Source organism: Perissodus microlepis, chromosome 2 (assembly GCF_051167445.1).
Source record: "Perissodus microlepis isolate ML-2025 ecotype Zambia chromosome 2, ASM5116744v1, whole genome shotgun sequence".
NCBI classification, from domain to species: Eukaryota; Metazoa; Chordata; class Actinopteri; order Cichliformes; family Cichlidae; genus Perissodus; species Perissodus microlepis.
The window spans coordinates 24,843,861-24,915,949 of record NC_140462.1 but is presented as its reverse complement, the minus strand read 5'-3'; the positions used below and the strand labels follow the sequence as shown (position 1 = coordinate 24,915,949).

General features: G+C 41.2%; 1 protein-coding gene across 2 annotated transcripts; it reads right to left on the bottom strand.

Annotated features, from left to right (window-relative positions):
* Positions 1-49,992: 49,992 nt before the first annotated feature.
* Positions 49,993-64,137, bottom strand: LOC146392776 (uncharacterized). 2 transcript variants are annotated; one of them, XM_084953189.1, is made up of 2 exons: positions 63,314-64,137; positions 49,993-51,066 (listed from the first exon to the last, which is right to left on the bottom strand). In XM_084953189.1, exon 2 carries the CDS (start codon positions 51,039-51,041, stop codon positions 50,460-50,462), a length of 582 nt encoding a protein of 193 aa, XP_084809315.1. In that variant the 5' UTR covers positions 51,042-51,066; positions 63,314-64,137; the 3' UTR covers positions 49,993-50,459. The 2 variants fall into 2 exon arrangements, 1 of the variants encoding a protein (XP_084809315.1); XR_014802738.1 differs by lacking the exon at positions 49,993-51,066 and adding an exon at positions 56,492-58,627.
* Between the last annotated feature and the right edge of the window lie 7,952 nt (positions 64,138-72,089).

Genomic DNA, 72,089 nt, shown 5'->3' with positions numbered 1-72,089 from the left:
GAACGCTTGAAATGATTTTAGAGTCTCTGCGTCTGTGTTTTTATTTCAGTCATAATGAGTCCTGTCTGTTTTTGCTTCACAGAGCTGCAGATGTGGCAGGCCGTTACAATATAATCACACAACGTTTGTAAACTTAACTCCAGCCTTTGCCCTGGACTCGAGTCCCGGTGCTGCTCCTGTATCTGAAGTAGTTTTCCTCTTTCAGCCGGACAGATGCAGCGGCTGTTTGCTGAGATCGTCCCTGTGGTGGAGGTCAGGCGGTTCAGGTGCCTCCAGATGGACAGAGGGGTCTTAAATGAAGGCAGCGAGGCGCTGATGGAGGAGTAAAGTGCAGCCAAGCCGCCGGCGGAGCGAATGATGATTGCTGTGCAGAAAGAAAAGAGACACACTTAAAAGTCCCGGGCTGAAGAGATCCATCTGACATTTGCAGGCGATGAAAATGTCACCGTGAGACCTGGAGGAGAGACACGAGGACACACGGCTGAAATATTTGACTCCACTTATCAAACTTCTGTCGTGCAGGAGCTGCTCTGTGACTGCAGTGACTGAAAACTCTTTAGTTTAATCGAAATTACTCACCCCTCCATTAAACACCTTCTCTGCGTTTCGATTTTTTGTTTCTTAGCATCAAATGCTGTTCATATCAGCTCAAGCTACAAGGGGCTGAAGTTCATGGCAAATTTTATTAACACAGCTATCTTAAACGGTTTCATCTCTTCACAAACGCTATGAGCTGTTTTTTGTCGTCTCTGTGCCGTTCCATTGTCTGATACTCAGGTCAGTGATATCCCTGCAAGCCAAAAGCTGCGACTGCAGATGCTCTAAACTCAGTTTTTCTGGTCTTGGATCTTTGACAGCCATTCCCAAGATTCGGATTTCCAGCGCTGACTTTGGAAACTCGGTGTCAAAGAGAAAATCCTGAAAGAGCGCAGCGCCTCTCTTTGAGGCGCTGCGCTCTTTCAGGATTTTCTGTCTGTGCTCCCGCTGGCACATCTCTCTCTGGGACTTGGATGAAGTTTCCGGTCTTTGTTGAAGCCGTTTCCTGTGATTTCTGCCAGTTGTGGTGACTTGTAGTTTCTCACCTTGGGTGAAGCGTAGGCAGCAGGGGGCGCTCACATGTTAACCTGCAGGAGAGCCGTGATGTCAGCCTGTGTTCGATGGTTCATATCAAAAAACTAGAGCCAATCAAAATGTGGACTACCGTCTGACTCTGATCTTTCTATTTTTGTAGATTCATTTTATATCTGTGGATTCAGCGTCAGTGATGAGACTGTCCAGGATATCCACTCTCCCTCTGCACATGTCCGAACCATCTATGGATTCACTCTAATCCAGTCCTTCCTCGTCACTCCCAATGAACATCTGAGCATGTGCACAGGAGGGAGAGAGGATGCATTGGAGGAAAGATGATGATGATGGAAGACCTCTGAGGAGATTCATGGATGTAGTGAAGGAGGACATGCAGAGGGTTAGTGGGATAGAGGAGGATGCTGGGATAGGAGGAGGTGGAGGCAGATGATCCGCTCTGGCGACCCTTAAGGGAGCAGCGGGACGAAGGGGAAGGAGAAATGGCCAATCCAGGATTTAGAGATTCACTGAGGATATGATTTTATGATCATTACAAGCCCACAGTTTTAGCCAGGAGCACAGAAGCTCCACCCACCTGCTGTTCAAACTGTTTCTAAGAGGAAACCAGAAAATGAGAGAAGGATTATTTCCAACTGTGGATTAGTAAAATTGTGGAGGTCATACTGGACAGACACACCGCACCATGCTTCATGCTGCTCAACATTTCAAAGTGCCACGCCACCTGATCTGCAATGAACATGATGAAGATGGTGACCGATCGGGTAAAGGTTCAGTATACGGTCACTCTGTTTTCCATTGTAAGAATTAACAAAAGGAGGTAGGAAACATGCACCATGGATCCACTTTAATAGAAACACTGAATGAATCGGGTCTGTGGGCTGAGGAGGGTCAGGTGATTAGTTTTGCTGTTTTAAGAGAACAGGTGAGGTTTTACTGCAGCTTCTCACAGAAACAGGAAGACTGAGCTCATCACTGCGAGCTTCATGTTTCTGAGCTTCCCCCACCGAAGGACCGGCGTGCTGAAACGCCATTCTGCTGATGTCAGGCCGTGTGCTGCGATCAATCAGTTTAACACACGCCTGAAACATTCGTGATGTTCACCTGGCAGCCGGACGCCACGAGCAGCACCAAGTTTCAAACGGCACTTCAAAAACCGTGATCCGTCCCGCGCTTCGCCTTCCATCAGAAACCGTCGGAGCGGGGAGCTCACGCCTTGGGCAACAACGTGTTCGACAACAAGAAGATGAAGGCGCTGCAGCGGAGAGAGCTCAGAGAGAAAACAGCATCAGAGGCGGGAAAAGTGTCTCCGCGTCTCTGCGACCATGTTTGTGCTTTTGGAGCCTTTTGGAGCATTTTTAATGACATCATCTGACCAATAATATGGCTGCTGTGAGGTCACTGCACTAACAGAGCATCTGCATCTGTGTGATGCTCTCATGCGGTCCTCATCAGTTAAACTTTACCTGTTTAATAACGTCCATATTAGATGTTATTAAGAGCTAATTAACTGTTGTAAAAGGTGACTGCAGTACAAATCTATTGGACAACTGAGCGGGTTGTGGTTGTATTCAGGCGGAGGAGTCAGCAAGCATCACTTTGTGGACTCCGTCTTCTTGGGAGCAGTTAAACAGCGTCGGATCCATTTTGGTCGACGGTGGCGAGCCCGCGCAGAACTCAGCTGAAATAAATCACGAGTGCGGCGGGCGGCTACAGTACGGCCGCTGCATGCATATTTCATCCGTCCCTGGCACACGGCGGCTCGATCAATCCTTCATGAATAAAAAAACAGCCTCATTTAAACTGAGACCCAATTTGCATCCATCACTATCCCTAACCCTCTGCTGATCACATGACCCCCGCAGTCTCAGCCTCCATCGACTAAGAGAGATGCTCACCTGCTCCAGCACATGAAAAGAAACACGGATGTCTGCATGAGTACAAACACCAACCTGAAAATGAAGGTTTCTGTTCCTGAGACATTAAATGCCAGAAAAACACAAAATCTGTTTTTTCATGTGTTTAATTTCCTGCTTTTGTGTTACAGGTGAAGCACCTGATGTCACGGTGACACGTTGTTAAGGTGGACCTGTTCTGAGTTTCTCTTCATTAGGCACTGCTTTTTTCTTAGAACAGGAAATTAAAGTAGTTTTCTTTTTCAACTCTGTGCCGGTCCAGCTCAGCTTTCCTACTGCACTTGAGACTCTATTAGAAACATTACCGCCATTCTGCTGATTTGGTGCCGTGTGATTTAACTGATCTGAGCTCATGTCTGTTTGGATTCTTCCTCTGTGAGATCAGAGCTGAAAAGTCAAATAGATCAAAAATTTGTGATTTTGAAATTAAGATTATTCAGTATTTTCAATTTTAAATAAATCAAAGCGAGTCCAGAAATATTAACCCTTTAACACCAGCTATTTAAGCTATTTTTAACCCTTTAAGACTTGCACAAAAATGCTGCGTATATCAAACTGATATTTATTTATTTATGTAGTTGTTAATTTTTCACACTCCAATTTCAAAATTTTTTTTCCTGGACAGTTATTTCATAGTTTTATGCTTTAAAGGGTTAAATAAAACCTCAAAATTTGAACCTTTACTTTAACAATCTTCACTTTTTGTGCTGTAAATGTGACTAAAATTGTTGCTTTTATTAGAATGAATAAAACACTGAGAGGCAGTAATGGTCCAAACTGTAAACTATTATTTGTACTTCAATGATAAACTTCTAACTCTGCTGAACATTGTAGATTTTCTTCTTTGTGGACGCTTTAACGTCAAACATCATTGAAACAGCCACGATGATCATGTTATTGTGTTTAACTTCAGCGGCTCCTCAGAGTTTGACTGATTTGGGGAGTTTGGAGCTGGACGTAGAGAGAAAACTAAACAGCGGTGAAGTCGAGTTAGGCCACAGAAAATGAAGAGCGACCTGGTGGACATCTACAGAGCTGCTACATATGCTGGTATCAACACATTAATGGAGGAAGGTGGAGGATGAGGGTGAAATTTCTCTGAGTAAAAGTTTGAGTTGAGGGTCAGAGACCAACGGCATCATATGACAGGAAGAAAAGGATGAAAACGACCAAACTCAGAGCACGTCTGAGATGATCCGTCCACAGCACAAGGTTATTTGTTAATGCTCTGCCTGCTTTCGCTTCCTCTCTGTCTTCTTCTCTTGTCCTTTTTCCCTCTGTTCATTTCTCTCCCAGTGAATCCGTTTTGCCGTTGGTACCTGTAGTTTGGGGCTGCCTGAGTCACTTTGGGGAATTTGGTTTTGATGACTTTAATATGTACTCTGACCTGCATCCTGTTTGGAAGCTGCAGGTAGACGTCACCAGGTTTCCCCCATAAATTATCCGAGCTGCTGCTGGGGAAATAACAGCCATCACGGCGGCGGCGGCGCGGTGGATTACTAATGGGCTGCAGCTAAAGATTTGCGGCTTGGCCGATCTGTCAGAAAAATAATAATAATAACAGAGTGAGACGGGTAAATGCAGCTCAGTGTGTGTGTTCCCGGCGTGACTGACACCCAATAAATAACCCATTTCAATTTCTGAAGCAGTCATGATGATAAACTCCACAACAGGCTTCCAGGCTCACCTGTGTTGATGCATTACATCCCTCTCGCGTGACAAAGTGGCTGTTTAATCACAAATCTGTCGCCATCTTACAGCAGAGAGCTTCCCGACTGAAGCGCTCTTTTCTTCCAGGAACCACTCCGCAACAAAAACATTTAAAAAAACGGCCTCTGCTGCCTCGGCGTGAGCAGATAAATCAGCGAATGACTGAGGAGGACGAATCTGCATTTCCACTGGTGTCGGTGGAGAACTGAGGCCTGGTTTCCTGCTGGTTTCAGGTATCAAAGATCTAAATAAACTTTCAGCTACACCTTCTTCCAGGGTTAAAAAACAAAAGCAAACTATTAAAAGCTGTAGTTCCTGCGACATCCACCAGAGGCTCCAGTAGTGACTCAGTCCTTCAGTCTATGTAAATAATTTCTTCCTTTATTACACCTGTACATGTGTGATTGTTTCTGCAACTCAATTGTTTTGGGGCTGAGCTAGATAATTTCTCCCTTCATTAGGGGTGTGGCTTCTTTGACTGACAGGCAGAAGGTGACACAGGTGGCTGTAGTTGCCAGCAGTCTTCTAGGCTACACCTGCATCTTCAAGGTTGAGATATGAAGAATCGTGCATATTGTATCGTTGATGAAGGGGTCCTCTTTAGCAAGTCTTACAGCCTCTTCCAGATGAAATAAAGATGGATGATTCTCATTAACAGTTGAAGTAAACATTGGACTGACAGCCTTCCACAGTTTGGGAAAAACTTCAAACAGTAGCAGAAACATACCGGCTGATGGCAGCCACTGTAGCTCGGATTATACACTTGCATTGGAAGGAGTAAGAAAACACAATTCAGTCGACTGCAAACTACAATCTACTGACATCTAAAATAAACATTCAGAGATGTTAAATTTTATCAAAATATCTATTTCAGTGATGAATGCCATCAAAAATATTTTCAGGCTTAAAAATCTAAACCTACTGCACTTTTGCATTATTTTGTATTTAGTTATTTCTCAGTAATAGTCATTAAAAAGTTAAAACGTCTGCCATTTAAAATAAAGTAGCGCATATAAAGTATAAATGAGACAAAAAAAGGTAAGACTGTTTCCCTAAAATCTGGAAACACAGAATCTAGATGCTCAAGAAAAATCGAGCAGTTCTGTTCTCCAGTTTCTGTGAGTGTTCAGTATTTGAGTTTTTTATTGACACTAATTAGCAGGTACCTGCTCCACCTGCACAGTCTATTGCTAACGTAGCTACCGTTGGCTCCACCTTCTTGTCCAGTACAGTGATGTGGTTTAAATGGAAACAGATGATTCAGAAATGTATTGATTACCTCCTCGTGGCTACTGCCATCTTCTAATTACAGTCTATGGGCGAAGCTGCACCTCTGTAAAAACATTTTCTTCTTCTTCATAACTCTCTGGGTGTTGTTTCACAGTTTTGTTATCTTTGGGATTTTGACCCTGTACAAACTAAAAAGCCTTAAAGAAGGAGGCAGCTCTGAGTTTTAACAGTGCAGTTATAAACAAAATGATTATCCCCGTGTGTTCGTGAGCTCAAAACCACAGAAGAAGAAGAATCTCTCAGAGTTTAGGTGGTGAAACAGCCGACTGCCTCTCACTTCTTCAGAGATGAAGGCTGGAGAGAGAAAGGTATCCAAGGTTGGGCTCTTGTCCCAGCGCTGTCTGGCCCTGTTGTGATGTCAGGAAGAGTTGGTGTCTCCCAGAGGTCCACCGACCCGTCTGATTCCTCTCTAATTGGACTTCTTTAATTAGCTGGCAGCCCTCTCGTCCTCTTGACTTGGTGGGCAGAGCGTTTCCTGCAGCTCAGTGCAGGGACCTCCTGATTGGGCCCACAGCTTTTCCTCGCTGACCTCGCAGATTGAGTCGGCCGCTATGGTTTCACCTGAGAGAGCGAGGAGGGAGCGTTGTTTCTAGGTAACCAAGCAGCTGCAAACGATGCTGCTTTCAGATGTTCAGACAGTTTGTTTTCTTAAACACTGCTTCAGGTTTTTTTTCCAGGAGGCGGAATAAAATGAGTGCTCGCTAATTTAAGACTTATTTGATTTAGCTGCAAATTAAATGTGCTTATTCCACTGTTGTTCTTAAGATTGCTGTGCATTAGCACCAGTGTTTAGTTTGACTTCCTCCTGAAAAGCAATTATTTCTCCCTAAATGGATCTCTGTAAGCACATTTGCTCTGATTAGTATCATAAAACGCCGGCTCGTTACAGCAGATTGGCCTTTCCACAAAAACCTGAGCAAACGCCGGAGAGGAAATGGAAAAACTCTCTGCGCTTCGAGTCAAACTGGTGCGTGTTTCACTCAGTTTGTGAACTCAGAAAGAAGACGTTTAGAAGGAGATAATAAACCGATGACCTCAACTTTCTCAGGTGTGTTCAGTCCTGTTTTCCTCATGAAAAACTTTAATGCAAAAGTCTTCAGCTTCAACAGGAAAATGCTTTGTTACTTCATTCATGAAGGTTTTTGTCATAATATTCCCAATTTTTGCTTTTTTAACAGAGTAAGTGATATTCAGCATAGCATTTCTAAACTAGTTGTCTTTATTTATTTTTACACACAGTAACAGAATTACTTCAGAGCAAACTAAATCACCAGGGTCACTACTGTTAACCACCTGAAAAACCGAGCCGTAGCGCAGATCACTGCTGTGCAAACATGTAAAATCAAGTTAAACCTGAGTTTTATCTTTGAATACACACAGTATGAAAACTTCAGCCAAGGTTTGAACTGTCACTGAGAAAGCAGCACGCAAAAAAACAAAAGAAATCAGTTCAGACTTGAGAAACAGAATTGCTGATGCTCACAAAGCAGGAGATGGATGTACAAAGTCATCACAACGTTTTCAAGTGTCAAGAACTTGAGTGAGAAGTGTCATCAAGAAATTCAAAGAGAGCCACACGGTACAGAACAAGTGTGGCAGAGATAGGAAGCAAAGATTTCAAAGACTCTGGAAAGAAAGTAGTGAGACATGTGTCTAAAGAGCCCAGAACAACTGCTGAGACACTGAGATTCAGGAAGTCGGGAATTATAGTCGCTAAGATGATCACTAGAATGCACAGGAGTGGACTGGGAGGTTTTGGACCAGGAAAAACTGCACAAGAGACACCTTCAAGCCAGACTGAAGGATGCTAAGAAGAACCTGGAGAAAGATTTTAGACTGGAAGTGCACCCTTTGGTCAGAGGAGATGAAACTAGAGCTGTTTGGCCAAAGAGACATTGCTTATGCCTGAAAAAAGAAGATGCTCTTCTTTGGTACAAACCATCAGGGGGGGCTAATTATTTTGACCCTTGCAGTTTTCTTTCAAAATAATTGATGCAAAAAAGCAGCCTGCAGTTTCTGAAGAGTCCTTTATGTGTGTTAAACGTCAAAATTTCACGTAAGTCTGTAAGTAAGGCTGATTGAGACAAATTTAAGTTAGTAAAATTTATTTATAAAACGCTTTTCACAGACGAGCAGTCACACAGTGCTGTACAGCAAAACAGAATCAAGTAAATAGAAAAATTAAGTCCTGTAAAAGAGATACAAAATCCAGTTAAGACACAAAATAAAGTAGAGAGGTAGTTTTAAAAACAGCTCCTATTAATAAAAAGTCTCAAGAGAAAGTTTGGTTAAACAAAATCAAATTTTCAGCTACTTTTTAAATGAAGTCCACAGAGTCAGCTAAACATAGCCGACAGTGGGAGACCGATTTAAAAGCTAAATGATGAGCTCTGACCCTCCCAGTCCTCAATCTTATTTGAGGAACAACTAACAAATTCTAAGCCTGTGATTGAAGACAGCGAGCTGCACTGGGTTTGGTAAGAAACGATAAACAGTCTGGAGTCTGGCTGTTTAGTGTATGTACAAGAATTTTAAAACGAACCCAAAAAAATCTACTGAGAGCTGGTGTAAAGAATATAAAATAGGAGTGATGCGAGCTTGCTTACCAGAATGTTTTAACAGTCTAGCTGCAGCATTTTGTTTCACTTGGAGGCATGAAAGAGATGATTTATCTAAGCTGGTAAACAGGACATTAAAACAATCTAAGCACGGTGATACAACTGCATGAATAACTTTCTCCAGTTCAGCCATAGATGTGTTAGACGTGTTCCTTAAATGAAAGAAACGGGAAACAGATTTTACATGTGAATCAAAGGTCAGAGAGGAATCAAATATTACACCAAGAAGTCAAACGCTGGACTTTGCAGATGAACAAAACGAAGCAAGAGCCTGACTGATTTTAAGATGGTCTCAGTACCGTTCAAGTTTAAAACAAGGTAACTGTTGGAGAGCCAGTCACTGATCTAAGTGAAAGAGTGAAATACTATCCAGCTGTGAGACTTAAAAGACAGTGGAATGTCATCTGCATAGAAATAATTAAGCTTTGTGTAACCCCACAGGTTAGAGACATTACTCGCCCTGGCAGCAGAAGTCCTTCTACAGACTAAATATGAGGGAAACCAAACACAGAGAGTCAGAAAGACAGACAAATCCCTAAAACTATTAAATGTTATGGTCATCAGTCTGAAATTATAAATGGAGAATTGAAAACCAAATCTGTGAGTTACATAATAAAGACTGTGGTCGACTTTATAAAAGTTTTTCTAATGATTTGCAAACAAATCAGAGCAGACACCAAACGTAGGTTTCTTCAGTAAAGGAGTTACTGCAGCATGTTTAAAGTAAGAGGGAACACACCTTGCTTCAATAATAGAACAACAATGGACCAATAGTGGTGCTGAAGGAGGTAATATCTCTAACAAGTGTGAAAATGGCTTCATCTTACCTATTACTCTAGTTAAATCATTAAGTGTAATCTGAGGACTGTCTTCACAAACGGAGGAACTGGATCTCAAGTCCATCACTGGACTTACAAAGTGATTGAAAAGCACAGTAATCATCGGAGAGTAATAGAGCGTGCTGAGGTGGAGGAGAAACAATGCTGTTAATACAATCAAATAACATCCTGTTAGTTATCCTGTTATTACGATTGCTGAGTAAAACTCTATTTTTATTTCTGCCTGGCTGATCTACATGTCCTCTCGTCTCACACTTGTGACAGTCGATGTTTTTACCCCAACAGTGCGCAGTAGGGCGTCCAGATCTGCCACAATGAAAACCTGGGCTTTGTGCATTTGCTTTAGAGCTGCTTAGTTTGTGCACTCTGCACTCCTGGGAGACGGTTCCAGTTTTAATAAAGTGAAAATGTAATTAAGACTTTGAATGATGCTTATCATTCGAAATAACCTTCCTGTAAGGTCAAAGGTTAAGATAAGATAAGATAACTCTTTGGAATTGGAAAACTGTCCTACGTCGGCACTACATATAACACAACACGACACGATATGACACATCACAACGCAACAAACAACACAACACAGTATATTAACTTAGTATAAAAAGAAGAATAAGTGTATGTATATTGCACACTGTTATTATTGCACATTAATTATTATTGCACCTTGTTATGAATATAAATATTATTATTGTTATTGTTTTAAACATTGTTACCTCCCCCCTAAAAAAGTCCAGGGAGGTAGCCAGTCAGGTCAGCTATTTACATTGATCAGGGCTATTGTCCTGTTGTAAAAGCTGTCCTTGAGTCTATTTGTTCGGGACCTCAGCAGCCTGAACCTCCTGCCAGACGGCAGCAGCTTAAACACCCGGTGTCCTGGGTGTGTGCAGTCCCGTAGGATGCTGCGTGCCCTCTTGAGACAGCGAGTGCTGTACAGGTCCTTCAGGGAGGGAAGAGGATGTCCAATGATTTTTTGGGCCATATTGATGACCCTCTGGAGTGCCTTTCTGTGTGCTGTGGTGAAGCTGGAGAACCACACACCGATGCAATATGTCAGCACACTTTCAATGGAGCAGCGGTAGAAGACGGTCAGCAGCTCCTTCTTCAGGTCCATTTTTCTGAGGATTCTCAGAAAGTGGAGATGCTGTTGGGCCTTCTTTAAGACCGCAGAGGTGTTAGAGCTCCATTGGAGGTCTGTGTCTATGTGCACACCCAGAAACTTGAAACTGGAGACCCTTTCCACGCACTCCCCGTTGATGCTGACAGGCTGCAGCTCGGACTTCCTCCTTCTGAAGTCAACTACCAGTTCTTTTGTCTTGGTGGTATTGAGGTCCAGGTTGTTATCTACACACCAATCTGACAGCCTCTGAACTTCAGCTCTGTACGCAGTCTCATCTCTCCTGAGATGAGCCCCACCACGGTGGTATCATCTGCAAACTTGATGACTGTGTTGTCTGGGTGGGAACTAACACAGTCATGTGTGTACAGAGTGTACAGTAGGGGACTCAGTACACAGCCTTGTAGAGAGCCGGTGTTGAGGCTGAGGGCTGAGGAAAGATGAGGCCCCACTCTAACTCTCTGTACACGGTCTGAGAGGAAGTCTCTTAAATACAACAGGGTGTTACTGAGTTAAAATAAAATGTTATTTTTTTCCAGTGTAACTTGATTTTTAAGAAAAAAGCAAAGCAAAAACACATTTGTTGTTCAACATCCTGAGAACTGTTACAGATTGTTTCCCATAGAGTGTTCTTCAGTATTACCTACATGGTCAAAGGAGCTTGCAAAGAAAAGCGTCTGGACTTCTTTAAGTTGCTTGAAGACGTTTCACCTCTCATCCGAGAAGCTTCTTCAGTTCTAAGGTCAAATGGTGGGGAGTCCCAGATTTAAACCTAGTGGGAGTGTCCCCCCACAGAGGGACAAAAGGACCCCCTGATGATCCTCTAATCGCCTGAGCCAAGGTGTGAAACTGGGTGTGGGTCACAATCAGCCAGGGTTTTGGGTGAGCTCATTGTGAAACCTGGCCCCACCTTATCATGCGAATTCCTGAGGTCAGATGGCCCAGGATGTGAGTGGGCGTTAAGGCGTCTGGGGAGGGAACTCAAAACTGGATTATACAGGGAGTGCAGAATTATTAGGCAAGTTGTATTTTTGAGGAATAATTTTATTATTGAACAACAACCATGTTCTCAATGAACCCAAAAAACTCATTAATATCAAAGCTGAATGTTTTTGGAAGTAGTTTTTAGTTTGTTTTTAGTTTTAGCTATTTTAGGGGGATATCTGTGTGTGCAGGTGACTATTACTGTGCATAATTATTAGGCAACTTAACAAAAAACAAATATATACCCATTTCAATTATTTCTTTTTACCAGTGAAACCAATATAACATCTCCACATTCACAAATATACATTTCTGACATTCAAAAACAAAACAAAAACAAATCAGCGACCAATATAGCCACCTTTCTTTGCAAGGACACTCAAAAGCCTGCCATCCATGGATTCTGTCAGTGTTTTGATCTGTTCACCATCAACATTGCGTGCAGCAGCAACCACAGCCTCCCAGACACTGTTCAGAGAGGTGTACTGTTTTCCCTCCTTGTAAATCTCACATTTGATGATGGACCACAGGTTCTCAATGGGGTTCAGATCAGGTGAACAAGGAGGCCATGTCATTAGTTTTTCTTCTTTTATACCCTTTCTTGCCAGCCACGCTGTGGAGTACTTGGACGCGTGTGATGGAGCATTGTCCTGCATGAAAATCATGTTTTTCTTGAAGGATGCAGACTTCTTCCTGTACCACTGCTTGAAGAAGGTGTCTTCCAGAAACTGGCAGTAGGACTGGGAGTTGAGCTTGACTCCATCCTCAACCCGAAAAGGCCCCACAAGCTCATCTTTGATGATACCAGCCCAAACCAGTACTCCACCTCCACCTTGCTGGCGTCTGAGTCGGACTGGAGCTCTCTGCCCTTTAGCAATCCAGCCACGGGCCCATCCATCTGGCCCATCAAGACTCACTCTCATTTCATCAGTCCATAAAACCTTAGAAAAACCAGTCTTGAGATATTTCTTGGCCCAGTCTTGACGTTTCAGCTTGTGTGTCTTGTTCAGTGGTGGTCGTCTTTCAGCCTTTCTTACCTTGGCCATGTCTCTGAGTATTGCACACCTTGTGCTTTTGGGCACTCCAGTGATGTTGCAGCTCTGAAATATGGCCAAACTGGTGGCAAGTGGCATCTTGGCAGCTGCACGCTTGACTTTTCTCAGTTCATGGGCAGTTATTTGGCGCCTTGGTTTTTCCACACGCTTCTTGCGACCCTGTTGACTATTTTGAATGAAACGCTTGATTGTTCGATGATCACGCTTCAGAAGCTTTGCAATTTTGAGACTGCTGCATCCCTCTGCAAGATATCTCACTATTTTTGACTTTTCTGAGCCCGTCAAGTCCTTCTTTTGACCCATTTTGCCAAAGGAAAGGAAGTTGCCTAATAATTATGCACACCTGATATAGGGTGTTGATGTCATTAGACCACACCCCTTCTCATTACAGAGATGCACATCACCTAATATGTTTAATTGGTAGTAGGCTTTCGAGCCTATACAGCTTGGAGTAAGACAACATGCATGAAGAGGATGGTGTGGACAAAATACTCATTTGCCTAATAATTCTGCACTCCCTGTAGATGGCAGACAGTTGGTGTCGTAAACCACCGCCTCTGTTCAAAGATGGTCGCTCACAGTGGACATAGATGGCTTCTTTCACTCCTCTTTCAAACCATCTGTCCTCTCTGTCCAAAATGTGAACATTGGCATCCTCGAAAGAGTGACCTTTGTCCTTTAGATGCAGATGGACTGCTGAGTCTTGTCCTGTGGAGGTGGCTCTTCTATGTTGTGCCATGCGCTTGTGAAGTGGCTGTTTGGTCTCTCCAATGTAGAGGTCTGGGCATTCCTCGCTGCACTGTACAGCATACACCACATTGTTAAGTCACACAGACTTAACAATGTGGTGTATGCTGTACAGGCGATTAGAGGATCATCAGGGGGTCCTTTTGTCCCTCTGTGGGGGGACATTCCCACTAGGTTTAAATCTGGGACTCCCCACCATTTGACCTTAGAACTGAAGAAGCTTCTCGGATGAGAGGTGAAATGTCTTCAAGCAACTTAAAGAAGTCCAGACACTTTTCTTTGCAAGCTCCTTTGACTACAATGACCTGGATGACTGAGAACCTTCACAGACATATTACCTACATGCTTTCATCGAGAGTTTGGAGAATGTTTGAAGGCTGTTTATCATTTCTTAGAATTTTCTTGTAAGGTTCGAAGGTTAACTAAGACAGCAACATTCTGAGGATGTTTTGACACAAATTATGTCTTTTTTTAAACAAAAAAATCCCCACCATGTTACACAGTAGCAGTGAAAAAAGATTCTCAAGGCAACATTTTGAAACCGATTCAGAAGGTGTTTGCAGACATGAAGATTATTATTATTTATTTTTTGGTAAAACATCCTTTCAAGCAGAACGTATCACGCTGCAGAGCCGTTGCTTGGGTAACACATTCTAGAATTGTCTTTTTCATGAAACTGTTGCAGTGTTACATTGAAACTACAGAAATACACTGTAACCATGGAAGAACATTTTCAAGCCAACATGTAAGACTGTGTGATTCTAAGTTTACGAGAACACATCAGGTTGTTAGAAAATGTAATTACACACTAATCTGTGTATCTGAGTACAACATTCTTTTTTTCTATTCCACAAACTCAAACTTACTGACTCATCCTTTAATAAGTATTTTATAATATGACTCCACAAAACTTTTGAATGATTTAAAAAGTTTTGAGTTAAATTTTTAACCTCACAGTCACATCGTGTGAAATAGTAAAGGTAGAGATAGATTTTATTAAATACGAGGTTTGGTTTGGCTGTTTTTAGATCAAGTTTAAATAAAACTCGCCCGCAGAGGAGAGGAGAGGGTGAAGCAGGAGCCTCTTCTGTTTCCACAGAGACCAGCCACCTCATGAAGCCTTCATGAAGGGGCTGAGGCATGCTGGGGGATGGAGGCAGGAGTGATGTAGGAGGGGGGCTCCTGTGGGCGTCGTGAAGCGGCCCTGGCAGGTCTTAATGCTGCTGTCAGACGTCCCGGTCCAGTGATGCGCTTTCCTTGCGCTCCATCACCTTTGAGATTATACGACTTTTAAATGAGCCGCAGCCATGGGGAACGGCGCCCGGGGAGCGCCTGTCGCCCCGCCAACATGAGCCATGATTTGCCGTGCCATTAATCTCTGCGGGGAGATCTCAGCCGATTTGTCCTCACCGACAAATGAAGCTGTAAAACTTTTCCTGCATGTGACGCTGCTGCCGACAGGACCACAACGCCATCGGCACACGCATCAGGAGCCAATCGGGACCCGAGATCTGTGCAAATGTCCTCACACCACAGGAAGAAAGAAGAGACAGCATTTAGGTTTAGGTCTGAACACAGGACAGGCTTTAAATCAAGCAGGCAGGAAATAGCCTGTTGATTACAGCTGGAGATGGAGTCAGCTGACCACGCTACAGGAAACAGGCCTCTGATGGTGAACCGAGCAGCTCAGAAACACACTTCATATTAATGTTTTTAATAAAACAGAGAAGAAACATGGAGGTAAATACTCTGTAAATGACAAAACTGGGGCACAACAACAGAACTGAGAGTGAGTTAAGGTGGAATTTTATCTATTTAGTCAATCATTGATATAAATGCCACCTTATCTGCTGATCAGTCAACACTGAATGTGAGGTTTACTCTACAGATGGCCTAAATGAACACTTTCAGTAACTACCAAAATATTCTTTATGTTTCTGCGATGGTTAATTCACAAGTATGTGCAAACTCTTTAATCAAAACATTTTAAAGGTGAAATATAATTATTGTTGTTATCTATGAATTACCTTAGAACAAATTTCAGTCATTTACTTGCATTTCTGAACAGAAAAAAACAATTTCAGTGGTTGAATTTTATGCTCTGTGACACCAACCCTCTGCACATCGTCCTTCGCTACATCTACTGAGGTCTTCCTCTTTTCCTCCTGCCCGGCAGCTTCGACATATCCACTGTGCAAACCCTCCCAGCCTCTCTGACTCTGAGCTGTCCCTCTGATGGACTTTTTTCTGATCCTGGCTGTCCCACCCACTGAACATCTTCACCTCAGCCTCCATCATTTCCAAACCATCACAGCAGGTCTCACTACCACCATGTAAACCTTCCCTTTCACCCTTGCTGCTCTCCTTCTGTCCCAAATCACCCAACACCCATCTCCACCTACTCCACTCTGCCAGCACTCTCACCTCTCTTTGGACTCCAGGTATTTAAACTCATACACCTTGACTAACTCTGCTCCTTTCCTCCTGTCCCCCTCTCATTCACACACATGTATTCTGTCTTGCTTCTGCTGTCTTTCATTCCTCTTCTCTCCAGCTCATTCCTCCACCTGTTCTCTACTCCCACTCAGTTTGTTGTTGGACTAAGTTTAGTTTTCCACAGATTTCTAAAAGCTTTCCCAGTTTTTTTTTATGACAGCTGTTCTGATAAATTTTAAGTGCTGTATATTTCAGATATGTCTCCATGATAAATGACAGAGCTTTAAATGAACCTAAACGAGTCATCAGAATATTGAATATGTGAAAACTTTAACAGTGAGTTTTGTTTTGATGGCTGTGTTTTTAAAGTGTTTCCAGCTCTTGTATATCAGCTTCCTCACCGGCGTACAAACCGTCTCCTCTTTCTCGGGACCCGTTTGGCCTCGGGGAGCTCCGGGGGGACCGGGAGGAGCATCTCGAGGGCCTGGCTTTGTTTTCTTGTCTCTCCGTCCTCGGCTAGCTGCTTTCATGGCGGTCATTAGGCGCCCGGCCAGCGGCAGTGACGGTTGTCCAAACTGAGAATCAGGAGCTGGAGAAGAGAAACGACACGGAGTCCAGCAGGGAGCCTGAGAGAGGAAAAGTTTTAATGGATGAAAGGAGAGAAGGGGGTCAGTCAGCTGCTCTAACTGGTCTCCTAGGCCCTCCTTAAAGCTCCTCTCTCCATCCTGCAGAGTACAGAAGCTTCTCTAAGCAAAGCTCGGAGTGCCCCGCTGGGTTTGGTGTTTGTTGCCTTTGGGGTGATGATGGCTTCAGATGGTTGCTGGTTGGAGGGGTAGGGTGGGAGGCTGGAGAGCTGTCACCCTCTGGGAGTCGTGTCCTACATCGGCTCTTAAAAGGATCTGAAGCTTCTCTCTTTTCAGTCTTTTTCTCTTCCAGAAGCGAATCCCCAGCTGCCCCGTTATACGCGAGTTTCTAAATTTAAAGCCTCACTGTGGAGGAAAAATAAAGAGACGCAGGGGGAAACTGAAAACACACATGAGTAAAAAACAAAGTTATTCTACTCTGTGCGTCTACAAATCCAAACATGTTCAGACACAATTGAGAGTCAGTCGTCTCATTTTCTTCATTTTGGGTCAATTTTTACTTCTAACACAAAAATCAGGCACCAGCCTCTAGATAATGAATACTTTATACAGCAGTAAGATAATTGTTCTCAACTTTACCTCACCGAAAATTACTTTTGCCTTCAAACTTTTTGATTTACTCCCAAACTCCTTAAATTCTATATGTTTAAGTCATTTAGAGACTATGAAATGTCACTGCTGCACAGTTTCACTTCTACAAACCTAAAATTGCAACATGCAGACAGGTTTGAGTCGTTTTCTGAACAAATGAGAGCGTGGGAGCCCTAACTTCAGCACGATGAGCAGCAGAAACAAACTGTCCCATCCAGAGAGAGTGAAGAGGGTCCACTGTTTTTGATAAGCAGAACTGAAGCCGAGGCCCCGGGATGCAGAGCTTATAATCAATTTTTAAAACGTTTCTGACACCGAAAAAGAGAAGGTGTAGGTTTGCTGCTCAGTGTGGACCTCTGAAAGTTCACTTCTCAGAAAAACATAGATGCCCAGAGATCTTTTCACCAGCACACGGCCGTCATCCAGGACTGAGAGGCTTCAGGTTTTTGTTATGGAGAGGCGGGCTCTCCATAAACACCTCTGAATCTACCTGCATGCAGAGAGTCTGCAGCTCTGAGCTACTGAGCAGTTTTTTTTGAAAGAACTGAAATATGTACATACAGATTAAACCCTTAAACACACACAAACACACACACTGCAGCCTGTTTAATTCATTCACTTTTTAAAAATCACACTGCAGATCGTCCCCGGCTCTGGATCACTTTTGAGTTAACTTATTATTGCAGAAAACAAAAGTCATGATGACTTAGTCGTCATTAAAATGTGTTTAGAATATGTTTTTGGTAATACTGGCCCTGTATTTGGCATCGGATCAGTACCAGAGTATGCAGTATTGAACACCACTACCCACATAGCAAGCAGGTCTGGCCCGGATCTGGTATCAAGCCGGCACTGCTGGCTGACTTCTGGCATGATAAGACGTATGCCATCCAGATGTGGGCCAGGCCTGGTATAGATGGCACTGTCTATGTGATAGCATGTCACATCTGGCTTGATTGTGTTTTGGGTTATGTGGCCCAGGCTCATAGAAAACAGGTCTTCCCTGGATCCGGCGTCAAGCTGGCACTTCTGACTGACCGGTGTGATGGCAGGGTGTGTGTCAACCAGATGTGGGCCCGGTCTGGCAATGATGGCACTATTTATGTTCCTATTTTCCTATTTTAGTTAGAAGACCCAAATGCCATGTTGCAATACTATACTGCTATGCAGTGCTGGTCAAGTTACTTGAAAAAAGTAATCAGTAACTAATTACTGATTACTTCCCCCAAAAAGTAATCCCGTTACTTTACTGATTACTTATTTTCAAAAGTAATTAATTACTTAGTTACTTTTTAAAAACACGATTTACAACCTGAAGAGGTAATAAAGCGATAGATCTTTCAGCCCAATTCTACTTTTTCTGCATAATCCATCATACAAAATGTAATCAAATGGAAAAGTATCTTTTTTTTAACTTGTTTTATCAGTTTTAATCTTTTAACTTTATGCATCAAGCAAAAATAAAATTATATGCACCATTCTCTGACTTGAATAAATTAGTTTAACATTTAAACCTATTTTCTGCACATTCCAGCACATAAAAGAAAATATTTTTTGTGTTTACACTCAGTCTTTCAAATAGATGCAAGTAAAACACAGCAGAAAATAAATAAAATCAAACACTAGCGGTCCTTTTGCTCTATTTTCACCTGTAAAGCAGGACTGAGGTAGGCGGAGGTTTACCCTGGTGCAGGTGTGCCGCGGTCAGTTGAAGAATCCACGAATTTCTCTGTGAATTTCCCATTACATCGTAGCGCACTTGTTTAGGGTTTTTTTTTCGCTTTAAAAAGAAGTTTTCTTCCCACGCACAGCGGACACTAATGTTTTTGTCACTTTTTATGGAATCAAACTCAAAGTAAGGTCAGTACTTCCACGCTTTAAATGCTGCACACTCACACTCTCTCCCACAATCAATACATTATCCTATCCATTATTGATCTGCAGACAGCTGTTGTCACTAACGTGCACTCGCTTAGTCACTGTCATGAGACATTCTCGCAAAAAAATCACGGTTTTAGTAACGCAGTAACGCAGCGTTCCTACGGGAAAGTAACGGTAATCTAATTACCGTTTTTGCAATAGTAATCCCTTACTTTACTAGTTACTTGAAAAAAGTAATCAGATTACAGTAACGCGTTACAGTAACGCGTTACTGCCCATCTCTGCTGCTATGGTAGCCAACGTTTCAAATGCAGGTTTAACAGGTTTGCGAGTGTACACTTTATCCAAAACCTAGTGAGGGTTTACTCACGTTTACCACTGGGAGGCTGTAGCTCAGGAGGTAGAGCAGGTCACCTAATGATCGAAAGGTTAGTGGCTCGATCCCTGGTTCCTCCAGTCTGCATGTTAAGAGTGTGAATATATATGAATGTAATTAGGAAGCACTCGCTTTAGAGAAAGTGGGTGACTGTAGCATGTTGTATAGAGCACTTTGAGTAATCTGGGAGACTAGAAAAGTGCTATATAAGAGTCAGTCCATTCAGTGTCTGAGCAGAGTGTTGTTATTACATGGCTTAATTAAGGTACACATTAGGATGACATCTGGGGCCAGAGCTGAAATTGTTCTGGGCCAGCAGTGTGTCTACAACTGGAATGACGAATGACGGCCCTTTGGTGGCCCAGATCAGGTTTGCCAGAGGTAGTCCACACATGGGCCAGCACAGGACCACACGTGTCTGCAACATCTGTGCTTAGTGATTGTTGATCAAGCAACATTTGAAATTCTTCAAATTAGCTCAGCCTTAAACATCTGCAGCAGTAATATTGTTAAAATAAACCTGCTGGGGATTTTCTATTCTGTAGATTAAATACTTTGACTTTGGAAAATGTATTTACACTTTGTCAGTAATACAGTTTTATTTGCAGTAAGTTGTTTTCAAATTGTTTTACTGCTACTTTTACTAAAGTGCTTCGTCTTCAACCCTGCTGATTGTCAGCTAATGATAAATGGTTAGACCAGGGGTGTCAAACATAGGACCCAGGGACCAAAATCAGCTTGGCAAAGACTCTAATCTGGCCCACAGCACATCTTTGAGAAAATGAGAAGGAGAGTATGACTTACGGACTTATGGACAGATTTTCAAAGATTTTATAGCTTACAGAGCTCCCCGTGACCAATGTTGACCCAACTGTTTTTTTAACAATGGATCCACAGTGATTTAAAACAAATTAACAATAAAACCAGAGAAAATATTCTGTGAATTAGCAAAAACTTTCTTTTTTACAATTGCAGGCTGAGCAACAGAACTTGCAAAATTACAGAACTTCTTCTGTAATTTTACAATTTATTTCTTACGGTTTTCCTTTGTCATGTAGAAAAAGTGAGATGTGCGGCTCATAGTGCACTTCTTTTTCTAATACTAAGATCTCTCAGGATTAACTTCTTTCTGTCAGTGTAAAAAGCTTCTCTGGTCCAGCCCACTGAGGACCAAACTGGGCTGAAAATGGCCCACGGTATAAACCGACACCCCTGAGTTAGACAGACCTACAGAAGAATGCCGAGGACACTGACAGAGCAATGTGTTTTCATGTGGTCCAGTTTGTCGTGCTATAAACTGGAGAAGGATCTAAACACTCAGCGTTTCACGTTTTTTTTTTCTATTCTTGGCTCTGTGTGATGTCATAGAGTAGATAATGAAGGCCACCAATTGCTTATTTTGCTGATATCTCACAGGTGAGGAGCTGATGACAATGATTATGCTGATCTGTGAAATCATGCAAAGCTGCAGTCAAAGAAACGTAACAGGCCTCTTTGTTGTTGTCCCGCTGATTTACTCAAATTCAATATAAATCTGCTCTGAAAAATTTATTTTTCATTAATTTAACATTCAGACAGTTTTGTGGTCTTAAATCATTGTCTTGATTATTTGTAACAGGCTGAAAAACAAAAGTGTTACATGCGGTGAGCTCCTCAGAAACCAGTTTTTGTAAAACCCCCTCAGACCTCCTGGTGTTCAGCTCTGAGCGGCGTCTCCTCTGCAGCCTCCGAGTTAATTACAGTGAAAGTCGTGGAGGAAAGTCGTTAAAGCCGCCGCTCTCTGCTGCTTATCTGTGAGGTGTGAACAGGTATTTACTCCAGCTGGGAGAGACGCCAGGAGGAACGCCACCGTGCTAACGCGGGATTAGCGGCGGGGCTCTGTCAGCCCGGTTCCTCTGGGGGCCCACGTCAGGAGTGGATCTGTCAGCGGCGTTAATGCCGCTGGGACGGCGTCTGATTAAACACAAGCTGCTGCAGCAGCATCCTGGAGTGTTTCCAGGATCAAGTTTAAATATCAGAGTCGGTGTGATTACATGTGTACGCAGTAGAGACAAACATATGTGGACGCACCAGTTTTGAGATTTTTTTCTGACACATAAAACACGCATGTATGTTAAACAAGAAGAAAACCACCTTCACACTAAAAACAAAAAAAAACAATGTCCGAGCTATCCCGGATATCTTTACCGATCCTAACATCATCAATCAGGCTGAGACGTCACATGAAGGTGGTCTTCATCTCAAAGAGTTTAAAAATCTCTGAGCACTTTCACATGAGAGAGGCGCAGAAAAACATGTTTGCTGACTGCAGATAAAACTCTGATAGGAATACATGAAGCGTCTGAGAACACTGAGAATGTGTGAGCGAGGAGAGCACTGAAAGCTCTGCATGAGAAACAAAAGTGGGCGGTGGTGTGCCACTCGTGGAGGTCTAAGATCATCTGAGATGGTATTTCACTCGAAACCGTTTCCCATCGTCTTGAATCGCCCTGATCCTTTATTACATGAGATCTGGATGTTGTGTTGACTGGTTTGTAAAGGGCCTCAGGTGAAGTTGTGCATTTCGGTGTCCGCTCTTGCTAAGGTCAATATTGAACAGACAATTTTAATCTCACTGATATTTTTATCAGGATGAATAAATGACAGAATAAAGAAACTGTTAAAGGTTATAAAATGAAAAATGTCTGCTTCGTGAAAACTTTGTCTGTGAACGACAGCTGGGTCATCTGGTTCATTCTGAGACTTGTGCAAAGAAAACTGAGCGAGTGTGATGAGGGCCGAACCCGAGACCTGTGCTTTCAAAGTAAAACTGCTGCTCATTAAAATTTAGCAAAGGTCAAACAAAGTAAAAATGAACAAATTCAGTTTGCTGTGATTCCGGTGGCTTATTTTGTTGACAAAAACTTCTTCGTTACTTTGGGTGAACGTTAAATGAGCTCAACAACTCCGAGTTATCCACGGAAAAGCCTTCAAAATTACAACAAAAGGTGACTCAGCACGGGACAAAACAGGCAGAAAGAGACTGAGAGTCTTGGCTGCACAAAAACAGCATAACTTCAGCATTTCTTAACTTCACTGCAGAAATCTCTAAAAGCTGTCTCTGAAAAAATGCCGTTTTTTGAACAATTCCTGTATGTATAATCTGGAAACACGCAGTATTCCGGCTTAAATCCTGATCCAGCAAACCTTTTGGTTATGTTGGGAAATCCCCGCCAAGTAAATTTAACGCTTGTCCATCTTTGGCCTGTGGCGGTAACGCTGCATGCATTGTGATCAAGCTTTTAATCAGAAGTTTAATCATTTAAGAATCAGTTACAGCCCAGTTTCTCTCTTTTTACTAAACAACAAGATTTTATAGGTTTTACATGTTTAAGTTAACAAAAAAGAGATGAATGAAATTATTTTTGTGTGGTAATCAGATACTCAGAGAACTGCCAGACAGTTTGAGTATTTTAAAGACCAGTGAGGATTATACTTTAAAATAAAACGCTGTGGATCTCAGCTGCAGCAGTAAGTCTGAACAATTTAAACTCCTCATATTGAAAAGGTGTAACAAAGACAAACAAAGCCCAGCTCTTCAGTTTTTGACTGCTTAAATAAACCTGCCAGAGGTGGCAGAGCGAGGTCGTAGAAAAGAAATGACCGGAGCTTTTACTGCGTTTCTTTTTTTGACAGTTTAAAAGGTTAATTCCAACTCGGATGCATTTCTTTCCTTAGAAACTGTTCAGAGTTCCTGTGAGGGTAAAGGAGCCACGATTACAGCCTTTTATCAAATTGATGTTGATGATTCTCAGCAGTAGTTTGATTTATCCACTCTTCATGTGTGTGTCACAGAAATTCTAAATTTGAAGCACTGTAGGTAGGGTGAGGCAAATTCCCCTCCAGGCGAAGATAATTACACAGTGAGACGTAAGAAATGCACAACTGAATCAGCGCAAGTGCTGAACTCGCAATAGACTCAGTTGCTACCAAACCAACTCGTCAAGTGAATAAAAGCAGCAGGATTTTGCTCACGGAGGCCGCTCAGAGAACGCTCTCAGAGAACGCTCTCAGAGAACGCTCTCAGAGAGCGCTCTCAGAGAGCGCTGCTAAACCATCATCTGCAATGAGTCGCTCTCTCTGTGCAAACACGCTAAAAAGTCCTGCTGGTTCTGGGTCTTCAGGTCCTCGAGACTGAGGGGGAATCACTGTCACCCACAGGCTCAATAATGAAAAGACCCCGGAAAGACCTGGCACATATTTTGCAGTTTTGTTGTGCATGCAGACTGACAGTAAAGGTCTATTCTATTAACAGAACAGTCATACTCATAGTTGCACCTGTAAGAGACGGCAGCAAGAAAGCCTGACTCTGCCAGAGGTTCAGCCGACAGAGGTGCAGTGAAGAGTACAGCCAGCATGATACTTACTTAAATATTGCATCCTTCCAAATCTCCAAATGTAAATATAAAAACCAGTTTTACAGTCATACCACAAAATAAGACCTTAATGATGTCATCGGGACTGCGTGATGCCAGTGTGACAGCAGGTGCAGAAAATGAAGGCGCCACTAAAAGCAATTAAAGCTTTTATTATATTCTAAGTGCTTCATTTGGATTTACTGCTGCAGCCTTGATTTTGAATGTTTCTGATCAAAATATATTTTTATTAGACATCCAGAAAAAGAGATGCAAACCGCTCGGTTTACTGAAGGTTAAAGACAAACTGCTGTTGTGTGATGATCAAGAGGACATGTAAGGTTCATGATATTAGACTTTTTAAGAAATACACCACCTTTGGTGTCTGTTAGATAAATGAGGTCTGTGGTATTTAACAGGATGACGCCCAGTATTACTACATGCTGAGGCAACACTCACCTTAATGGCACTAATGAGTTGTTGGGGTCTGACTTTTCTTCTGGCGTCAAAATCAACAAATTTTCAGCCTTTACAGAAGAAACTTCCCTAAACATTTTTTTTTCAGATCTACAACTGAAACCACACATTTCTAAAGTTCTGAGTTTTACACGAGCCACAGAGCGGGAATAAAACGTTTGTAATCACAAAACGAAGCAGAGCTCGAACGTCTCCGCCGTGGCTTTAATCAGCCTCGATTTACATGACGGACAGACTTCAAACAGCGTCTGTCTTTGTCAATCAAGTGTCACCTATAAAAAGAGCCTTCCATCACATTTCACTGACAACGAGAATCGAGAGGACAGATGAGATGAGCTCAAATGAATTTTTTCCTCAGCGATAGCATCACCCTCCTGTGAACGCTGTCGCGCCGCGGCTCCAGAAGACTGATAAGAGCGACTCCTGCCTTTTAAAAAGGCAAAATGACGTGCAGGATACGGAGACACGGCCGCTCTTAATTCTCACTTTATCTGGCAGTAGTCGTGGTTTGAATATTTGTGCGGCAGGGTTGGCTCGCTGTGTGTTTCTCTGCCTGTAAGTCGCTGCCGAGGTCTTTGTGTCGGATTTTGTTAAATTATACAGCAGATGATAAAGCTTCTCTGAGTATCTGCTGCTTAAAGAAGTTAAAGAAGAAAAAGAGGATGGACTTGAAGAGTGGGGTGGAGGGGAAGAGCTGACTTTGAAGGGCAGGTGAAAGATTCTTTTAATCTGCTCGGCAGATTTGGTGCCACAAAGAGAGAAAGAGAGGACGAATCCAGGCCGACTTAATGCCTCGCTCCTCTTCTTCCTGCTTTCCTCTCCTCCTCGTCGCCACGTCTCAAAGTAAATCATCACCTCAACAGGTCATTCATGCAATAATTGAGCCCTGAACTCTTAAAGTTGTCTTAAAACGATTGAGAACAATCAGTCAGAGGGTGGAGGTGAGGTTTAACAACTAAAAATGTACAGAAAGACCAGAAGCCAGTCAGCCTCAGTTTGAAGAAACTGACAGAAAGCCGAGAGGCACAGATTCATATCCACAGATTTTCAGAAACCTTCCCAGCAAAGCAAATTACCACATGATGTGAAAATTTTAAGAAAGACCAAAAAAGCCAAATCAGAAATCAGAGCAACACAAAAGCGAAAACAAACAGAGCCTAAAAGACTTCAACAAAAGGGGTTGAGAAGTAAAGACTAGGGTTAAAAAATGTTCACCGCAGTATAAAGAAATGGATGCAAAAAGACTTCAAACTGAAGCAAACAGCCACAAAGACTATTGACACAAATATCAGTCTTAAAATCAGATTCACAGACTCAAACTTACAGCTTTATAGAAAACGCCTCCACTAAATGCACAGACAGAAACTCTGAGACAGAAGCTAAGAGGTTAAAATGGAGAAAACAGAGACAAAACTTGACACACTGTGAAAACCAAAGTAAAAAAAAGCAAAGATAGAAGACATATTTTTAAAAAATCACTACAAATATACACGAAATGTCCACAATCTAAAGCAAATATCAAGAAAGAAACACAAAAGATGGATTTTTTTTTTTTAATGTCCAGAAGCTGACGACTTGAAACGTTAAAAGAAAACAAAGTCACCATAAACACACATGAAATGTCCACAGAAAAATGCACACTGGCCTCAGAGTGCATCAGTATGGATAAATGAATAGAAAACAAAGGTCGTCTTTGAGAAACAAACGGATGTACTCAGCTGAAAATACTGAAGGGAAACAAAGAGAATAAAGAAAAGACATGAAGATGTACAAAAAGTGACACAAAAAGATGCAAAGATATTAAAATCTGTTAAATAGTCATTCTGGGTTGATGTTACTGAACTCAACCTCTCTAGACTCGGGTTATTGGCCTTTGATCATAACTATTAGTGTTAATAATCTTATTATCTGTATTTTTCTGGCCGGACTCTGGCGGACATCTTCAGCCTGCTGCAGATATAAATTACACCCATTGAATTATAAAAATATCCATGCTTCTTAGCAGACAGAGCCTCTCTTTTTTATGGCCTCCAACACAATTAATATGATGACTTTGAAATAGTAACCACAGTCTCACTTTCTTCCTTTTTAATTCTTTTTTTCCCCCTTCGTCTGATGTCACGGGTCCATTTTGGTCGAGTTTTACTTCCGTTTGTCCGTCCGCAGTAGAAGAATTGGCTGCACGTGTCTGAAATATGAGTCCTGTAATCACTGCGAGGGAGGAATGAGGCCGCAGAGTTCACAGCGTCTTAATTAGTTTGCAGTATATGTGTAATTATTCCTGCATTTTTAAATTCACTTAAGGCATTGCTCCCATTCTCCTTGCTCGCCATTTTTTAAGGATCTGGTTCAAGGATGTCCTGCAGTTACTAATCAATCCCGCATCAGACCCAAAAAGCTCCGTGTAATTACAGCCTCTGTTTTTTTTGAGGAATGATCCGACGTATGGATTTAAAACCAGATGCCATTTTTAGACTCCACACTTTTCTTTGTCCTCATCATTTAAAAGAAGCCGAGTTGCAGGACGAGCTGCAGAGCTGAGCATCGACCGCCTTTGTGACATTCACCATAAAGAGAGTTTACAATCAAATACGTAGAAAAGCATACGTGATTTTAGAAGGGAAATCTACGACATTTTAAAATCTTTATACAGTTATTTAAGAGTGTAATAGTCCTCACAACAAAGTAATCGATCATTTCTTTGCCTTATGACAGCAACGAGATGCGATGCAGAAAATATGGAAATAAAGGAAGATATTCAAAATATTGTTTTCTATAAAGTCACCACAAACCAGATGCCAAATAATTATATATGTAGAATTAACAAAATACTCAAAAGGCAACACAAAATGCCCATAAACGGATTCTAATTTCCCACAAATTGATGAAAAAATTAAGACGAGATAATCGTCCAAAGATGCATATATACATATACAGCTGTAGTGAAATAATAACTTTTAACAGAATAGAAACAGTTGAAATAAAAAGGTGTATTTACATCTGTGAGCATCTTTCTTGCTGGTATTCACGGTCACGTTACTTTCTCCTCTCCCTGCTCTCAGTCTGGCTGTATGTATACCTTCTTACATACAGAGTGGAGCAGATAGAGAAACAGCAAAAGTAAAGGTAATGTTAATATTGTTGACAAAGTCATACTTTAAGTGCAATAAAAGTCTGAAAGTCTCTGAAACTTTGAAGCCCTGGAAATTATTATGAGTTCGCTTTCCTCACAGTAACCACAAAACTGCATGAATATTCATACCAAATTAATGAGAAAGACGTTTGTCCTTGTCATTTCATCAGCTGCACCTTTGTGTTATCATAAAGTGACTCACTGAGCGTTTTTCTAACCTTATTAAAATTCAAAAGGTGCTATGTTGAACTGAAGGGATGGTGAGTTTGTTCAAGGTTTCCTTCTGTGCCTGAAAAAAACTCGAACCTTCGGCGCCTTTTGTTTCCTTGGATCTCGACATGGCGACGTTAATGATGCTGCCATTCAACCCGTCGCTCATAAATGGAAAAACATCAACAGAAACCAACATAGAAGAGGATGGAGGTGGGCTGACGTTAATGCTGCATTCACAGAAATTTAGACTTTTTTGCTCCTCAGACACGGAAACATGTCCCAGTGCTTCCTGACATTCAACTGTTCGGACATCCCTCAGAAATCAATTTGCTATCTGGGTTTGTGCTTATTATTTTGTTCCTTTAAAAGTCAAGCTGACACGGCAGATGACGGACTGTCACATTCTTCTTGTTTCCTTAAAGTGTATTCAAACTCTGAAGAAAGAGCCTTCTGCTTCTAGGGAGATTGCCCAGTCATCAGGATTTCTGAGGAAGTGCCAGCGTCAGAGTAGGAGTGATTTTTCTGAACAGAACAAGAGAAAAGGTTTTATTTTTTCCCTTTGCTTCATTTCAACAGGGGAGCACAGAGGTGGTGTTGAAGAAGAGCCAGCGAGGAACTCTGCGAGAGCTGCGACAGGTCTTTAAAGAAGAAATGAAAACACTGCATCTTCTTCAGCATACACATTTTAAAAGAACTGCCCTGGGAGTTTTATTCCTTTAATGCAATCGTCAGGTCCTAACCTCGTAGCGGCCCGCCACCTTGCCATTCCCCAACGGCCACAGCCGGCCAGCATGTTTCTGCAGTTTGTTTGTGTGTAAAAACCTTTTTGCACATGCTGCATTTTAAAATATTTCAACAATATCAACACTGAGGAATAAATCATGAACTATAAATAAATACTTGACAAAATATTTTTACAATATTTTACGTTTTTACCAGTCAGTGGAGCTCACTTCTGTCCAATGACAGCAATGCTGAGGTGAGTTGTTGAGGATATCCTGAACTTTTCTGTTGGTGAGTGCTGCCATTCTTGTTTGCTGTTAGCTGCCGTTAGCTAACAGCCATAGCTATGTTAGCATTGTGCTTCCACAGACTGAATGGGCACATCTCACAGATACACACAGTGCCGTTATTCATTAAAACTACCAAAGTAGTCTTGCGGTGAGGAGAAATTCTGATTGTGTTTCAAAGGCCGGATTCATTTTCTTTTCTTAAATACATTAAGAGAAAAGAAATAGTTAAAATAAGGAATAGTTACAATTAAATTCATTTATTTATATTGCTAGTTACTAGTTAATGTTTTCTTTTCCACTTCAAAACCTTTAAGCTTAGTGTGAGAGTCTTTGTAATGGAGCAGAGAAAAACAGCAGAATTCAATTCAGTTTTATTTATACAGCACTAAATCACAACAACAGTCGCCTCAAGGCGCTTTACATTGTAAGATAGACCCTACAATAATACATACAGAGAAAAACCCAACAATCATATGACCCCCTATGAGCAAGCACTTTGGCAACAGTGGGAAGGAAAAACTCCCTTTGAACAGGAAGAAACCTCCAGCAGAACCATCCTCAGAGAGAATTCAAAATAACAGAAGTATCGTTGGCAATGTCTTACTGCAAGTGCAACTTTTTCAGTTTGCTCTTAGTGGCTTCTTTCTGTGTCAGCTGTGTTAAGGTACAAACACCTTAAAATACTCAAAAAGTTAAATTTCATATTGCTGTTAATTTTTGACACCTGTGGGAAAGAGTACGTTTTCTATTTGTGGTATGCTCAAAGTGTAACTGTTTTCAGAGGTGAGCTGTTTTATGCGATGGCCAAAAGTTTGATTATTTTATTTCTGAGTAAAACATACATTTGAGTCTGTTCATATAACATTCACTCAAACAGTAAAGAAGTTATCTTGGCTTAATAGTTTGTGATCATGCCAAAAAAAATTAACAGGATCTCATGAATTAGGAGTCCCAAAATATATCCTCCCACTTCACAGCTCCATAAGAGCAAGCTGTTTTTTAAGACGCCAATTAAAATGTGGCAGTAACACGACTGCCAATTTAGTTCGAAAACTTCATATACCCACTGTGTTTGGTGGGCTTCAGAGGGCTGTTATTTTTAAATTGAGGATTGTTTAGTTTCACTAAAACAGGATCACGGTAGTTTGTGAAATACTCGTAGCAGTTAATGTATATACAGGTGTTCTTTCTACCTCACCAATTTAGATGAACATGTTTTATCAGCAGCCTAGCCTCACGTTTTTCCCGTTCATGTACAAGTTTTAAAGGCTGAAACAATCTGGAAGCTGGAGGGCTGCTCACATGGTTGTTTGATGTGGACCTTGGACTTTGGTCCACACCAAACTGAATTCATTTCAGACAAAATGAGAAAAGTTTGCTTGAAATTCTTGAAAATGCTTTAAAAAATACAAAAAACAAAAATATGCCATAAGAATTCACAGTCTTTGCTCAATACTTTGAAGGACCAGTTACAGCCTTTTGATGAAAGTTTATTTTTTGGTAGCTCACGTTACAATTTGTAGCTCAGGTCGGGGTTAAATTACATCCCCTCACAACATTGAAGCTGGTAGGGAAATACCTAAAACTAAAAAAGTTCACTGTGTCTGGATGACAGACAAACCTTTGATAAAACAGCATAATTTCACAGTCTGGGAACGTTTTGGACTTTACCTGCACCAAAATCAGTAATACAATCACCTCAACCCACAAAAAAAGTAGGAAACTGTATTCAGCCAAGGCACGAATGCCTCACTTCTCATACAACTCGAGGCTCTGAATGATCTCCTGTTTTTATTTTGGTGCCAAACAGCTGAAGGTGAAATGATTCTTCCATTTAGAAGATTCAGGGTGATTTAACAAAGACATATTTCATGTTTTTAAATGTGGGGCTGTGTCTAAATGCACCCATCACTCTAACTATATTATTTTGTCCCCCAAAACTGTGTCGAGGGGACTGAGGACAATGACAGGAAACAGATGGCTTAAAAGACACAAAAGCGATTAAAAGAAAGCAGAGTGCGTTTACAGCTGGCTTCTGCTCTGAGACAAAGAGGCATTAAAAGTTACAGAAGTGACTGGAAGGTTGTTGGTTTGAACCTTGGAACAGTGGAAAGGGTTACGGATACAAAGTGAACGTGTGCTAATGCTGCCTAAATCAGCTCTTTACACAAATAAGGTTTACTTTGTGTTAGCATTGGTCGTTATGCAATTGTTTCATCACATTACTTCTATTTTCCTGTCACCTAAACAGCAGAAGGTCTAAGACTATGTTAAATTAGTACATAGCATCATTTAAGCACTGTTTCATCAGCATTTCACCTGCTCTAACAATTTTCCAAATATATAATGTTGTTTTTACATTGTGACATTTGTCATTTACTATTTTATTTTTTTTCGTTCATCCTGTTCATTCAGGACTCATGAGCACCCCCTGCTGTTCCTTTAGCTGAACTGCAGCCAAGTTCCATTCATTGGCTCCCCGATAAGCACTACTAAGATGCTAATGTCGAAACCCATAAAATAAATAAATAGGAAATTAAATATCAGATTGGTTTGAGACAACAATGAACATTTCCAGAAGAAAAATGTCCACCCCATGAAATTTAAGCTTTTTGGACCGTGTTTATTCTGGAGTGTCTCATAAGGACTGTGTTCCTAATAAATGGACCTATTTATCAAGTATGAGGCTATAATGGGGGAGCAGGTTAAAGACTCAGTTCTTGCATTTATCATGCAGACTGGAAGTTACCAGTGAAGCTGCTGCCTGACTAGGGATGGATATTGATAAGATTTTCACGATTCCGATTCCATTTTCGATTCTGTTTAACGATTCGATTCTTTATCGATTCTCTTATCGATTCTTTTTAAAAAAGGAGAACACTAAGGTCGATTAGCTTAGAACTTTGTTTTATATCTTCTCTTTGAACAAGATAGAAATTTAGGAGTAACATGGCCTTACAAACCCAACAGTGAGATCTTAAGAGATCCACAGCCTACAGCTCTTCAATGGGGTGTCACAGGGTCCCCAGGAAAAAAAAACTGTAAATGTAAAATAATAAAATAAATATTCTTCTGTAGCAATAACAAAGTATAACATAAATTATTCTGTAGCAATTACACAAGAATATCCAGTAATGTCCCTGCCTACAATTAAACACATTCACTTACCGAAAATCGGGGGCATCTGCTGTGGCAAATGAGTGCAAGCCTTTGACCACAAACTTAGTCACTGCTCGGTGACATTCGTCTATCCTGGCCTGAAAGGAGACGCTACCGGCAGACTGCAGCGAGAACTGCCAGCATCTGAGCCAGCCAGACTCTGTCTGTCTCTCTCATCATGGTCACCTAAATGCACAGTAATGGCAGGTTTTGTAATAAGGCAGATCGCGCTAACATAATATGCACTGTTAGTTGATTATTTACCTGCCGCATTAACGGGAGAGGACGTGCAAACGTTACCGCTGCTGCTGGGTTGAGATTTATTAAAAACACGACAAGGTTATCGTGTGTTTTGTGAGCAAATGCTTTTGCATATTCGTAGTGTTTCCTCCCTTAAATTAAATATCTACTTTGCAAGTATTCCAAGTTGCCCTGTTGTCATCCGTTCTCGTAAAGTATAACCAAACTTTTGAGCGTTTGAGCCGCAATGTTTCCTGTCAGTTAAATGACGCTCCGCAACGTGGTGACGTCATTCGGGGCGACTGGAATCGATAAGGGAATCGTTTGCCAAAAATGGCAAACAATTCCAAGGAATTGAAACAGTGTGAACCGGTTCTTAACAAGAAGCGGTTTTCGATACCCATCCCTATGCCTGACACAGCTGGAGCACGCTCTGGTCATCTCACACATAAAAAGGAGAAACGATGCTGCTATAGTGCGAGTCCCGATCCCAGCAGCAACGAACCTCTGGGAGTCAGGAAAACTCCACCTGCTGCTTTGATCGTCCAACACTCGACTGGAAAATCTGCTGGAAAAAGGTGTTCCCTTTGCTCTTCAACCACCGACAGGAAGTCAGAGGCCGACTGCTTCTCCTGTCATATGTCAGCACGCCCTGAGCACAGCATGAGGCAAACTGTGTGTTTAGCTTTAGCTGTTTTTAGTTGTCCGTGCAACCATAATGAGATCTTAGTTTGTACTCCCATTCCTGGTGGGTGTTGAACAATGTCAAAGGTCAGCACCTCCAAATCTGAGAGCATGGATCTCAGCTGAAAAAGAGTGGAGTGTCGTCTCCAGCCTGGAAATGAGTTGCTGCCCCACGAGGAGGAGTGTAAGTCTTACAGGGTCTTTGTTCACCAGTGAGGGGACAGAGGCGGGACACGGACAGCACGACAGTGTAAACGAGAGTGTTAGCATCCTTATTATAGCTTTAGTTGATTCTGGAAGGTTTTAAACTTTTTTTAAACACAAGAATTTACAACAAGCACCGCTGAGAGACACTACATGCTGTGTGTTGATTTAAAAACTAACGCTGCAGGCTTTTCTGTTTTTCAATTAAAAAATTAACAAAATGAAATTTGGGTGTTATTTGCACACAATATAAAAATAATTAATAATAATTAGTTAAGCTAAAGGCAAACAGTAGAGCCAGGAATAACGATGCTTCGGGTTAAGTGCTTCACCCTCTTCTCGGCCTCACGATGCTCAAAAACGTAGTGTTTGAAATGTAAATGTGTGGCCGGTCGCACGTCTCTCAGTATGCAGCATATGGAGCGGCAGACTGACAGAAAGTAACTCTGATATTCTGCAGCAGATGAGAAAGTCGACACCTTGCAGTGAGACGTGTGTTTTATCCAATCCTGCCATCACTTCCAACAACAAATAATACCTGAGCCTCGGCCACATGAGCAGCAGCAGCCACCAAATCTCATTAAGTCAGAGATGGGAGAGGCAGCAATTGTTTTTTATGCTGTGCCCCCTACACACACACACACACACACACACACACACACTTCTCGGCAGTGTCGGAGCATAAAAATAAAAGGCGGTCGAACCTCCTCCCTTCCTCCTGTGCCGCCTCTGGCTCTGCGACGGGATGTTCTCATCAAATCATTACTTTTATTAACGGTCAGATGGCTTTTTAATAGAATCGCTTTATTATGTCATTTCTCATTTTCGCCCTCACGGTGAAATTTCATCCCCCTGTTTTGTTGATGTTGTTCTTTTCTCTTTTCATATTTTCTGCTGTTTATGGCTGCAGGGTATCGACGCCAGCGAGAGAAATTTTTACATTTTGGAGGCTGATGAGGAGGGGCAGGAGGGTGGGGGAGTGAACAGGTTATTGGTTTCTGTTTGTTTCTGATAATTTGTTTTAGGGAACATCTATTCCTCTCTCGCTCCGTGTTCACGCTGAAGCTGAGAAGTTTCAGAGTTATTGATCGGTCCCCCCGGGAGTTTTACCCACTCGTTCAGGAGTAAACATGTAAAGTGCAGAGAGATTAGCTCCAGTTTGTACAAATCACACAAAAACAAGAAAGGAAAACAGAACGTGTCACAGGTGAGCTCTGAAATCATTAACGTAAGGAACAAATTAATCTGAAAGCAAGGACGTGCAGTTAGTAATAGCTTTCAGAGAGAAACATGCACTAAAGCAACTGATGTCAGCAAAACACAGCGAACAGTTAAATTCCATCATTAGCATAAACTCTTTAGCACAAGTTCTTGGGCCGACATTATCAAAGACAACACTGCCAACACTTCTGCCAACACTTTTTGAAAAATGAAATTGAACACAGCCGGGCACTCTTCGTGTTAGCTGGCTCAACAAAACCTGAAACTCCAGTGAGAGATAAGCGCTATCACGATGGTCCTTATCAAATTTCTCTCTGAAGGATCCCTACGAGTGACACCTACTTTAGTTAGAGATGTTAGCAGATGAAGTTAAAATGGTGGTAACCATTTATACTCACCATTTATCTGTATACATCAGTACATCTGTATATTAACTCTGTCACGGTTCTGGGTCAGTGAGTTTCTCGTGTCTTGGTTTAATTTTGTATTTTGGATTGTATTTTGATTCTTTTACATTGTTGACCATTATGAGAATTATAGGTTTCTGTTTATTCATGTTTTAGGATTTGCTCCTTGGTTGTGTTCTCATGTTTATTGCAGGTTTAGTTCAGTGTCTAATCTGTCTCTCAGTGTCGTGTCTGCGTCTTTGTTTAGTGATTCATGTTTCCTGTTTTATTGTGAAAGTCTATGTCTCATGTTAGTGTGTGCAGCTTTGCTCCCCCTGTCTCGTTAGTCCAATCCCTCCTAGCTGTGTCTCCCTCCTGTTGCCCATTCCCTGATTACCACCCTGTGTATATTAGCCCTGTGTTTTCCTGTGCTCAGTGTCGCGTCGTACCCTCAGATTATGCCTGTGTGTTTTTGGTCTCAGTAGTCTATGTTCACTTCATGTTTTGTTTTGTCACCAGCAATAAAGCTGAGGTTTTTGAGTTTCAATTTAGTGTCTGAGTCCTGCATTTGGATCCACCTCTCCATCCGCCTGCGCACAGAGCCCTGACAAACTCACTGTATAGCAGGGGTAGGCAACTCCAGGCCTCGAGTGCCGGTGTCCTGGAGGTTTTAGATGTGTCCATGATCCATCACAGCTGATTTAAAGGGCTAAATGATTCCTCCGCATTTCTTGAAGTTCTCCAGAGGCCTGGTAATGAACTAATCATTTGATTCAGGTGTGTTAACCCAGGGTGCGATCTAAAACCTGCAGGACACCGGCACTCGAGGCCTGGAGTTGCCTACCCCTGCTGTATAGCAATATAAATATCTGTATTTGTACATAATCTGTTCATAAGTATTCCAACCTTTTATTATACCCTTATCTGTATATAATCTGCTGTCATTGCAGTTACTCCTCTTGCTCTTCTGATTACATGCAAACTGTATTTTGTCACCCTGTATTTATACATGTGTAATGACAATAAAGTTGAATCCTATCCTATCCTAAAAATCTATGAAGCACATACAAAATAATAATAATAATAAAATCCATTTAATTATTTTGTGACAGAGTCTGCTCTCGGTGCTGCTGTTTATTTCTCAGGGGTTCGCTGCACATTAGAGCTCTGAAACTTTAAACTGGATCCATTTCAACATTAAAGCTTACTGTCCCAAAACCTGATAGAGGAGACGTGTAAATCGCTTCAGTTTGTCGCAGACCAAAGTGAAATGTTCTGCTAATTGAACAGGTATTATCGATGTGTTGTAGTAGCTGCAGTTCCAGCGCTGCAAAATAAACTCTGCATATAACAACGTTTCTACTTGAACAGGATTTTTCATCTATCCGATCTCGTCTGACTCGTGTCCACGAACACGAAAAGAAAGCTGTCCAGTTTAAAAAGCTGTCCACAACCATTTGTGCTTTTAATATGGCATCAATTAAAAGTATGTTTCTCGGTCAGGTTTAGGCACTTAAAACAACTTTGTGCTGTTGCACGAAAAGGTGACAGTTTGTGTTCATGAACACCAAAAGTAACTTTCCTTCGTGACTTGATTGATTCCATGTTCATGCTTGTTGTCACGTAAATATGAGTTCATTTACTGGTTTTGTTTTCCTGAGATTACTTTCTGGTATGAGATTAGGGTATCAATGTTAATGAAAAAACCTGTCATCTGTTTATGTTCACGGATAAGAATCGCCACACTTTTTTCCTGACACTGACCAGTACTTCCAAAGAAAGTACATTCCATAGGACATGTCACCATGGCAACAAAGACAACAGCTGTAAAAGAAGTGTTAACCGCAAGCAAGCCTTACGGTGCCTACACACTGAATGCGATAGAAGCAACCAGAGCTTCAGGTTTATATGTAAAGTCAATGGAAGAGTGCGATCAAGCGCGACTGGGGCTTCCGCGAAACTTCAGAAGCAGATTGGCGTCGTGAAAACGCTTTTCTGCCTGATTCGCGCGAACAATTAGCGCGACTGATGCAATCGAAAACATGCGCTGCAGTTTGTGTGGTGCATATTGGTCATTCGCGCTTATTAATTTACCGCTCGAGTTGCAAAATTCTGAACTCCAGCTTCAAGGCGCGCCGCGACAACCAATCAGGAGCCTGGTGACATGTTCTGACCCTAGTTCAAAGGGGCAGGTCCAGCCAAAGCCATTCATTCTTCAGTCCTTTTTATTCCTGTCTCTCTGTAAATAGTTATATTTTATATATTTATGTTTAATGTTTTTCTGTTTGAGAATTTTAATATTATTTCAAATAAATTTTTGTAATGAGTAATGTCTCAGTTCTACTACACAGCAAATATTGGCACACAACTTGACACATGTAGAATTTATTTCATATTATACTAATGAAAAAATATACTACTATATAGGAACATAGTGAAGACCAATTATTGAAGAGAATAAAGAGAGGTTAGTTTATTTTGGAGGCAAGCTCCATTTATTAAGAAAATTTTAAAAAGGCAGGAACGCCCTTGGAGGTTTGTGGGTGGCTCAGAGCCGTTGTGGGGAAGTCTCTGGGACTTCAAATAGGCTATTCTTTTGGCTGCCAAGACACAGCTCCCTTCATGGGCCATGAACTTCTCCCTCTCCAGGACAGCCTCTCTGGAGGAGTTGTTGGCTGCTACATGACCCAGGCCTTGCAACGGCTCCACCACAGCAGGTGCCACACCCCTCACAGCAGGTGCCCCTCTCTCGTCCAAAATTGTGGAGAACACACGTCACCTTCACACACATCTCCTCAACTTCAGGACGGAGCTCCATGGAGCGCAGATACAACCTCCACTGTGAGGACAGGATACAGAAGGCACACTCCACTAAATATTGATATACTGTATAATACGTAATTATAAGATCGCCTAGGTAAATGTTAGTTATTATAGAAGGATAGTTATTTTCTTTACTATGAAATGGAAATTATTATTATTATTATTTTTTTTTTCAAAAAAGGCCAGTTAATTAAAAAATAGGATAGATGTGACTAACCTACAACTTGGTGACACTTTACAGATTTTTGAGGGTATATCTGTGGGTTTTGGGGGCTTGGGAGGTTTGGGCTTTGTTTGGATTTTTTAAAATAAGGTTTATTTAAAGAGGAAATTAGTCCGAGCAGACACGCAACCCGGCCGACGACCCCGTCACATCCTCCTGACCACAACATCTTTTAGAGAGGGCTTTTAACTGGCTAATAAGCCTCAAGGGCAGGAAGGACGCTGATATTGAATATTATTTTCCCCACTCTTCATTTGGTTTTGGGTTAACAAACGGCGGCGGGCTCCGTCCTCGTCTGAGGCAGCGACGGCTATAATTGTGGCGGGGCTGATTATCTCGGGCTGGAGTACCACAAGAGAGGAGGACAGAGACGGAGTGACTGTTAGCTGAACTGGCAGGTGGTAAAACAGCAATTATAAAACTAAACTGTGTTGCCTCTCTGAAAGCGTGTCTTATTTGTAACGAGTGAAGTTATAAAAGAGGAAAATAATTGGATTTTTTTCCCTCTGTCGTTCTCGCCCTCCAAGTCTTAAACGTTTGAGGAAAAGGATCTTTGAACAAAGTTTATTCCATTCTAACCTTTGATTAACGGTTTCCCACTCGAGGCCATGCTGTAAAAGAAGCAAATTATTCTCAAGATCAAGCTTTTAGCTAACTCATTATCTATTTGCCATCTCTCCTCTGTTTCCCCCTCCGCTCTCGCTGACTCTAAATGATGTGTCCGTCCTGCGAAAGTGTGTGTTAAATGCTCATTTACAGTCGGTTGTGTTTTTGTCTCGATTGAACAACAAGACGGATATTTTATTTTTATTTTTTTTATTTAGGGGGCCAATTAGAGGAAGAGTCCGGCCCCACTGACATTTCAGACGCTGAATGACCCGCCCTCGCTGTCTTTGTGTGTCATTTTAGATCCTTCTTTAAAAAACATCAGCCACTGGTGGGAGGGACTTGAGGGCAGATAAACAGAAGGTTTTAAAAAAGTTGATACTTAAAGTTGGCCACCAGCCATGAGAGAAATGAGAGAAGAAGTGAAACTTTTGCAAAAGTGAGCGGAAACCGTCGGGGGCACAAACAGGGCAGTTATTAAACCCAGGGAACATCGCAAGACGATGTTGGAGACCAAGTGTTTCTCTTTAAATCGGGTTCATGCAAACGCATCCCATACAAGGACCTTATAACAAGGGATCGTATTTACTGGTTGATTAAACAGAAGGAAAAAAGGTTTATTTAAAAGTTTATTAAAAATAAAGAAAGCACAGGAGAAAGTCAAAGCTGAGCCCAGACCAATGAAGAAATGTAGAAAACCAGATTTACTTTTGACAACTATTTTTGCTTTTACTCAACTGGATCGTTTGAGAAGCTTAAAATGATTTTTACTCAAAGCAGCCAGTTAGATTTCAAGATATCAACTCTCTGTAAAATGTAGGCAACAATAAACTCCCAATGTCTCGGTGGCCACAAGTTGGAGAGCCACATTTCTCCTGACCTCATTAATGGTGGAGGGAGCCTAAGTCCCAGATGGTTTGCAAGCTGTCCAATGTAACATATCACTGTCTTCGGCGGACTAGGTAAACGTCTATCCATCCATGACCTTCTACAGGGACACGAGGTGTTCCCAACCCAGTCAAAAGACAAAATCTCTTCAGTGTATCGTCCTTCATGGTGCGACATGCCTGAAACATCTCACCCAGGAGGCATCAAAGAGGCATCATCCTCAGATACCTGAACCACCTTAAGTGGCTGCTTTCAATGTGGAGGAGCAACAGCCGTATTCTGAGTTCCTCCTGAATGGCCGAACTCCTCACCCCATCTCCCAGGGAGAGCTCAGACACCCTTTGAAGGAAACTTGCATCCATGACCTCACTCATTTGGACACCACACCCATCTCCTGCTCCACCCTCTACACCTTCAATGCCTTCATTTGGGGTAACTCAGTCCTGATGTGTAGTAGTCATTCCACCTTTCTACAGCTGAAATCCAACAACGTCACACTTGGAGGTGGCAGTTCTCATCGTAACCTGAAAACCACCACAGTATGACGTGTAGGTCACGCCTGATGAAGCCAAAAGCAGCAGGTCACGCAGAAAAAGCAGGATCGCAATCCAAACCAAACTGGAAACCCTCCAACGTCCCGATAAATTACTATGTCCATAAAAGTTGATGTATTAACAAACTGGAAAGGTTTTAATGAATTCTGATCAGAAGGGGCTGATCTTCGTTTTAATGATCTTTGTTAATCAGCCTCTCAGGATGGGGTAAGATCTGAGAATAGTCTAAGGGAATATCCAGTAGAATCTCTGCTTTGCAGCACACACCCCTACTGCTTACATAGACCAGTTATTTTCTGGAATGTGAAAAACTTTTGACTGTACAGCAAGATAAAGGAGCTTTTGAGTGTGACAACTTCAATTTGTTGTCTTTGTAAGCAGCTCTACCAGCTTATAACGTCTGTCCATCCCTTTCACACAATCCAGCTAATGGCCTTGCTGCCTCGAGGCTAGATCCAACGCTTCACAGCAGGCGGGACGTCTAGATGTGCCGAGCTCAGGGTGGATCTGACTGAAACTACAAGCTAACTGGCTAACAACTTGAGCCACTAACAACCCTGGATAATCCTCCCTTCTCACTCTTAGACTGACCAAAATTACGAAATGGATTTTTATTCAGTCTAACTCAAAACTCTGACTGAACCCTTTATTGAGGTCCGGCCCTCAATAGACAGGACTCAGAAGCTACAACCAAGCTCTCTCTTCTGAAGTATTTGGTTTGCTGTTTGTTTCCCATCTTCTGAAGCACTTTGTACCCCTGTTTTTGAAAGGTGCCATATTAATTAACACAGGTTATTATTCTTATCTTTTATAGCGTATGTACTATTTAACTTTCTCGGCACTGTGTTAGCATTACTTAAGCGCTGGAGCCGTAAAAACAGGTCGTATCCACCATAGAAAGTCATCCGTTTTGGGGCATTAGATGTTTGCCAATACATTTATTTTCCTGCAGTTTTAATAACTCTGTAACACCAGCGAGCCCCATCTTTTCATTTGTGAACCTCTGATACAGTCAGCGCATCGTGCACCCGTCCTGATGCTGAGTGAAGATGACTGTGCAATTCCGAGCGCGTTTTTCTTCTCAGAGCTCAGAGTTGACCTCGGGTGTCTGCGGGGTCCCGTCGTAAGGCTGGGGTGTATATTTCATACCTTTCTCTGATGAATCAGGAGAGTTTTTCACATCAGAAATATTCCTCGTTGCGATCGTCTCTCTCTCAGCTCTCCAAACACTCGTCCATCTTCCTCTTTCCTCCGGCGGCTTCAGCCTGCTGCTGCTGCTGATACAAACCAGTGTGTTCATCTCAGCCAGCTCTTTAATATTTCATCTGCAGCGATATGATGTTCCAGGCGCGGCCGTCTCTGCTGCAGCTGCACGAAGAAACTCTGGAATAAAGACATGAAGAGTTTTATTATTCGCATTTTCTCTCTGCCGGTTTCATCTCTGAATTATTAACATCATCACCTACCTGCAGCGAGTTTGCAGGCAGTAAATATTCACCTCGCATTCAGATGCTCATTAATTAATCACAATGCTGGACTGAGAATTATGGATTTTAATATTGTGAATAATTTATGACAAAGCTTTATTTTAACCAGCTGCAAACAACTAATCAATACAATGAGCTGTGGATGTGTTAGCGAAGACTTTGCAGTGAGGAAAAACTTTTTTGGCTCATGTTTAATTTTTTTCCAGCAGTTTTAATTTATCGCACAGCGACTTTCATCTTTCTGTCAGACTATTTTTTTCCCCCAGTAATGAGCCCAGAGCCGCGACCTTCCGCCTCAGCAAACATTAGCTTTAAAGTGGTCGACAAAGCCACGGCATTTAGCTGCCGTGTGACCCTAGCCTCGACCGCGGTAATTATTTTCCTCTTTCTAAGCATGGCGGGGAAAGCAGAGGCCTTGGAAAGAGAAAGAAAACAACATCCACATCTCACAAATATGGAGACAAACACCAAGAGAGTGTTTCCCGACTAAAGGTCAGAGTCTCTTTATCTGCAGCTGTGAGTTCACAAATAGGAGAGTTTATCTGGTCAGAAGCGGGGAGGGAATTCAGCATCGCTGCAGCATGGTGGACGAGAAACTGGCAGAGCACAAACTAGAAATCTGACAGGAAAAGTTACACTCTTATTTTAAAGGAGCCCTCTTTAGAACATTCTTAACAGGTTAGCAAAGTTTCCCAAGTTTCAGATATCTGTAATAATTATAAGACTATTTAAAACGGAAAAAACTGCAGTTTATTCACGTAAACCAGCCAACCGAGGCTTCCTCCTCCAGACTCTTTACAGCAGAAGTAAACATGTTTACAGCTGATATACAAACTGGTTTGGTCTCAGTGGATAATTGAATCCTTCATAACAGCTGCACAGGGCGAATTTTCATTCATCACTTACCTGTTTTAATTGCATTAAGGCTTAAAGTTTCCAACATTAGGGGCGTGGCCTCTTTGACAGGCAGCTGTAGCTGTTAGCTGTCTGCTAGACTTCACCTCAGCTAATTGAACTGGACCTCTTGACTATGTTTGTGCTGTTGTAATGTAATGTAATTATCTGACAAGTCTGAGCTCCAGTTTGGGTGAAATTCTGGGATTTTATTTGTGCGTTACTAAGTATCTGATTAGTCAAAATCTGTGTGATGAACCCATACAAACCTGACTCTCTCATCCAAAATAACCACTTTGGTGGCGGCCAAAGTGCTGACTTTTAGGTGATGTCATGGCAGTTCATCACATATCAAATCTATGGGTAAGAAAAAGGCAAAGACAGGAAGTAAAACCAGATAATTTACTGTGACTCAAACAAGCAAAATACTGCAAAAACCAAAAAGAGACCAAAAAAAGAGAAGAAATGAAGAAATGTTTGTGGATGTGACATTAATCAGCCTCAGGACAACATCATTAGTAAGCAGGTTTAAAATGCCAATTAGTGACATCACAGTTACTCCACAGTCTGATTTCTTCCTCTGTATGTTCTTCAGGCGTGCAGTTTTCCACGAGCACAGCGGCACGTGTCACCACACCTCAGCGAGCCGTCTGAGTGCTTTAAAGTGGACGGCTGATGTGCAGCTGTTACAGCTGTCTGAAATGAAAGCCTGCAGCTCCGGTGTCCTCAGCAGTTGAAAGCCAGCAGACCTCGGCTCCTCCAAGGCTGCAGCTCACACAACGGTGCACGTGAGCGCTCGTCTTGTGGCCGAGGCGAGTCGTGACCCGGCGATGTCAAAACACTCAGTTTCCTCACCTGGCTGCGTAATGAGAAGTCTCATTATCTCGACATTATCCCGCCGTTCTGCTGGCTCGCCCTTTAAAAGGAAATCTGAGCACAGTCTGAACCCCGGAGGCCCTGTGCTGCCCGGCCCCAGGCCGCCACCACTTCACGCATCCCTGGCATGATTAAAACGCCTTTTAGGGGGTGGTGGCCAACAACAGCAAACTTGACATGCCTCGAAGCGAGATTAAAAGGCCGTTTGACTTGGAGGAGCCCAGCTGCCACCTCAGGTGTGCTTTTGAGGTGAGAGGCTGTCTTCGAGGTTTTCAGCTTTCTGTTTATCCTCCTCGGGCTCGGTGAGGAGCCTGTCGAAGTGTCGCCTTGCTCGCAGCGAAGCGGGACAGCTCTGTACTGGAGGGTTTCTCGCAATGTGAAAGCCAAAAAGCCCCACGTCATCTTCCACGGCTGGCAGCAGCTGCAGAGCCTCAGAGCACAGAGGCAAATCAGATTTTTCCTTCTGTGTGCCACCATGACGAGCCGCGCACACCTGAGCGCGGCTGATTTCAGCCCTGAAAACAGCCCGCTTATGTGACTGTACCTGTTCAGAGACTGTGCTCCAAAAAAAATGACAACATTAGGAAAACTTGCTGTTGGTGGTTTTCAAAAGGTGCAGAAATACAGGAAGCCTGAAGGTGAAAAACCCCCCATAAAATATCTGCTGTGCTGCAGTAGTTTATGTGACAGCTCAGAAATCATGAATACAAACTGACAAATAGTCCCAAAATACTTTTTCTCCTCACAAATAATGAAGTTTACAGATGTCAGATTTGCAGCCTATGTTCAGGATTAGAGTTTGTTGCTTATTAGCAAAGAAAATGTATCATTTATAGCAAATCCAGAGCTTTGGTCCTTGAAGGACAAAAGAAGTCACATCTGGAACAACCAAAATAAGAAGCTAAATGAGGCTGAAAGGTGTCCTGAAGGGCTAATAACATGGGAACAGTAATGTTGGAATAAAGCTGCAATAACATGTAATACCATTTAATTACCATGTAATTACTCAGGTATATTCAGCTTCATATCAACAATAGTTTTTAGCTGAGTAGGATTATGCTGGGTCTTCAGCTTGAGGTGACATTTGTTTTGATTTGGTGCTAATTTACATGTATGTGGAAACAAGAAGCACTCAGAGAGTTATCGGGCTTTTTGTAAAGTTTCCAACAATAATTCATGAAGGTGACCTTGAAAACTTCAGTGGATGTGACTTACCGTTAACACGAGCCCACTCTACATCTCTACGAAGTTTGATCAGAATTCATTAAAACTTTTCCAGTTATTGTGTTTACAGACAGAATGGCATGCAAATGCTCCCAAAATCATAACCTCCTTGATAAAAACGTGACAGTGCCTGCAATTCAACCCCATTAGCAACAGTAATATTTTAATAATTTAATAATAATTTGGGTTGGTGCTGTCCAATTTTAGGACACTGAGATGATCCGACCTTATAATCTCTAAAATTCTTTTTGGAGGTAATTATGTGATTATTATTATGTCTGATGCTGTGTTTTATTATCTGGAAATATCAATGGTAGTTTGTTTATAATAACCATGAATCGTTGCTATAGTTACCCACAATTAAATGGTATTACAAAGTTATTGACCCCATTCCACGTTATTACCCAACTGTTAGTGTGTTACTATCAAGCTGCGATACAATTCTTCTTTAGTATTAAGGCGTGGCTTCATGACGCAGTCTCATGGCGGTTGGTCTGATTCCTGTTCCTGGACATCAGCACGAGTTTTTATTGTTTTTTTTTTCCACTTAAAGCAGGGGTCCCCAACTCCAGGCCTCGAGGGCCGGTGTCCTGCAGTTTTTAGATGTCCTTGATCCAACACAGCTGATTCAAATGGTTAAATTACCTCCTCAACATGTCTTGAAGTTCTCCAGAGGCCTGGTAATGAACTAATCATTTGATTCAGGTGTGTTGACCCAGGGTGAGATCTAAAACCTGCACGTCACCTGCCCTCGAGGTCTGGAGTTGGAGACCCCTGACATAAAGGATAAAACAGTCCACATGTTTAGATTTAGGCATTAAAAAGTACTTGGTCAGGGTTATGATAAAAAACCATATTTCTTACTGACAGACTGACACGCACAAAGAAAGTGACGATTTGTGACTGGTTTTTGTTTTTCTTTCACACCAAGGAGCAATTCTGGATGCCGTGAGTCTTTAAAAACATTACACAGATTAAGATATTTATTTTCTGCATAAAAAACATTTATCCTGTTATATTTTCCTGTATTTTATACTTGGTGTAAAAATGTCAGTGTAAAACCTTGAAAAGAATAACGTGACTCTAAAGTTAATTTAAAAAAATTAAGTAAAAAAAAAAAGCCCCCAAAACACCTCAATGATTATCCATATCAATTCAGTTCTACTTCATTTATATAGCTCCAAATGACAACATTTGGCTCAAGGCGCTTTATGCTGTAATGTCAAGACCCTACAATAAGTTTCAGATGAGATCAGTTTGTATGCACAGCAATATGAGACAAAACCTCAGACTGCTCTAAACACTCAGTTTATCACAGTTTTTCTACTCCGGGATCTGTATGATGTCACATACACAATACTTACTGCATAAAATGCCACTTTCTACATAATTCATCCACTTGATCCACACTATGCCACTTACTGCACATAGTGTCCCCCATGTATATATTCACTTAATGTATAGTGTTCTTCTCTCCACTTTTGCACAGTCGAGGATACATTTCACTGCGTGTTGTACTTGTACAACTATGCATGTGACAAATGAAGAATCTTGAATCTTGAATCAGAGAGGGGATGTTATGAGAGGCAAAAAAAGGGGACCCAATTACAAGACTCAAAGCAAGACCTACAAAACATAAAACAACCGTTATTTAGGAGAAGTATAAAAGTCCATCAATGCACATGAGCCACAGTAAATGGGCAGAAAACACAGACATTCAGAGGCCAAAGGAAGACGATTAGTACACGTACACAGAAAGGTAACCAAGGCAGCATGGAAACACCTGGGGGACAAAACACATCTGAACTAAGTGTGAAAAGGAGTAAAAGTAAAAGCAAGGCACAAGAGACTTGACAACCAGGTGCAGGAGGATGATGAGGATGCAGAAATCACAAACTAGAATACAAAAATCAATAATAATAAAACTGATACAGAATACTAAAGAAACTTACACAGCTAAAACTAAATAAGCAGAGACAGATGAAAACATGGAGCCAAGATAAAACCACGAGAGCCTCATGGCTGAACGAACCTGAAGGACAGTTAAACTCTGTGATGATTACCAAACAGTCGGCAGTACGGCTCGATGTATAATAAAGAAGGATTATTTTGAACTGTGAATCATGCAAAGCTGGTCCAGTAGAGTGAAGAATAAAAGCATAGAGGTGGAAATAAGCATATCGCGTCCTCTTTAAAGGCTGGTTAGAATGAGCCTGAAGCATTACAGACTTTCAGGTACTTTAAACTTTCTAAATGAGCCAATTCGTTTTTAATTGATTTGATTACAGGTTTAATCCACGGATGCTGACTGAACTGAAAGTGTTTGCTCCTCTGCAGCTCGTACTGCGCTGCAGAGCTGATTCACGACCCCGTGGGCTGGGTGGCTGACGAACGCCCCTTCCTCCTCCACCTCCTCCTCCGATTATTGAAACTGTCCTCTGGGTGAGAACGTAAAGCAATAACACACAAAAGCTAATTCGGTTAACCAACAAGCACATTGGCCCCCATACAAGAGAAAGGGCAAAATCTAATAGTCAGGTGGCAATATCTGAGCAGAATTACAGCATTAGTTTTCATCAGTGTCCCCCCAGCAGCTAGGTGGGGCTGCAAAACATGTCTGCTGAAATCTAATTGTGAAAAAATGCATTAACTCGCGGATTGTTTGCCCTTTTTTCCTCTTTTTTTGCTACAAAAACTTCTGGATCGTGTTTGGAGAAAATGAGCAAACCCCAGCCTGAAAGATGATGATGCGAGCGCCCGAATGATGAGTCGTGTGTGTAATAACATAAATCAAACGGTGGTTTTAAACAGCCCCCTTTGATTTATGTTATTACAGACACAGAGACTGAGTGAGGGAACAAACACGAACAAAAGCCTTTGCAGAACTCCATTAAAAAGAAAAAAAAAAAAGATTTTTCATCAACTTTTTTTTCCCCGCCGTGTTTTGATCACTTTTCACTCGTGTGTGGTGAAAGGCTGAGATATCGGCGCTGTTCTCAGATCTTTGTGTGAAGGCTGATTGGCTTCTGGGGAAAAAGGCACTCAGAAGATGGGAAAGAGAAAAGGGGGAGAAAAAAAAGGGATGACACCAATTTCTCCTGCCCACCATAATTGGCAGTAATGCCGAGGTTGGCAACCAGGCCCCAGTTGCTAGGCAACCGTCTCCAAAGCTTTCAATTTACAAGCCGTCCAGCAAATAGGTTTTTACACGGGATGTTTAGTGCTCACAGGGTGAAAGACGGCCAAAATGTTTGTTAACTCGTGTTTCGTTTTTCATTTAGTTTTATGGGTTTCCAGCAGAACATGAAACGTAGACGGCTGTGAGTAAACCGCGACAGACGGGGTCTCTCCTGAGCTGCAAATAAACATCTGCAGACATGCCGGCCTTCTCAAAGACCACTGGCCTCTGCAGAGACACAAATATGGGCCTGAACAAGGGTCAGGGGTCGTGTTTGCTGCTCCTACAGTGAGTTTTTAATTAACTTAATTCATTAAAAATGCACTGATCAAAAAATAAAATGAAAAAAGAACAGTTTTAATCAGAGTAAAGCATCAAGTCAGTTGAACTTCTGGGATATTGATCCGGTCAGTTAAGTAGCAGAGGAGGGTGTTAATTATTTTCAGCTGCTTTGATGTTAATCAAATTAACAGCAGGTGCACTAGAAAGGCAATAATGGGACAACACCCCAAAATAGGAAGGATTTCACATGTGGACTTTCTCCCTGCTCATATTGGCTGACTGTTTTTTCACTACTTTTGCATTTTACTAGGGTCAGTGTCACTACCGATAGCATGAGGCTATACCTGGACTCCACAGAGGTCACACAAGTAGACCAGCTGTGCTGTGTCTCAAGAGCATGGAGGAGATTCCTGGAGACAGACAGTTACTCTAGAAGAGCTGGACAGGGCTGCAGAAGGTCCTTAACCCATGACTGATATGTGCTTCTTTGTGCAGGGAGGAACAGGATGAGCACTGCCAGAGCTACAAAATGGCCTCCAGCAGGTCACTGGTGTGAATGTCTCTGACCAAACAATCAGACATAGACTTCATGAGGGTGACCTGAGGGCCCAACCTCCTCTATAGGACCCTGTGCTCACTGCCTGGCACCATGGAGCCTGTTTGCTATAAAATACCAGCCCTGTGCTTTTCATAGTTGTTCCCCCTGAGCACATGTGACAGATGTGAAAGGGTCTGGAGAAGCTGTGGAGAACTTTATGCTGCCTGTAACATTGTTCAACATGTCCAATTTGGTGGTGGATCAGTGATGGTCTGGGGAGGCATATCCATATCCAGGCTCGGCAACGGCACCCTGACTGCCATTAGTTATTAGAATGGAATCCTTGGACCCGCTGCCATACCCTACACTGGTGCAGCGGGTCCTGGGGTCCTCCTGATGCTAGACAATGCCCACCCTCATGAGAATATGAAGGCAGTTGGTGGTTCTGTTTCGGTCTATCAAGTTCTGTGATGCCCAGGTCCAAATCTGGTAGGAGAACCCCCACGACACCATCTCATCGTTGTCTCATTAGGAACATGCCCCAACATTGTCAGCCATCTATACAAGCATGCGGGTGTCATACAAACTACTGAGCACTATTTTGAGCTGCTGCAATGAAATTTCTGCACAGTAGATTAGCCTGCAGCATCATTTTTTCACTTTGATTTTCAGGCACCCTTTCTTTCCTAACACATTAGTCAGTCCATATATAACGTATAGATAACAGTACAGTCATCTTGAATATAGTGACCGAGACAGACATTGTGTGTATGTGGCTAGACACCAACAACATACACATTACGTCATGTGAACAGTGGCAAAAATGGCAGTGTTTACCAACAGAAAAGTTCAGGATGTCATCAGCAGTTCACTTCAGTACCACTGTCATCAGATAGAAGTGAGCTTCACTCAGTCATGGACTCATAGTATTAGCAGCCAGCGCAGCTGGGATAATGCACATGAGCTGGGAGGGGTAAGAAAACATAACACAGTTCAGTGCAATGTACTGACATCTAGTGGTGAGATTTTACACACTGTCCCTTTAAAGGTTTTTACACTTCTACACTATAAAAACAAAACATCAAGTTGCTAGATGGTTATGAAATTTTTTGAGTGGCCTTTGTTGGTTCTTAATAGATTTAATATTTTAGTACAGTACTTTGGTTCAAAAACATGAACTATTTAGTTTCAAACTGAGTCTCAGAAGGTTTTTTTTCGATAGTTGCAGAAACAGTAGAATTAATTTTAATACTCAGAACAGAGAGCGAGTAGAGTTTTTGAAATATTCATTGGGATGAGAGACAAAGAAAGGAAACGGTCCAGAAAAATTACCCCAATGAATATTCTTATGAATAAAATAAGGATTTTAATTCTTACACATTATGAAAACAAATCTGAGTAAACACCAGGATTATAAGAATAATCCACTAAACTGCAGCAATGTGAAAGAGAAACAACCTTCCCCTCTGCTGCCCCTCCTGGGCTTTTTCAGCCCTCGATATTACAGTGGCCTTTTGTCAATAAACACACACACACACACGCGCGCGCGCACAGGACCTGTTCAAAGTCGTAGTTTTGGGCCCAGAGGCAGGTCACCGGAAACCGCTCTGTTCAATAAGTTATTAATATTTGATGCTGGTGGCCGCTGTGCATTATTTAACAATAATGATAACGTCTGTTCCATTATAGATTAAAGGACCCCCTCACAACCCCCTCTTTTTTTAATTAGGCCTTTTAAAACACAAAAAACTGCATCAGAGTGAGAACATCAGAGTGTGGAACAAAGCATGATGGGACTCAAACACTGAGGAAGCTGCAGCTCAGACTGTACACCATTAGAAGAAAAGAAATCATGAAATATCAATAAATTAAAAAAAAAAAGACATGTCAAATTTAAAATATGAGAAATCCACACATATGAATAAACAGTTTTTATTTTTAAAACTGTAAAGAAAATTTAGTTTTGTTTTTTTTAAGAATAGAATTCAACGTTATTGTCATTGCACGTCACAAGTACAAGGCAACGAAATGCAGTTTGCATCCATCCAGAAAGTGTTTTAGCAATAAAATAGATATATTACAAAAATGGGTCTATTATAGGTATGTTACAATGTACACGGTATGAAGGAATGTTATGAATATGCTATAAGTATGTACAGGCTATGAACAGGATAGCTATATGAACTATGCAAGTTATAAACAGTTGTAAACAGTTGTAGAATTATAATTATCGTATTGTACAGAATGATTGTCTATACAGCATTTACAGTGGTGCAGTTAAGATAAGTGAAATATGTGGATAATTTCTACAGAGGCTCTATAAAGAGCTAGTGGTTGTGAGTGGTGGTTCTGTCCATGTTATTATGGTGCGTATGAGGGTACAGTTGTCCATTTGTTTGTTTTTGTCCATTGTGTGTGTGTAGGTGGTTGTGGGTGTGTGTATGTTCAGTCCATGAGTTTAATGTGGGTCAGATGTCAGGAGGCAGAGTTCAGGAGTCTGACAGCTGTGGGGAAGAAGCTGTTCCGGTACCTGGTGTATTTAGTCTGGAGGCTCTTGTAGCGCCTCCCAGAGGGCAGGAGGGTGAAGAGTCCATGTGATGGGGTACTGGGGTCTTTGATGATTTTCCCAGCCCTTTTCAGACACCGCTTCCTGTAGATGTCCTTTATGGCAGGAAGTGGTGCTCCGGCGATGCGCTGGGCAGTTTTTACGACCCTCTGCAATGCCTTCCAGTCTGAGGCAGAGCAGCTCCCGTACCAGACTGTTATACAGTTGGTCAAGATGATCTCGATGGTGCAGCGATAGAAGTTCACCAGGATGTCTGAGGACAGGTGGTTCTTCCTCAGAGTCCTCAGGAAGAAGAGGCGCTGGTGAGCCTTCTTGACCAACTTGGAGCAGTTGGTCGTCCAGATGAGATCCTCGGAGATATGGACTCCCAGGAACTTGAAGCTGCTCACACGCTCCACAGCCGTCCCTTTAATGTAGATGGGTGGATGTGGATCAGCATTCCTCCTGTAGTCCACGATGAGCTCCTTGGTCTTCTCGGTGTTGAACAGCATGGGCTTAGTTAGCTAGTTGGAAGTCCTTTTAAATAAAACATGAAATTAAGTTTTTACATTTTGGTCCAATTACAGTCAAAAGTAAGGATAAACCAGGGTAAGCCCCCTGCTTAATAAGTCATTTGGCGATGAACATGCAGTTTCTCAGATCCACCTCTGACTTTTCATATTAGATTAAAAAACAAACAAACAAAAAAAACCCAAAAACCCAAAACAAGACGGAAAAACAGAAAAATGGTGTTGAGACTTCAAAATGGAATTTCACAAACCAACAGGTGACACCAGAGCAGCCATGTTTACCTTTTCTACAGTCCACGGGTAAAACGGACAACAAGGAAAGATAACCCTGGAGTGGGTGGAGTGGAAGTACACATTATTAAGGTATGGAGACACAATAAAATCTAAATATTTTATCTGAAAAAAAAAAAAATGCACAAATGCAAAAGCTGAAGCATAAAAGGCAATAGAAATTTGGATCCTCGAAAAAATTATGCTAATATCAGGCTAACATATGCTAACAGATTAAAATTTGAAGTTACTAAAGCATAGCATTGCTAATGTAGCAACAACGTTCCTAAAAAACATCAATTTTAGGTTGTAAAAATGTTACATATGATAACATAGTCTAACAGAGTTCTCATCTCTGGTCCAGCCTCATAGTTCAGTTAGTTAGTTTTTATTTATTTTTAATTTTTGTTTTAAATTCAGTTTAGTTTCAGTTCATTTTCATATTTATATAATTTTATTTTGTTTATTTTGTTTTAAAATGTTTCGTTTCAGTGCTAGTTGGAAAATATTGACAGAGGATATTTTTCAGAGGCGAGATTTTAAAAACAAACCCAGCAGACATATTGAAAAGTGTCAGTGAACCAAAACTGCCTGTCACTACAACTAAAGACATTACCTGTATATGTTTTGTTAATTATGTAAATTCATATAAATCATTTTAGATTAGTTTGAATTTCCCCCCCCAAAAGTTTAGTTTTTACTTTTGTATTTTCATTTACTCACATCTTTGAGATTTTAGTTTAGACAGTTTCTTTGAAGCATCTTAATCTGCTCAGTTTAAAACTCGACAGTGACTGGGATTATTCCCAGCATATTCCCAGCATTCTCAGAGAGGGGAATGGTGTGTATTCACACATCCAGCCAAGCACACAAACAGTACTATTTACAGTACAGTAGCACATGTAAGATGGCGTTTTATTTCACACACTGAAAATATTAATGGACTTAATAATGAACTACTTTCCTCGAGCAGAAATAAAAACTGTGCATACACGTCTGCAGCTCACTGACCCAAACATGAAGTGCTGATTTGTGATGAAGCAGAGCTCAGACGTCCTGCAGCTCTGCTCAGAGAGATGATGAGCAGGAAATACAAAATGATTCTGATATCTTCTTCAAAGGGAAAGCGGCTCTCCTCCTCCTCCTCAGCAGCGGCAAAGTGTCACAGATAGCAGAGCCGGCGGACTGCTAATGCTCTCTTAAGGCCAGATAGGCTCATTATACAGCAGCTGGGCGAGGAGTAAAAAGGGGAACCAAAGGAAAAAACATGTCAGGTCTGGCAGACATGTCTGCTGTGTGCCTTTGTAAAGGTAAAAACTGGCTGCTTCCTCTCACCTTCTTTAACCTCACATGAAAACATTGGCTGGAAGTGGCGGAAACCCTCCGTCGCCCCTGTGAAGGTACAGTAATTGGCCTTCATGGGAAGTGGGCGTCCTGCGATGGTGTGAGGCTAATGTCAGCTTGGCCCTGATTTGTTCGTGGTTTTATTCCACCGCAGGCTGAGAATTGGAGTTTGTCCCCTCCGTTACCAGCAAACCATTTCTCAGAGGATTTCACTGCTGCGGCTCGCATCATTATTAAGGACCGGCTCTGAAGCTGGGAGCTGTTAAAGTTATTAAAACTTGGGGCATTTTCTGTAATAACTTATAATAAACAAAGAGGCACGGCTGGGCTCCTGGAAACAGAAATAATACTTTTGGTTTTAAACTCGAAAACTTCACAGAATCAGATGTCATCTCACTAATTCCCTCATTTTCTACCTGGAAACTTTTCAGCATCAGGAACTTTATTTCCCTGGATTTTGATCACTTTTACGCACCCACAACTACATTTTCTGCAGTTTATGATCAAAATGTTTTTATTTATATAAAGAAAAACACAAAACTATAGGTAACCTGCAGTATGCTGCAGACCTGCTCTACGTTTGAAGCCCCCCCCCCCACCGACCAGTCCAATCAGGCTGGATCTGACACTAAATACTAAAGCTGTCTTACAGGTAAACATTAATTTAATGCAATAACAGTAATAATACATTAAATCCTCCAGTGTGCTAATGATGGCTTTAATTCGATCAAGTTGGAGTCGATTATCTTTGAGATGGGGAAAATCTGAATTTTAGATTCTTAATTTTAACCCAATGCATGAATTATTATTATGCATGAAGGATTATTAATATGTGTCAATGTTTAGTTAAAACATCTCTCTGTCAAAAATCTGATCAAATTACAGTTAAAGGTTCACAGTTTATGTTCTCCTTCTCCCCCACTTTCCAAAGCCATTGAGTGGGCCAGACTGCACCTGTAGTGGGCCGATTCTAGCCCCCAGACCGCTTGTTTGACACCCCAAGCCCAAAGCTTCATTCTGGTGAGTTATATTTAAACAGTGGTTGCTCCAGTAACGTATATGGTAAATGTTTCAGAAGAACTATACGACATGAGGCAAGGAGTAAAACAAAAGTGATTTTAGTCGACTTACACAATAATAAAGCAGTGCAGATGAGTTGCAAGATATTCCAGCTGAGGCTGGCATTAAATTCCATAAAAGGGAACAGGAACAGGATATGAAAACCACAGGAACTCAAACAATGAACACTAGAAGGCCAAAAGACAAAGATTGGAGATGAGACACAGGTGGAAATAATTAAGACAGGAAGTAGAAACCATGAGGAGAAAACTAAACAGGAAGTAGGTCAACAATAAGACCAATTACACAGACGGGACTGAATATTTGGGATCCTCACAAGAAGCGTAATTTTCAAATGTTCATTTTGAGTCACATAAATATAAAACATGGTTCTTGTAATAACTCGTTCTATGATAATGAACTTAGTGTTTGGGTTTTTTTTGACTCTAAAACTAAAAGCACTGGAGTGGGTGTTCGGTCATAGGAGAAAGTCAAAGAGTGTCTATTGGGTCCACCTTAAAACCCCACTGACATTTATCAAAGAGCCGGTGCCATTCATGTAATCAATGATCTGCTCATTTTCAAAGGCCAAGAGGGGGGTTTAGATATCGGGTGGAAGCTGTTTGAAATGGGTTTGACTTTTGGAGCAATAGTTGACCTATAGCTGATTTTAAATATTCAGGCAATTGACCAGAGTAAGAGAGGGGAGCTGACCATGGCGTGGATAGATGGAGATGCTGAAGTCTTTGAAGTGAGATGGAGCACTGTTGAGTGAGCAGAGTGGTTGGTTTAATTTAATGGCCTAATATCACTGTGTTTTTGAGGGTTGTTTTTTTTATAACTTGGATGATGTCTTTACTTGACAATTTCTACAAGTCTGACTTTTTTGCCAATTAAAAAAACTTGAAAAAGAGTCCTAAAGATGAAAATGAGTTTTTGTTCTTTTGGCTTATCTGTCTCAAATTTGGTGGACATCTGAAATAAGGTCTGTTACACAAGTTAAGACGTTTTAACATAAAATCACAATTTTTAAACTACTGTGTGTTTATTTGCAACAGGTGGTGGCAACAATAAGACCAGACAACAGAAGCTGTCAAGAAAATTAAGTGTCATAATTCAAACAAAGGAGCTTAGTGGTGGTGACATTAAATTAATTTGACCAAGACTTGGACAGTTTTGAGGCCAACGTTAGCATTCTTCTTCTTGCAAATGAATTTACTCCTCAAAAATCTCAAAGTTTAATTAGTTTTTGAGGATTAATTCACTGAATAAATATTCAGTTAACTCTGGGTTAAATTGGTCATAAAGACAAGGGGCACCAAAAACCTCTGGGTGATTGCTTTGGTTGCTAACAAGTTGCTTTGGTCACCTGTAGTTTTGCTAGCTACTCTTAGAGGTCAGTGATTGTGTCTGGTGCAGTGGTACCCAGCACACCCACTTTGCGTTGCACTTTTAGCAATTATAAGGAAGCACGTTTATGGGTGCAGCAACCTCTCAAACCACTCGCCACCCCCTCAAGGAATACACATTTTTCCTTTGATGCTTGTTGTGTTATCTCATCCAATATGGTGGGCAAGACTCGAGCAATGTTCACTTGTTTTCATGTGAGAAACCTCGATAGACATCATGATGCCACATTTTGAAGGGTCAACATTCAAGCTACTGCCATTTTTTGCATCTACACACTGTATGCTCTCAAATACCACCTGTGTCACCATTCACCTTTGAGTTAAAGAGGCCGCGCCCCTAATGGCTACGCCTCCTTTCTTGTATCGGGTGTAAACACATTTTTTTCTGATATAAAGTTGGACATTTTAGCATCGGAGTCTATAGGGACTGAATTACAGCTGGAGCCCCTAGTGGAGAGCAGAGGAACTGCAGTTTCTGACAGAGATTTAACTTTTAAGTCCTATTGGTCGCTTCTTTCTGTCACTCACACCTTCTCCTAAAAGTGAGTAACTTTAAACAGAGACAGAGCTGCAGGCTTTTTAGTCACTAAAATGACTCACTGATACTGGATATTGCTTTAACATTGTAGTGTTTCCTTCCTCCATCCCTTTATCAGCCCCACAGCATAAAAAGCTTTAATAAATGCACAAATTGGAGGCGAAGTCTTCACTGGGGGTTTATTAGTCCAGTTATGAAATAGAGCCAGTAGTTCCTGCTTTTCCTGCAGCTGCTGCATTATTGATGAAATGGTCATTTTAGAAATACAGCAGCACAGAGCTCAGTGTATGTTTTCCTTTTTAAAGCCACTTTAACACAGTGAACATTAGCAGTGACTGTTTGTAGCTGCAGTAGTAATTACAGAGCAAACAGCACACAGGCCTTTAATGGAGAAACTGCCTGCACTCAAGTTGAACAGAGAATTAGTGCACGCTGCCTAATGTGTTCCTGCAGAGTCCAGGGATTCATATTGTTTTATTCGCCAGCCGCTTCATAAATGAACTTCTGGATTATTTCAGTATTAGTCCAACATCGGCTGACAGCACAGAGTTTATGTGCTTCTGTCTCCACGAACGCCGCTGGAGGGCTCCGGTCTGAGCGCCACCACATTTCATCCTCTGCTGTGATTTATGTTTGATCTTTTCCTCCTTTGTCTCCTCAGCATTCAAACCACTTGATCTATAGCAAGATTTTTACTGACCGTATGTTACCTGCTAAAAACCACTTGTGCAGAAACTTGAAAAAATATAAAAATATGCAACATTTTGTGGACAACAGAAAAGTGTTTAAATGTTAATTGGTTACAGACCAGATTTAAAATTTGGTTGAAAATCAAACCCAGCAGGACACAAATCGGGTTGACTGTACTAACATTAACAATAATTCTTATACTTTTCCTTTAATATTCACTTCATTGTCCAAGTCTAACATCACCTTTTTCCCCCTCCAATAGTACCTTGTTACCACAGACTGGACATAAAAGATGGACATGGCCTCCAAACCTGCAGTTCCTCTGATGTCCACTAGAGTGAGTCAGTCCCCATAGACTCCCATGTTAAAATGTCCAACTCTAAAACAGAAACATGTTTACAGCCTGATGCAAAAAACAAATAAAACCACTTAAAAACTGTTTTGGTCTACAGCTAATTTCTCCCTTTATGACAACTGTACAGCGGTGTTTTTTTTTGTTTTTCTTTTTAAAAAGTCAGCTGTTTTATAATTTTAATTCTTAATTAAGGCTTTCAATTAAATTTTATTTATGCAGCGTCAAATCACAACCACAGAAGCCTCAAGGTTCTTAAATCATAAGACCCTACAATAATACAGAGAACCACAAGAAGGCCATAACCCCCCTCCCCTCCAAGCAAGTGGTGACGGTGGGAAGAAAATAAGAGCAACTGTCCCGGCCCACAGGAGGAAGGACTCAGGTGCAGACACCACTCATGACCCATTCACGTGAAGTGAAGGCAAGTATCTGAAACTTTATTCACAACATAACAGTACTGACAGGGTGACAACTCAAATAAACAACGTCTGCCGTGATATACTAAAACCTTGGGGATTACGTAAATTCAGACCAGTTATTGTTAATTCAGATTTAACTATGACTTCAAATAATGAAACACCACGAGATCATCCGATTAATTATCATCTCAATGAGCTAAGGAAACCCTGCAGCAAAAACAGAATGTAACTAGTCTCACTACGAATGAAGGTTAAACTAAGATTCACTGAGCACAATACTAAACACTCCAGGTGAATACTATAAACGTTGCCCTACTGGAAGAGACACTACATGAGTCACTCTATATACACATTTACAGTGAATACATGGTTCGCATTAAATAGTCAGTGAGGGAGTCCATGAGGGAGCTTTGGGGATGTCGTGGACATAGCTGGGAACCCGACACTGGGCAATATCCAGAGTAGGAACCCGGGGAAAAAGGAGGAAGCAAGAAACCCAAGTCAGTGAAACAAGGAAACAAGTAGTTAGTTACTATTCCGGACACAGATCCCAGATGTAGGTTGCATTTGCAAACAGTCTTACTTTCTACAGGCAGAGGCAAAGCATAGAGGGGGAAGACGGTCTGGGTGACATGAAGGAGATATTCAATGCATCCACAATGTGCTGGGCATGGGGGGCAGGCAAGTGACTGTGTCCGGTGAGGCTGCGAGTAATCCAGCGATCCAAGTCAATGAGGAAATGGAAACCTGATTGCAAGTTGTCCGGAGGTTTAACTGTGAGCAGAGAGCTCAGAATTAATTCTAGAAAAACATGACAACATTCAGTGACTGCGAAACCTTCACTAACACGGGTGGGCTGATGATCTGGCGAGGTGTGGTTGCACGCGCTGGTCTTATATCTCCACAGCCTAATTGCTCACAGGTGCCACCGGTCAGAAAAAAAAGGGACCCCGCCCAGGGGTGGAGATGCCAGGAACACAAGGGCTTCACAACTCACCCAGACCATGACAGAACTAGGCTGAGGGAAGGGCAGCAATCTGAGACGGGAAAAAAGTGGAAGAAAATGGACGAATGGATGTTCTCCTTTGACTTTTCTTTGTATAGAACCAAATCACAACAGCCAATAATCCAAAGCAGACTTTACTATGAGCTACGGCACGGTAAAATGATGGTATGGTAATGATGGTAAGCATTTTATTTGCAATGTTGTGTAAATGATCAGCTCTACCCATCATCCTACAATGAAACAAAGTTGTCTTTGATTGGTACCATCGAAATCTTTCCATGGACACTCAGGTTGCTTAGTGAGTTTGAAACTTCAGAAACTGCGAGAGCAGTGATTGTAGTCAGAAACGAAACACTGTACCCCTGAAGTCAACAGGGTCGCCCCCTGGTGGAGCTGAAAAAGAATGCAGGTTTAAGTCCACGTCCATCTTTGATACTCTCTGAGGTGGCGTCTTTCAAAGGTGATGCTTATATACAGTCTGTGGGTGAGAAAAAGACATTAACCATCAACATTAATATTAATGTACAGATCTGAACAGGACAGGAGAAAAAGGTAAACAGTAGATAAACTGAAGAAATGGCAGTGGCCTCTGAGGCATTTCTAAAGGGTTGTGGGTTTTTATTGTGCGGGGTGGTCTGGTTTCATTTGAACCAAAGCCCAGTTTGAGGTTCAGAGGTTCAATCACAGCTCTGGGTTAACACAAATGAAATCTCCCATTAACTGAACTCATCCTGTGTCTATGCTGTGTTTGAACGCCCTTTCCTCAGCAAAGCCCTCCCTTTTAATGGAGGATGTTTGTAATTTTCCATTCAGCCCCATCCCCTTGCTTTTGTCATCTGCAATTAAACCCGAATGATTCAAAAAATAAACCTCACAATAACACCCCGCTGGACAGCACGGCGTCCATTAATCTACAACAAAAGATGGTTTCGTCCTGTTTGTTTATCTGACCGCAGCTTTTCTCCCTCCCTGCCCGTGCATCCCCGCAGCCACTCACGGCAGAGAGGAAAAATAAAATCAGTGAACAAAAGACTAAAGGCCGAGTGGAGTTTGATTAAATCAAGGCTGAATGGGATTCAGTGAGTGGTCATTGTTGGAGGCTGTTTTGAGAGAGTGTGTGTTTGCGTGTGCAATGAGCCTGCTGTTTAATTCATTAGTGCAGTCACATCTGACACACAAACACACACAAACACACACACAGGTGAAATGCACCAAACAGAGCATGCATGTTTTTCAAAATAAAATCAAGCTCCACTGGAGATTTAGACTCATGTACATGTTCAATGTTAACTCTGCACTCGATTGTATGAGGCTAAATCTGCTTTTGAAACATTTTTAACATGACTTTTTATTGGTAGAATATGGATGGATTGTAAAGCAAATTTAAAATGAGTGATTTAATAACTTTATAGTTTTCCACTAAGTGTTTTGCCTCAGTGACCCTCTTCACTACTGCATCGACAGTCAGCAGTGCTAGCTAATATTAGATTACCAATGGAGGGAAATTATTAACATCAACAAATAACTGACACAACAGAAACACCATATAAGGACAAAAACTAACACTGATGTGTCTTCAAAGAGGAATCAAAGAGATGTTACAAGCTAAGGTTAGCCAGCTAGCAGCTACATTGGATATTACAGTTTGTTTGTGGTAGCATGCAAGCAAGCGTTAGCTAAAAACAATTCTCAGTTGATAGTTTAAAACAGCGGTCCCCAACCCCGAGTTGTTTGGTACCGGGCCGTGAGAGTTGAGGCTCGGGTGTAAAATGTATGGTTTTCAGGATTTTTATCGTTATTTTTTTTTATTGTTAACTCGGTTTCCCTGGTTTTCCCGGTGTTATGAATAAATCTTCTTTTTTTTGGTACTGGTACTGGTTTTATTTTCTTGTATTTATCTGTGACACCTTAAAGGCTTGTCTGTGAAAATATTGTTCGGACATAAACCGGTCCATGGCGCAAAAAAGGTTGGGGACCGCTGGTTTAAAACACTGTCACAAGTGGTGCTGGTTAAGTTACTTGAAAAACGTAATTAGTAACTAATTACTGAATACGTCTCCAAAAAAGTAATCCCATTACCTTACTGATTACTTATTTTCAAAAGTAATTAGTTACTTAGTTACTTTTTAAAAACATGATACACAACCTGAATACGTTATAAAGCAATAGACCTTTCAGCCCAGTTCTATTTTTTCTGCATAATCCATCATATAAAATGTAATCAAATGAAAAAGTCTCTTTTTAAAACTTGTTTTATTAGTTTTAATCTTTTAATTTTAGGCACATTGCATCAAGCAAAAATTAAATGATATGCAACAGTCTTTGACTTGAACATTTAAACCTATTTTCTGCATATTCCAGCATAAAATAAAATAATTTTTTGTGTTTACACTCGCTCTTTCAAATAGATGCAAGTAAAACACAGCAGAAAATTCTTAAATCTTTATTCACCTGTTTAGCAGGAGTGGAGCAGGCGGAGGTTAGCCCGGTGTCACAGCAGTCATGTCAGTGGGGGGATCCAGGGGTTTCTCTGTGAATTTCACATTCCCATTGGGGTTGTGAAAGTATAGGGGTTTTCTTCGCTGTAAAAAGAGGTTTTCTTCCCACGCAGTGTACAGCGGACGGTAATGTTTTCGTCACTTTTTACAGAATCAAACTCAAAGTAAGGTCACTACTTCCACGCTTTAAACGCTGCATGGTCGTACTCTCTCCCGTACTCTATATATTATCCATTGTTGATCTACACACGTCTGTTGCCACGAATGTCTCACGCGATTACGTCATTGTCATGAGACACTCTCACAAACAAAATCACGGTTTAGTAACGCAGTAACGCAGCCTGCTTACGGGGAAGTAACAGTAATCTAATTACTTTTTTGCAATAGTAATCCCTTACTTTACTCGTTACTTGAAAAAAGTAATCGGATCTGCCCATCTCTGGTCACAACTAAAAAAATTGAATAAAAATAAGACTTTTTCAATTGGGTATAAACTTTTTCAATTGGGTATTCAATTGGGCAACTTCCTCTGATCTCCAGAGTCCAGAATCAGGTGCAACTCTGAGGCCACCACCTGAGCCACCGTATGGTCTGAAAGGGGGGGCTTACTTACTAAAGCCGGCTTTAATGTTTCATATAAGTTCATCTGTTGTTTTTCATATTGTATATTTTGACAAAAACAGTATTTACTTTAATAAAGCCTGATTTAAATGAAAATTAGTCTCAAAAGTCAGACCTTTGATTCATGTAGGAACCTTTCTTTGTCTTTGGAGATACTTGCTTGTATGCATAAAAATCAACTAATTTTCTAAAGCAAACCATATGCATTTTATTTTATCAGCTAACATTATAAACTATTCATACACTATAGCTAAGTTAGCTAGCTGTAGTAGCTTTCTTGCTTGCTAGCGTTGAATGGAATGCTAGCTGCCTGGCTTATTCAACAACTTCACCAGCTAACATGATTTATGATACCAACTTATGTCTGTCCTCAAACAAAAGCTGATTTAAATCAGAAATACATTATTTAAAAGCATAATTGCTTTTTTGCCAAAAGCAAGACAAGGGTACATGACTAGCTAACTGTACCTTAGCTACATAGCATACTTTTGTCATGTTACGATTCATATGTGTGTCACATTTTTTGAATAAGATACTGACAGCCAGGCTCAAACATATACTAGTACTGTGCAAAAGTCTTGCGCCACCCCTCAATTCTTATATTTTGCTTTCAAGGAGACAGACTTTATTAAAATTTTTAAAAGTGGTCTTTAGCAATAGTTCACCAGGATTTCTTAAAGTTTTCTAAAGTCTTTCATTGAATTACTTACTGTCATGTGTCATCCATCCAGCCATCCATATATTGTCTTCCACTTATCCTTGTCATACTTAATTTTATTCATTAAATTTGGTGAACTGTGTATTCAAATGGAAGCGAGAGAGTAAATGAGCAGGGGATTTTAGTCTTTTAAAAAAATGCTATGGGTTTTAAAACTGTCATCTATATGATGATGTCTGTAAATCCAAAGCCCAGCAATGGCTGATTTGTTTATGCTTCGTAATTATTACCTCTTGCCCAAGTGTCGACTTCAGTAATATCATATATAAAGAGCACTTTGTTTTCTTTATCACTATAATGAGTACTATAATAAACTGATCCTGACCCTGCTGGAGGATTATGTAATCAGCAATGTGGAGCAGGCAGTGTAACCTTGGAACAACCCCACTGCATGCTGTGCTATGATGAATGCTGCCTCCTGAGGCAGGCATGGCAACTTCCTCTGATCTCCAGAGTCCAGAATCAGGTGCAACTCTGAGGCCACCACCTGAGCCACCGTATGGTCTGAAAGGGGGGGCTTACTTACTAAAGCCGGCTTTAAACTCCATCCAAACTGCTTGGTGGTGGGACACCTTTAAAACACCCATCCTCCACACTGCCATCACGCAGATTAAGGTCGTTTGTACCTGATTAATTTACTTGGGTTACCTTTAAAGGCAAAACCTTTGTAACTACAGCTAATCTTGATATATAGGTAAAAGCAGAGTCACTTGCGTGGAGTTTAAATAAAATCAGGAGTGTAAACAATGCAAATTATTATAAATAGTAATTTACATAGGATGGACTTGCATGACTTTTAATTAATATGGCAGCAGCTTACTTTTTCATTATAGTGTCATAGACTGTAGGATGGATGTAGCCACTGTGACACCACCCATTGGTAAATAAGGAATTTAAACTTTCTCCATCTTGTTGCCTGTTGATGGACCTGACTGAGAGGGATGCTCATGTTTATCCTTCTCTGTGGCTTAACTGGGATCATAATGTACAAAATGAACATTATGCTTTATTCAATAAGACCTGAAACCATAAACTCACCAAGAAAGCGTTTACTGAAGCCAGAGATCAAGTGAGCAATGGGATAATTTTTTCATACACTTCTATACAACCAGTATCACCTCTGCTGGCCATTAGAAAGAATTCAGCCTTCGCTTTTCTGTTCTTTTCTTTGAGTTGCAATAGTTATTTTCATTCTTCCTCAACTTATAAAATGTTCAGTCAAGCAAATTCTGAAGGTACAATGAAGCCCCGTGCACAGGAAATCCATTTACAAAGAAAAATATCAGGGTGTGAGCCATGTCCTGCAAAATAATTGGTGTAGACAAACCTCCAGTGCAGAGAAGGCGAGGAGAAAAGAGCGAGGGAGGTCTCACAGTCACTCAAGGCCAACAGGTACAAGGACCGGATATTTTTCTTTTTCAAAGCGAGTCTTCAAGTCACAATAAGTCGGCTGTCATCACAAACCAGACAGAGTTTCTATAACAGTGACCGGGCTGAGGCCATTATGTCTTTCTTCTGTGTGAGAAAATACTTTTTTCTGGTCACTCTTAGTATTCGCTTATACAAACATGACTGCCACACTTCACGTTTAGTGTGAATCATCATAAAGAAACAGACGACAGCATAAATGATCCAGGAGACTCCTGCGTTTCCATGCTGGGAAACCTTAAGAGATCATTGCTTCATTCCGCCTTAAAACACAAAGCTTTAGCGAAACAGCCGGCTCGTCTTTCACTGTGCGCTCTCTCCTCCCTCAGCTGTAATCCACCGCCCGTAATGGCGCTTTAAAAAACAACACTGGTCTTTATTTCTCCTCGCTTTCTGCCTTCAGCATCGCCTTTCATTAACTCGCCTCCAAAGTCATCAACAAGACACAAAAGGCAAAACGCCAGTTTCCAGAGACACTGAATAGACCTTAACTGGAGGAAAGAAACACTTCAAGCTGCGAAGACAAACAGGAAGTGAGGGAGAACGCAGCCCAAACAGCTGCTCGTTTGTGTCTTCGTGCCTCTCAATCAGCGCTGTCAGGAGAAGTTGTTGTTTGTGATGAGTCTCTTTCCATTGAATTTATTCTGTAACCCCGCAGCTCTGATTGGGCTTTCACTGTCTGACTTTACTCATGATGAAAAACTGGAGAGGTCTTTCTGCTTCCGCTCAAAACCCTCTTGAGGCTTTCTTTTCATGTCGAGCGTCATCTTCTCCTCGCTTCTTTTCTGTTTGATTGAAGACAAAAAGTTCTTACGGACATACAGACGCCATCTTCTCTCTTCAAAGCTATCGAAGACTCTTTACGTTTTGGTATTTTTAACTGGCAGCGTCTTGTTGTGTAACTAAACATAAAGCTAGCAAGACTCAAGCACTACACCTGCTTACAATTCACAGTTTTATGAACCACAATAACAGTGAGTGTAATGATGGCGGTTTTAGGAGATGAACCCCATCCATAACCCTCAAACGCATGCTTTATTGTCAGGAAACCCTTCTGCTTTTCCTTATTTCCTCTTGTTTTACCTACTCTGCATTCATTTTTACCTTAAAAATGATACATTCAGATTCAGAACATTTTCTTTTTTAAATAAATTGTTTCCCAGCTCTCGTCCTGCACTAGAAAATCATCACTCCACAATGACGTTTGCTTGGCAGCTGAAATAGACATACCTTTTTTTTTTGAGAAACACTGTATTTATATAAAAGCTGTAACTTTGGCAATTGGTACACAGGCTTTGTTAAAATATCAATAAATCGTACTGCACACAGTTTGTGACGATACATAACAAAGCAAATATGGCCCGTTTCTCCACTGAGCTTCTCATCCTGTGGATAGACTTAAACTCATCATCAGTTGCTGTTTTCAGACTGACTCTGCTGCATGAAGATGGCGATAAACTTCCAGTAAAACAGAGTTAATCAGTCCGTGATTGAATGGGGTCAAGTTGGCTGGTATTGACTGCTTACATTAAGACTCCAGCCAGAAGCTCGTAGATTAGAAAGATAAATTCCTCCACAAAGTGATGTAGAGATGTAATTGCTGCAACATGTTGATTTAATGACAAATGACCTAAGTGGCTTGCTTTTATATAAGACTATAACCAGTTGAGTTGAGTCACCTACCGGACAGAGATGCCTCACAAACAAGTTGAGCTCACTGTTGCTGTAACATGTTGACAATCTGTGTTTTTAACTTGACTTTAAATAAACTTTGTCTGAAAGTGACTGCAGTCAGAGTCAGAACACCAAATGTGGTTGCACAGAGGTCGTAGGTACTGAAATTGCAACTTCTTGGTAACTTGCCTAACTACTTGCAATCGGTTGCCCATTGTGAAAAGATCAAATGCAAACATCAGGCAACTGCCAACTTTTCTCTAGTGCGATTGATCTATTAGGAGAAGACTACAGTGACTTGTGTATTTCTAAAGTGAGACTATAAATGGTAACAATTTTATTAAGAATGACCATCTTTGCAAATTAAGTAGGTATGGCAGATTGGGGGCATTTCTGGGGTGTACCCGCCTCTCTCAGTATGATAGCTGGAGTAGGCTGCTGCCCCCCACATCTCTGAAAATGGGTGGATGGATGAAGGGATGCTTGGATGTCATTTGCATGGCAGCTGACATAGACATAAATGAACCTTACAGTATGGAAACATTGTAGTCATTGTACATTGTAGTGCTTAAAAAAATCAATAAAAGCTTTGGACTTCCTGAAATTCATCAGTAAATCATACAAAATACACTACGTGACAGTAATATGAGATATCTCCACTGAGCCACCGTGGCCCTCATAACTATTGGGGCCGTTTTTAAGTCTGAGCAGTGCCTCATAGTTTGTTATTTGTTGGTAACTGAACGATTACTGCCATCAGACTTAACACATGAATAAATATACAAGTACATTTTCGTATCTGAAGTTCACGTTGGTGTTTTTAAATCTGCTGACTGACTTGACTAAATTCTAGCATCTCTCAGTTCTCAGTCTTCTACAAGAAAGGTTTTGTATATAAGATGGTGTTCAGAGCCTGTGATGATAGCTTAGTATTCAGGTGTGATATTAATATTCTGCACGTTGATCACATGTATGCTTTATCCTCTGTGTATTCGCGCCTGTAAAGTGGACTCGGTGTGAGTCGCTGTGTATCCACAGCAGCTATTTTTCCCCTCTCATCTGGATGAATTTTAAGTAGCGCCACATTCTTGAAGATCCACATTTTAATGAACAAAACCTTGTGTGTGTCGCCGCCGCTCCTATCGCTCCCGCCGATCGCACATTAGAAAGGGAAACTTAATTAAAAAGATATCACAAAAGGCTGTCGGGCTAAACTCGCCTTTTCAATTACACTTTCTTTGTCAGTTTAAAGCTCTCAATCAGCAAATATCCCGACGGCTGCCTCATCCTGAACGCTCGCTATCTGTTTTCCTGCTGATGGTTCAGTGACCAGAGATCTGCAGGTCTGAGCGACAGTGTATGCATCATACAGTCCAATAACATGTTATCACTCTGGCTGTGTTTGTATGGCAGAGCAGGTGATGCACACAGAATTAAATACACACATTAAGGTGCTTTTTTAAAACTTATTTACAAGATATTTTTTGAAAATACTTGAATACTTTATTTAAATCTGCAGTTATCGATTCTTCTTCTTTTTTGATTACTCGAAAAGCAGCACTCACACAATTTAATTACATTATTTTATAATATCAGGCCATAAAATTACCTTTTCTTAATCTTTAATTTTAATCTCGATTGATGAATTTTGTGATTACACACAGCTTTAAGATGATCTATTCTGCTTCTTCTTACTTCCTGTCATATATCTGATGTTTCAGTGGTGGAGGCTCATATTGTGAGGTCAGTGTATGTACAGTAAGGCTTGTGAGCTAAAAGCTCAGGCTGCTCTAAACATTCAGCTCATCACAGTTTTTTACACTCTTACATATGTGTGATGTCATCAGAGGCACAGAAGCCCCACCCACACACTGTTCAAACTTCATGTTCATGAGAGGCAGCCAATGGGGTAATGGGGGAGGAGCTAACACAGCTTGTTTAAGCTAAGGCCCAGTATTGAGACGTTGGGAGTGTCCAAATTCATAGGCTGCATCCTCCTGAGGACCCGGCCTTCGCGGTCTACGTGGGCCAGGTCCTCCGAAGGCCGGAAGTGAGCGGCTGTGAAATTGGACGGTCTAGCCTTCAGATTTGCGTCAGCAGCTGTCTCGGTGGAGTTTAATAAACTCAGCCGTCTGCTCCTTGCTATCTAAAATTTAACACGACAGTGGCGTAAATTCTCGATCATCTCACACTTCTGTTTAATCAGTTTGACATTTATTCAGCTGTAATCTTAGCCAAACTGATTTACTCACGAACAAATTAAACGCCAAAAAAAAAAAAAGCCAGACAATAACATTTTAAAGTTATCTAGGTGACTTATATATCATGTTTAACCTGAGTAGCGAAAGACCGCGGGGGGGTCTGAAAACAATGTGTCGGGAGTCCAGCTCTAGTGAGCCTCGACCTTCCGGTTAGCTATCGAGCTGGTGGGTAACAAACGTCAATGAAAACCTCTGAGTATTTTTGCAAATATGCGATGTCTTGATAAACCAAGCAGATATTTGAGGTTTACACAGCTACATTTTCGCCTGCAAATATGTTAAAAGTTTATTTTGTGACCCAGAAAGAGTAATAAGAGTAATATTAAAATTAAGTAGCTGCCGCCTGGAATTGGCTGGGCCGTGGTATGAATTCTGGGATATGGTGGACCGCGAAGGATACACCCGACCCATCCTTCAAATCTGGGGAAGAGGAGGACGCATTTGTCGGCTACGAATTTGGACAGCCTTCGTTGCGTCGCTGTGTCGTAATCGGCCGACAAATGCGGCCTCAGGAGGATGCAGCCCATGAATTTGGACATTAGGCTGTCTGCCACTTTGGACGTGTGACAGTGAGGTCAAGTGGGTAAAATGATAAAAATTATGTATCCCTTGACTGGTTGGTGAGTTTTTGTTGCCAGTTAGGTGAAACTGGTCCTGAACATCTGCAAACCACTTGTTGTAGTTGAAAAGTGTCTATGCAACCTGCAAAAACCTTCCTTGGCATTGATTTGGTCACTAGGATACCGCAGTAGTCGCCTCTAGATCTCATACAATTATAAAAAGCACCCGTGTACCATGCTGTAATGACATATATAACTGAAGAAGAAAATATGGAGCAGGAAAATTTAGAGCATATTAAGAATACCAAGGGCATTCTGTGTCAGCCAGGAGAAGAGGTTATTTATTTCCAGATCAGTCTCAGTATTTTTCAAAATACACCGAACTCCATGCTTCATCATTGTATCAAAAACATCTGGTTTATTTTGAACTGTGAATCATGCAAAGCTGCTCTTATACAGTCCTAGAATAAAGATATGGAGGTGGAAATGAGGCGAACAAGTGAGAAAAGTAAAACTTGTATTCAACTCCAAATTGAGAGTAAAGAAATCAGAGGAAAGCATTTGACAACTGTGTGCACAATAATTATTTTCAGTGTTTGTGAATAGAAAATTGTACCAAATGTAGAGAGGTGTGTTTGTAAACTGAATATATATTTAGATTTTGAATCCCAGGTCATTTTTCATCAGGCTCGACTAGCTCTGGAAAATGCTTGCGCCTAGTCTGAAGTAATTAAGGATTAAAAACTGAAAAGGGCATGATGTGGCCCCTGGGCTTAAACTTTGACACGTGACCGTGATTGTTTTTCAGGTCGGAGGTCGTGTTTTTCCCCCCCCAGTATTCATATCAGAGTAAATGTGATTTTAATGCTCTTTAGCTTCTGAATATTCAAGCGTTTTGGGTTTTTTCTTGTATATTTGTAGCTTTAGTGGCTGTTTATTTAAAAAAAAGAGAAATCATATTTTCATATATAGATGATTCTTTTAACAATTTCAGTATTAGTACCAAATTTTTACCACAGGTTCAAAAACACTGTCCACGGTACAATAGCAGTACTTTATAAGCCACCGTACATTTTATGCATGTAGCCATCATCATTATAAAGATAATATGAAAAATTCCTGCAGGGTTCAAACTGTTAAAATCACTTCTTAAAGCTATGATCATATCTCAGGACCAGAAAACCAGATCAATACGTTTGATAAAGACATTTCCAGGGACTAATGAAGAAACGTGGACAGGCCACTTTCTTCAGCTGACAGCCGCTGCATCGCTTTTTATTCCATTTTATTTTTTTCTTTATAGTCATAAAGCACCTGCAGTGCGACATTAAAGTGATATTATAATAAGAAGCGGGAGCAGCAGAGGGAAGAGGAAGAAAGGAAGCTGCAGAGTGAAAGCTGATTTGTGGAGGATGCCTCGCAGCGGTGATCCCTCCTCCTCCTCCTGCAGCTCGTCAGGGTTTGATGTGGCAGAGCGAGGCGAGCGGCAGCGTTCGACCTCTCAGAGCAGAGAGAGAAAGAGAGGGAGACAAGCTCATTTCAGGGCCGACTAATTTCTCCATTATAGGTGTGCAATTATCCCAGTGTGACTGCAAACACAGATAGGAGGGCATCACAGAGGTAGGAGGAAGGGATGAGCGAGGGATGACGAGGGGGGACGGGTGGAGGGGAGATATGAGTGAAGGTAGAAGAGGTCTTCAGAAGTTTCTCATCTCTTAATTGTGATCAGTGAGGAGAGTATAGCAGATGAATTTGCCCGGGGGCCGGAAATGCTCTGACTGCCTGACTTTAAGCGTGGAAACCTTTCTGCATCGCTACACCGAGGCCGTCCCCACGTTGATCATGTGCTTCCAGTTAAGATTAACTTTTATATTATTCCAAAGGGAAATTACTGTTAGCAGAAAGATAATGTACACAATGGAAACATGCACACATGGCAGGTATCCAAGGAAAGATAACACGCAGGAGGTAAAGAAGCCAGACAACAGAGAAGAGAATAATTAATAGGAATTAAGTTAAAAAGAGGCTCAGCGTGAACTCAGAAAATCATTTAAAAGACAAACTGATTGCATGTGGACATGATGACAGTGTTCACTTTACCAGCCCTGGTCTCAGAGCCTTTCTGTTGTTCCGTGATGGCTCCTTTTACACCGTGTCTCCTGTATCTGCTCACGTTTCCTGCTCTGCTGTTGTCTCATCAATCTGCTGTAAAGAGATTACAATTAGCTAATCAAACTATTCAAATGCAAATGTTTTGATATGTCACAGTATTTTACACATTACTTATTTATTTTATCCACTGATTCAACCAATTTGAACACATGAACAAATATGATATTACAGTATATAAATCCACCTTTTCCTGTTGAAGAGATATAAAAGGTCACTACTGGAGGTTCTTGAATGAACTGATGACATTGTTGGTTTCTGGGTACAGACCAATATTTAATGCTGATGTAAATGTTACAGATGCACATTAATCGCCATTTAATATGGAAAAAGTTTGAGTTCTATGCGTCCTCTGTCAAATATTGGTCTTATCATATCCTCTTTTGTTGACTTATTCTGTTCCTTTTAATTTTGCATGAAGAATTTTAATATGAACTGCTGTTACAGTTTTTGTCTATTTTTTGTATTTGTCTATCTCTGATTTGCTTCACAAAAACTGTTCTGTGTACTGTCTTCAAATGTTGCTGTTATATTTCATGAATAAACAATGAGCAGGGAATGTAACACAGTAGATTGACCACTAAATATAATCTTCTTCATGGCACATTGAGTACACAGACATGCATATCTTTGAATAGCACAACTGTAAATAGGGATATTACACAACATATACTTTAACAAAGAGTTCATGTTTTTCTTACAAACTAACATTATTTACACAGAGTGCATGTTACGAGTAATTGAATTAGTAAATAAAATATATGAATAATATAATGATATGGATATAATAGTAATATTCTCCTTATATACATATACAGTTCCTTTTAGTTTAGGTTTAGCTTTGCTTTGTACATGGATTGATTCAACAGATGGAGTCACTGGCAGAATGAGAGGTCTCCTTCACATAGAGGCAGTTCTCAGCTACGATCTAGAAATAAACTTGTGTATTTAACTGGGCTTGTCCGTTGTTATTTACATATTAGATCCTGTTGTTTAATAGCAAAGTTAAATAGATTTATTTAACATTATTATGCCAATTACCCTCGCTGTTGACAATATTGAGAAGTACAATATTTTAAAGTGTTATTGCTAATTTGCTGTTTTAAGTGAGTACTTTAACTACCACTGAAATCCTGTTGATGGCTACTCATGAGTTTAACACTGCTTCAATAACAACTGCGGGTTCACGAATGATCCAGATTTAATTCAGTGAAATTTAGGTTTACAGTACAATGTTGTACTGAGAGGATTTTGATCATAATAATGTTACCATGTGAGATGGTTAGCCAGCTAACGATAAGTTAGCTACATTACACAAAACTGATGATGAGTTTAGAATGGTCAGTCCCCAGACTTTGGATGATTTAGCCGAGTTTACTCCTTCAAGATAGCATTTTTCCATACGAAGAGGCAAAACTCATCTTTGTTATGACCGCTTCACATTAGCGGTATGCTCTGTGCTGAATGCTAGGTTGAGCTAATGGCAGAAAATTCAGGTTGAGGTGACCATTAGCAGGGAAAGCTAGCATCAGCTAGCATTAGCCAGCTCAGGGTGGGATTTGCAGTGTTGCCAAACTTAGCAACTTTGTCACTATATTTAGCGAGTTTTCAGACCCCCTTAGCGACTTTTTTTCTAAAAAGCGACTAGCGACAAATCTGCTGACTTTTGCTGGCATTATTGGAGACTTATGACGACTTTTTGACGTGAAAGCACGTATCGCTCTTACTCTCAACAAGCAGCGCTCACATGCAGCGGATAGTCCTCACGCAGCAGTCACCCCTAGCTGCTGTCAGAGCAGGAGATGTCCCCCCCCTCCACACGTCCAAACTGCAAATGAATCGCACATGAGTTGCGCTGCTCGCACCCTGACTGTAACGCAGTGCAGAAGCAGTGGTAAATGTACATCTTTCTTTGTCTAAAATAAATCAGTGCACTAAAATACATAATTCCAATCATTGAAAACTTAGAAATTGGATGTCCTTGCAGAGCCTTAACTCCATCTTGTACTTC

What these genes read in the sequence shown, in the direction of transcription:
- LOC146392776 (XM_084953189.1), bottom strand. Translation starts at nt 51,041, where the DNA reads ATGCTGTTCAACACCGAGAAGACCAAGGAGCTCATCGTGGACTACAGG.